Source organism: Sarcophilus harrisii, chromosome 2, assembly GCF_902635505.1.
Source record: "Sarcophilus harrisii chromosome 2, mSarHar1.11, whole genome shotgun sequence".
NCBI lineage: Eukaryota > Metazoa > Chordata > Mammalia > Dasyuromorphia > Dasyuridae > Sarcophilus > Sarcophilus harrisii.
In genome coordinates this window covers 334614221-334679475 of record NC_045427.1, presented here as the reverse complement: position 1 = coordinate 334679475, position 65255 = coordinate 334614221, and the positions used below count along the sequence as shown (strand labels likewise).

Sequence of the window (65255 nt, the reverse complement as noted above, 5' to 3'; positions counted from 1 at the left end):
TGAATTAAGCTATTAAAAGAATGTGGTCATGTGAGGGATGTAGAAGACCCTTACCCAAAATGACTACTCAAAGATCATTCAGTAAAAGGCAGAAAAATTGTTTATTGAAAATCTCCGAAGGATGAGCTGTCCTATCATGAGATAAGAAAAAGAAAGCTCAAGGTAGGAGGGCTAAAGAAGTAGCAAAAATACATAGCTCTTATACAAGAGATTACATCACAAGTAAGAGAGCATTGAAAAGGGGAGGGGAAGGCATCTAATTGGTTGTTGCTATTTGGAGAGATAGTTTCCCCCAAATCTCCTGATTTCTAGGAAACAGAAAATGAGGCCTTCAGGCTTAATCAAACGGATAGTTGTCCAGCTAATAGACTAAATATCGATAAATGCCAAATACTGATAAATGTCATCAGCTTAGGTTAAGTAAATATGTTTATGGCTGGCCAAGGCTCAAGTAAATATGAGCCTGCACATATTATACAAGTCATAGGGGAAACACAGAATAATGAAAATAAAATACAGAAAAAGAATTCATATATTCCTGTAAGTTCTTCACCTTACCTCTCTCTATTCCATATAGTCAGAATATTTGAAATCTGTTAAATATTTAATATATATGCTTTAAAATAGGTAATAATTTACTTTTTGTACTGTTCAGGGTCAGATGTGTTGGATCCTAAAAGTATATTGGGCTACAGGATGGTGTCATGAAGTTTCTTAAAAGAATTTGTAGACTTAAGACTTTCTCCAACTCAAAAGGCAAAAATTTTATTATGCTGCTAAGAGCAGGCTAAATCCATATGGGGTTTTTAGCAAGGAAAAGGGAGGACAGATTGTTTTTTATATGGAAAAATAACCTCAGGAGTTGGTATCATCACTTGACTTTCTGATTGGATGCCGTTACTCTAGAGTACAAAGAATTTAGCTAAGAATTTAACCACAGGTCTCCGCCTAGAATACGGTTGTAATAAAAGTCCACATAAAGAACAAAAGGCCCAATTAAGATCAAAAGGTCAAGATAATCAGTGCTCCTCCCAGCTTGCCTCAGGGAGTAGCTTGGGCTAAAAATCCAGCCTTTCTTTAGATAATGCCATTATCAGGGAATGGCATTCCCTGCCATACTAGGAGTTTTCTTCTCCAACCTCATCAGTACCACAGACCCCTTAAAGTTATCCTTATCTGTGAGGGTTATCTGAGGATTTTTTACTTAGGCTATGTTATTAGATTTTATCATTCCTCTTGATCATGTGTTGTAAAAATCTTGAAGTATTGTAGTTGAAAACCTAAGACTAGTCCCAGCCAAGGCAGCATTAACTTAAAAGTTTGCTTATAATAAAAACTGAGTTCATTTTGGATTATTTCACCATTATTTATGGGAATTTGTATCAATAAATAGTAGATATTTAAAGTTACATCTTTGAATCAATTCAATGATAATAGTTTTATATTCAAAATTTTTATTTTGTGAATTAGTGCTTACTGAATTTATTTTATTAATTACTGATTGTTAAGTGTTTTAGTTAATTGCTTAAGCTAATATCTATAGTGTAGTGTTAAGGGACAGATCAATTCTCTGAGAGCCTCCACAGCTGTGGATCATAACATCTGAAGAAATTGCAAGGCAGCCTTTGCTGACACAGGTGTTGCAGACTGGGGATGAAATAAATTGGAGGCCAAGGGAAGAGGAAAGAGGTCAGAAAACAGAACAGCCTCTCAGTCAGAGAGATCGGGGAACAACAACTGCCTCTCAGTCTCCTTGTATCATCCTCTCACACAAGGAGATCCATTCTTCAGGTTTGGGTTGGATCTCCAGCTGTAAAGGGCTGAAACTCTGAATGGGTGCACTTGAATCAGACAACTGAGCACTTAGGCTAATTACCTATTGGACAATAACTCTATTAGCATGTTTGGAATTTCTCTTCTCACAGTTAATGCTAGGTCAATGCTTGGGGTTAAGAGAATTGTAGGAGGGATTAGGGGGTGGAGTGAGACAAGCCAGAGTCACTTTGAAGGAGGATAACAAGAAGGGAGGTTGGTGGAGAGTTTGTGGCAGTTTTGTCAATCCCCTTCACTTCTCCCCCTAAAGACCAAGGACTTTTGCTTATCCTGACTCTGGCTGATTCTGAGGCCTCCAGGGAGCTAGCCTGGAACTTTCATCCAGCAGCCCATTTAATTACCTTGACTTAAAAAGTCAAGGCTCTTCTTCCTTAACTCTGGCAGGATCCTTCTCATGAACAGCTTTGGTTCTTCTTGAAATTCTTATGCTTCTTATGCCCCATGTTGGGCACTATATATTGGGATACACAGGAGCTATTGAACTACATGGGAACCATTTGACAACGGCTGCTGGATGAAAGTTCCAGGGGTCTAAAAGAACAAGTCTGGACAAGAAACGAGAGGCAAGTGGGCCAGGACAAAATGTTGAGTTGAGGGATAGCTATGTGCTTAAGTTGGTAAGCTTGAAGGTTAAGGTAGCAATAACAATTTGTTAGTCCTTCCTCCTTAGCAATGATGAAAGATACATGAAAAAATGGCATTTTAATCCCAGAAAGTTAGACTCTTGAGAGACCCTATTGGGGAAGTACATTCCACACATTGTTGCAAAACTCCCAATAGGACAAAGAGCATAAGCAGATGGAATAATAGGTTTTGTCTATTCATTGTCTTGTTACAAGCAGCAAAGGGAGGGGGAGCAGAATATAAAGGGAAGAAATGCTAACACACTTAAATCAAGGCTTTGGTGATTGGGTACATAACAAAAAGGAAGAGGAAAAAACAAGGTTAGTATACTCAGCCCTCTTCCAGAATCTTGAGAACAATTATCTTTGGATATTGTCTACTCCTAGGGTAAGTTTTAGATGAACTTTGAGGTCCCTGAAGGAGTCCACTCAGGAGAGACAATCTTCTCTAGATGATCTAGGAGTCCATACCCACAAATTTGGAAATAGTCGTAAAGATCTGATAGGGGCCCTTAAATTGAGGTGGTAAAATGAACAGATGCAATTTTCTGAAGTTAGAAAAGGTGGTATCCTACTCCCCAAATATCTGTATCACAGAAACAATGACTGATCAGTTTAAGGCCAATTTTTAGTTAAGATATATGGATTGTTTAAAATGTACAATTGTGAAAAAACTTGCATCAATCTTTGGATCTGAGTTTCTGGTCAATGTAACTTAGGTTCCTGGTTAAAGGTCTCTAAATAACACATATAAAGGGTTCAGTTTCCCAGACATAGTGAGGCTAGGTTCAAACAATGCAATAAAGTTTTCTCCTAATTCCCTAAATAACTAAAAAAATAATAATAATAGTAACATTTTCTCATAGGACAGAAGGTGGACTAAACCCATAATTGAATAAATACTAAGCTAGTTCCAGGACTGAGTTTAGTGTATTTCACTAGTGTATCCCACTATTAACTACTTGCTGTTCTAATTCTCTCAGTTCATTCATTTTTTCTTTTTTTACTTTATGGGGAAGTGTAATAGGCTGAGGTTTGAGTTGATGGCACTAAGGTCCCAAGTACATGAGGCTAGATAGTAATTGGACTATACTCTATACATGATTGGATAAAGAATGGTCCCTGCCCACTCTCTGTGCAAGTCCTGATGTACAGGAAATGACGATTTTGGAGGGTGGAGGCAGAGACAGGAACAGGAAGAGAAGCTGGGAGAGATTGGGCCTGGATTCCATTCTCCTGGCTGCTGGTCGTGTGGCTGGTGATCTAGCTAGCTTCTTGACTCAGCTGCACATATTGCTATGGCCAATTCTCTTCCGCCTCCAATCCTTCTCTGAGAATAAAGACTGATGATTTTCCCCTAACCTGAACTACGGATTCCTGCTGATTTTAAAATACGCGATCTTCACAGGGAAGTGGGCAACCCTTCATGGATCCCTTCATGGATCACTTATTTATAAGCAAAATCTATAAGATTTTTTTCATAAAGTCTTAATAATATCTACATTAATAGGTTACTACTTAGGAGGCTCACAATAGCTCACTTTTGAGAAGGGAGCTTAACATATCACCAAGGTAACCAAGAAAACTTAAACATAAAAATCGTGAAGCAAAAGACCAAAGCAATCCAATTAAGTATCACCAATATTAAACAACATTATATCTCCTTGTATCTTAGTAACCCATTCTCAATATCCATTAAATCAGACTAGTTTTGAGTCCCAAATGTCTCATGTACTCATTTGGTCCCTAAATATTTTCCCTTGGACAACTAGCTTTATTCTCAGTTTTTATCTTTTTAGTGTGTCTTTAGCATTTTTCAAGTATATTTTCATATTGTCTGCAAAAAATAAAGTTTTATTACCTCATTGCCTAATCTGTTTTCCTTCAATTTTTTTTCTTCTCATTGCTATTTTATTTCTAGTATGATACTGATATGATAGAGTTTGGGGAACCTATTTCTCATTTATTTATCCAGCATTTGAGGGAAGTCAAATTCTTTATAGCTCTAATTGTCCTGGCCCACAACCTGATCTATATGCCCACCCATCAGTAGTCGTGCTCACCTGCCTTCGGGCTCCAACCTGGATCACACAGAGACAGACCAACCAGGAGGTGCAAATTTTCTTTATTCAGTCATCCTCTCAGTGGGGATAGCAGGAAGCAAGAGTACAAGAGCTTAGGAGCACACTAGTGCAAGAGAGTGAGTTCTGCTCAAGGCTGTCTATGCTGCTTTTCTTCCAGGATTGCCCTGCCCAGCCCATTTAGAACTGTGTAGGCAAAGCCCCCAGAAGGGAGGCTTCTGGTGCATCCCTGGAGGAGATCTAGCAAGAGGACATGCCCCTTGCCATCTTAAGAAACCTTAACAGTTCCTTTAACTCCTATAAGATACAACCTCCTACCTCAGAGGCCAAGCCCCTTTTTACCTTCTGGGCCTGCCCTACCAGCTGACATGGTATATACGGTCCATGGCACACCGCAAAAAGAGAGCAGTGCCTCATTGCCCCTAACAACTCCCCCTTTTTTATTAATAAGACTAAATGTTCTCATGTGGATGAGAAGCTTTCCATAAGCACCTCTCTGGAATGTTTTAAGAATACGTATAAATCATGCTAGCAAAGTAGGCAAAAGCAAACAGCAAAGAAAACAGCAACAGAGCAAAAGAAGCAATAATACAAAAATGGCTACATAGAACCCATGGCTACAATAGAAAGGGATGGGAAAGGAAGCATGTTGGATCCAAACACTAAGCCAGTCCAGCAAGAGTAGTTATTTCTCTGCTATGGTGCTGTATCTGGCATTTCTTGGGTCATCTCCTTCTCTTATTTTTCAACCCTTGTTTTAATAGGTGCAACTTTCCCTGTTCTTCTCTCTGGAATTCAGTGGCTTTCACCATCAGGATCTGCAAGACATAAATATCCTGGCCCTCTCCAAAGCACTAAGGATGGACCTTGCCAATGTCCTTTCTTGTCCTTGCAAAGGACGTTTTGTATGTTCTTTGGTGCTTGAAGTACTGATTTCATGGGGCCTAGTTTTCTGTCCTGTCTATAAGATTGTGCCAAATATATCATTCCTGGAAAGATATTGGTATCCCTGTCTAGGCACAAAAAATTTATAAGTATATAAGATCTTATCCACATCTACCTGTGTGGGTCATTGTGGGTTCTGTCTACTTCCTCCCCCTTTCTGTTTAACAAGGGTGGCCTTCAAAGTACAATGGGCCCGGTCCACAAGGGCCTGACCCTGTAGATTATAGGGAATCCTTCTAACATGTTTAATGGCAAATGCAGCAAAGAAGGTGGCCATTTGCTGGACCATTGTTGGTCTTTATGGTATTAGGAACTCCATGAGAAAAGAAGCAACTATATAAATGTTTAATGACCGAATCAGTATTCTCATGAGAGGCCACTGTGGCCCAAAGGAATTTAGAAAAGTTGTCAATACAAAAATGGGTGATCACATGGTCCACATGTGTCACATCTATTTGCTACAAATCCTTGGGGAATAAACCCCCCTGGGGATTAACTCCTTTACTAGGTGGAGGAGGGAGAAACGGAATACACTGAACACACTACTTCACTATCTGTCAGAATTGTTCCTGGGTGAGGCCATAAAGGCAACATAGAGAATTAGTGGGTAAGTAGAGAAATTCTTGGGCACATTCAGGGGGTGTGGCGACCATGAGAAGGGAGCATTGTAAAGTATGGTCCGCCATCTAATTGCTAGCAAATATGCCTCTTGCACAGCATTGGTGAGAGTATACATGCAGGTTGTAAATGGAATGTTTCCTAGTCTGTAAAATCAGCTGCAATTCAGCAAGAATGTTATAAATTGAAACATTCTGAGGTTGTAGAATAGCATCCTCAATGCTTCTGAGCACTTTGACAGCATATAAGCTATCTGATATGATGTTAATGGGCTCAGGATATCTTTTACAGGCCTGAAGGAGAGCAAAAAGCTCAGCTTTCTGGGTGGAAACATAAGGAATCTCTAACACCAGAATTTCTTTTGAGCTCTCATGATAAATTGAGGCCTTGCGGTTCATAGTGGCGTCAGTAAACACATTTGCACCTTGCACAGGCTCATCAACAATTGTCTTACGAGAGGGCTGAACCAGAATATGGGCCAGCAAGGGAAGGTTTAAGCATGTAGAATGCTGGCTTAATGTAGTCATTGAGCACAATACACACCGTGGCCAATAAGTTTGCATCATGACTTCTCTAGCTCCAGTTCAAAGGATAAGTACAGTAAGGGTCTTTTCCCTGTTAGATGAAAAGTTCTTTTTACTGCCTCAAGGGCAAGTTCTCCCAGCATTTCAATATAGTTTGGTAATAATTTCTGTGGTCTTTTCATGTACACATATTCCAAAATTTTACAACCTTGATGTAGTACTGCAAAAGGACTTTTTTGGTTTACTAAAGAGACCTCTATGGGATACATGGGATCCCACCTCGCTGTTTCAGATTTACAAGCAAGGGCAATGATCTTATAAATTATGTCCTTCATGGAGGAGGTGCATTTACAAGGGGAGTTTAGATCAGACTTTCCTTTTAAGATGTCATATAAAGGCTGTTTCAAAGAAATAGGAATAGGAGCACGAGTCCTTAACCATTCAATTTGTCCAACCAGTTTCTGAAATAGGTTGAGAATATTCACCTTGTCTGATTGTAAGTTAGTTATCTGACTAGTAAGTCCAGAAGTCCCCATGCGGAGCCCCAGGTAAATGATGGGATAGTTATGTTGGATCTTTTCTGGGGCTACCACCAGTCCATGTTGAGTGAGAACGCTTATGGTCTCTTTAAGCTGGGCAGAGAGATCTTTCCCACTGCTTGTTGATAACAGTATATCATCCATATAATGCAGTATCATGGTATGAAGCCACACCTTCCTAATTGGTTCTAGCACTTGCACTATGTATACCTGATACAAGGTAGGGCTACAACACCTTTGAGAGTTCACACATTAGTTCACACATTTGGGAGATTTCAGGGTTCAGTATGAGATATCCAAATTCACACCTCCCACAATCCCACTCTCAGAGGAGGAGTCAATCTTTGAGTTTACACCTCTAAAAAAGCATAAAAAGAGCTTCAGTCAGTCAGTCAGTTTGGAAGATTGCCAGGAGTTGGAGTTGAGCTAGAGGCAGAAGCTGGCAGAAGGAAAAACTAGCAACAAGAGCTCTCAGAACCAAGAGACAATAAAAGACTGTACTTAAATCCCTGGCTGCATTTGAGATGATTATTACTTGGAACTGAAACTAAGGCTGCTTTCAGAAAACCTCCCCAAGAAACCTGCACCCAGAGAACAATTATATTATAGAAAAGAAGAGAACACCACAGAAAAGAGAGGGTTGATCTTCACATAAGGAGTCTGACAGTATTTATATTTCCTATAGCCTTGTTGAAATAATGACTGCTACCTCTACTTTTTATAAATTCAGTTGGAAGGAAGGGTGGAGCCAAGATGGCGGAGAAAGCACATACGACTTTCTAAGCTCCTCTAATAACTTCACGACCAGTTATTAAATTCAGCCTCAAAAATAGCACTTGATTGTAAAATCCATGAGGATTAGAAGTACAACTCACCAGCAGAAGATAATCTGGGAGACTGCCAGGAAAGGTTTGTCCTGAGGGGTGGAAACAGACCTGGGCAAACAGGGAAATAGGAGAGGCTAGCAAACAGAGATGCAGGAAAGGGTTAGAAAACTGTGATTAACTGTGGTTAGAAAACTACAGAGGCGACTCTGGTATAGACTGATTGCTCTGCCTTGGTTGCAAAACAGCAGATCAGCAGAGAAATTAAAGCCAAAGGCAGAAAGTACCCTAAAAAATGCCAGAACCTAACAGGATCTGGCTACACCCACCCAAAACTGGAAGTAAGGGACTCAGCCCAGACTGTAACACAGCTCTGCAGCCACATTACACAATATGGGGTTTGCTCAGGGCAATTACAAATCTGCACAGCAGGTGGGCACAGTCTGGGGCAGCCTCTAATCTGCACAGTGAGGGGCTCGGCCTGGGACAATAGAAATTCTGCAGCACGACTGTGACTGTGCTTCCCTGGGCAGAGACACTTCCAGTCCCTGTGGGACTACTTGCTGGTCAGCTGCTAATACCCACAGCTCCCTGGTGGGCTTTGGCCTGGGGTACTGACTGCTAAACATCTAGCCTCAGAGCAGTTGCTATCTGCACAGCCAGTGTTCTTCACTGGGCACTTCCACAGCTGGGTCTGTGCAAACCTGGTCTGAATCACTTCTGGTGAGGGGGAGGGGGAACTTTTTTTCCAAAGCACTCCCATACCTCACTGCTCTTTGCAACCCATTTATACCTATCCCTGCTTTACAGAGGAAGCTGATAACCTTCTTTCCCTGAAGGCAGAACCTAAAGGCTTTAAAAAATGAGTAAAAACATCAAAAGGACAATCAATAGCTTCTGTACAGAAAGATAGTAAGTTTGCAACCCCAGGGAGACTAATAGCAAACAGTATCCAGACAAAACCCCAAAGGGGAATGTTACCTAGCCCCTATCACATAACCCTCTCCTAGAAGAGACCATTAAATGTCTTAAAAGAGAATTAGAAGAAAAATGGGGAAAGGAAAAAGAAGCTATGCAAGAAAATAACAACTTCCTGAAATGTGAATTGAAAAAGGTAAAGAATTCCCAAGAAGAGCAGGAAAACAGAATTTGTGAATTGGAAAAGGTAAAAAAAACATCCCAGGAAAGTAGGATTTGTGAATTGGAAAAAGAAAATAACTCACTAAAAAAAAAAAAAAAAAAAAATTAGTGAAATGGAAAAAAATCCATAGAGCAAAACAACTCTTTTAAAAACTCAATTGGACATATACAAAAAGAAGTACAAAAAAACTAATGAAGAAAATAACTCATTAAAAATCAGAACTGAACAAATAGAAACCAATGATTCTTTGAAACATCAAGAATCAAGCAAAACCAAAAAAAAAAAAAAAAAAGATAAATTGGAAAAAAACATTAAATATTTACCTGGAAAAATGATAGACCTGGAAAATAGATCTAAGAGAGATAATCTGAGGATTATTGGACTTCCTGAAAATTATGATGAAAAAAAGAGCCTAGATACTATTTTACAGGAAATCATCAAAGAGAACTGTCCAGATATAATAGAATCACAAGGTAAAATAGGCATTGAAAGAATGCATCAAACACATTCTGAAAAAGATCCTAAAATAAAAACTCCAAGGAATATTGTGGCCAAATTTCAGAACTATCAGATTCAGGAAAAAATACTACAAACAGCCAGAAAAAAAAAAAAAACCAATTTAAATATCGAGGTGCCACAATAAAGATTACCCAAGATCTGGCTGCCTCCACATTAAAGGATAGAAGGGCCTGGAATCTGATATTCCGAAAGGCAAAAGAACTTGGAATGCAGCCAAAGAATAAACTACCCAGTCAAGCTGAGCATTTTCTTCCAGGGAAGAAGATGAACATTTAATGAAACATGTGAATTCCATTTGTTTCTAAGGAAAAAAAACAGAACTAAAGAAAAAATTTGATCTCCAACCATAGGACTCAAGAGAAGCAAAAAAGGTAAAAGGAACTCTTGAGAACTGTATTTCTATTGTAGATATACATAAAGACTACCTGTATAATTTGATTTTACGGATATAACATAAAAAAGGGAAGTAGAAATGGAACAGCGATAGTGTCAGAAAAAGGAGAAAGGAGGGATAAAAAGAGGGAAACTACATCCTACAAAGAGGTAAAGAAAACCTATCATATCTGAGGGAATTTAGCAAGGAGGAGGAACATTGTGTGAATCTCACTTTCATCAGAGTTGGCTCAAAGAGAAAATAATTTACATATTTGTTTTACAGAGAATCTTCTCTCACCTCATTAAAAAGGGGAGAGGAAAAAGGAAAAGGAAAAGAGTAATAAGGGAAGGGTACAAGAAAGGGAAAGAGATTCAAAGGGGGAGGGAGGGATTCTAAAGAGGGTGAGTGGCATGATACAAGTGGAGCCCATAAGTTTAAAACTGGGAAAGAGGGTTGGGGGGGCAAGAAAAAAAATTCAGTTGAAGCAAAGATTTTACTTTAGTCCCTCATTTTCATTCCAAGTAATTTTTTTTCAAATGTTTATTGTAAATATATACATATGTGTAGATATATACATACACATACACAAACATATATATATTTGGATTCTGCTTTCTAATCCACTATTATGTTCTTTTTTTTTTTAATAGGTGAAGATATCAGATATATATAGTGTTCAAGGACAACTAGCACTTCTGGCAGGGGAGCTTCTCAGGCTTTTTCAGGACTTTTCATTTACCTTTGGTGTTCACCTGACACTCAACTATTACCATGGCTTCAAGAATCTATACCATACACAGGGGATAAAGCCTCAGCAATCATATATAGAATCCCTTACTGAATGTTTCATCTTATAAAAATGTCTTTTGGCATGAGAACAGAAGAAGAGCTTGCTGTTAAATAGGCACTCCCTTAGAGCAGAGCCAAAATGTAAGGACAGGGACTTACCCAATCTCTCCTAAATTATCCTCTAAACAACTTTTTTCAAATGTCTCAAAATAATGGAATGAAACAGTACTTCATTCCAAAAATTCCAAAAAAACTCAGTAGATCTATAGGAAAAGTCAATCTCATCAGGATGAGAGTGGAGTACAGTGCAGTACAGTGCAAGCCACTCTTGTCAAGGCAACAAGAGAACTTGGGACCAAGTAAATTAGTGGTGGTAGGATGGCATCTAGATCTTCCAGCTCACAGAGAGTAAGGAGGTGACACCATTGTTAGGGGAATTCCTCTCTCCAAGATATGCCATGTAGCCTATATGCCACGTCAGCTTGAGTAGGGTGGGACCCAGGGAAATAAAAGGGGCATGGTCCTGAGGTGGGAGGTTGTACTTTGAAGGAGTTATAGGAACTTTATAGGTTCCTTGAGGTGGCGAGGGGCATGTCCTCTTGCTAGATCTCCTCCTTGGGTGCAATGTCAACTTCACACACCTCCTTCCTCTGGCTCCACCTATGACAGTGTTGAATGGGCTGGGCACAGATAATCTGGGAGGAGAGAAAGCATAAATAGACAGCTCTGAAAGGAACTCACTCTGTTGCTTCCTTCTACCCCTACTGATATGATGACTGAATAAAGACAGACTGTTTGCATCTCCTGATTGGCTCCTCTCTATGCTTATCTGACTAGGGTCTGAAGACTGGGATGTGTGGCCCTGACAAAACATGCTCCATTTAGTAAGAAGTGTGCTTGGATAGTCCAACACACACCATGTCCGAAAAAGATTGCAAGGGTCCCTTTACTGTCACTAGATGCAAGACTCTGTTGCATTGTTCATAAGTGTTTTCAGGTTGCAATAGTAGTACAAGAAGAAGCATTTAAAATAGCAAGGGCTGTGATCACAGTTTCAGGGTAAAAAAGAATGCTTGTGATTGTTATAAACCAGAGCAAAGACCAGGACAGCAATGACCACACTTCTCCATAGACCATACCTCCTTAGAAGAACCAAAAATGTATAAACCCCCAAAGCTACCTCTGAAAACAGTGGCACAAAAAAACCCTGAAGCTTAGGATAGTGTTCTGCTCTACCTTGAGAGCAGAACCCAGTCATGAAAAAGACTGGGAAAATTGAGCAAACAACAAAAAAAGAATCTGATTATGGATTATATACTAAGTTAAACAAAAACTCATATGGAGACCACAATCTCTCTTTTTTTTTTTTTTTATTTAATAGCCTTTTATTTACAGGTTATATGTATGGGTAACTTTACAGCATTAACAATTGCCAAACCTCTTGTTCCAATTTTTCACCTCTTACCCCCCACCCCCTCTCCCAGATGGCAGGATGATCAGTAGATGTTAAATATATTAAAATATAAATTAGATACACAATAAGTATACATGACCAAACTGTTATTTTGCTGTACAAAAAGAATCAGACTCTGAAATATTGTACAATTAGCTTGTAAAGGAAATCAAAAATGCAGGTGGGCATAAATATAGGGATTGGGAATTCAATGTAATGGTTTTTAGTCATCACCCAGAGTTCTTTCTCTGGGCATAGCTGGTTCAGTTCATTACTGCTCCATTGGAAATGATTTGGTTGATCTCATTGCTGAGGATGGCCAGGTCCATCAGAACTGGTCATCATATAGTTATTGTTGTTGAAGTATATAATGATCTCCTGGTCCTGCTCATTTCACTCAGCATCAGTTCGTATAAGTCTCTCCAGGCCTTTCTGAAATCATCCTGTTGTTCATTTCTTACAGAACAGTAATATTCCATATTATTCATATACCACAATTTATTCAGCCATTCTCCAACTGATGGGCATTGGAGACCACAATCTCAAACATATATCCAAAGTCTTAAAGAGAAATGTGAATTGGTGTCAGGGACAAAAAAGAACTGGAAGAGCTCAGAAAATATTTTATGAATCAAATAAGAGAGATAGGAGGAGAAATTGGGAAAAGTATGAAAAGGATGCAAGAAAATCATGAAAAAGAGTAAAAAACTTGATAAATGAGGCACCTCAAAATACTGAAGAAAACGTCCTAAAAATCAGGATTCTCCAAATGGAAAAAGAGGCACAAAAGCTTACTGAAGAAAATAATCCCTTTTAAATTTTTTTTACATTTTTCTCGTTACATTGAAACAATTTTTTTACATTTGTTTTTAAAACTTCAAGTTCTAAATTCTTGTCCCTACTTTCAGCCACCTTTAAGAAAGTACATGTGAAATTATGCAAGACATTTCCATAAAAGTCAAGTTGTGAAAGAAAATTTCTGGTATGCTAGTTTCCCAATGCCCTCTCTTCCTACTGACAAACTTTCCTGTTGACCTTCCAAGACAACTTTGATTTCTCTGAGCTGAAAAGTCTAGAAATCTCCAGTGCTGCTAGGTCCATAGGCTTTCCTGCTTTGCTTTGCTAGCACTGAGGTCAGGACTACACTGGTAGTACTTGTATTGGAACTGAGTGCTGGACTCCCACCTTGATTCCACAGATCTTTTATGCTGATCTTCCAAGTCATCCTTGGTGTCTGGGCTCAGAGGTGTGGAAGCTACTAATTAGTATTGCCACTAATTTAGGGGTCTTTAGACCCTGTTCCTTCTTTGCTAGTGCTGGGGCTAGGGCAAGACTGTGCTGTGCTGGCACAGCCTGCACCAAGACTGCACTATGGACACTCACCTTGATGCCCCAGACCTTTCATGTTGATTTTCTAAGTTGTCTTTAGCTGAGAAATGTTCTATTTTGTGTTTTTTGGTGTCCTGATGCTCTAAAATTTGTTCATTATTTTAAGCAATTTGGAGCAGTCTGGGAGAGAGGTTGGTATATGACTGCTTTTAGTCTTCCATCTTAGCTCTATCTCCAAAACAAAAATTTCATAAAAATTATAATTGGGCAAATGGAAGCTAATGACTTCATGAGACATGAAGAACAACATAAGAAAATCAAAAGAATTGGGGAAAAATTATCTGGAAAATAGATAAAGGTCCTAGATGCTCTAAAATTTATTTTTTAGAGCAATTTGGGAGAATCTGGGAGAGTAAGATTGGTATTGAACTGCTTTAGATCTTCCATCTTATTCTATCCAAATGCAAAATTTCAAAAATTTATAATTGGGCAATTGGACAGCTATGACTTCATTGAGCATAGAATCAAATAGAAATCTTAAAGGATTGGGAAAATTATCGAAAATAGATCAAAAAGTTAATTAAGAATTATGTTTTTGAAGTGGTAAGAAACTGGAACTAACACATTGTTGGTGGAACTGCAACAATCCACATTTGGAGACAATTTGAACATGTCAAATTTATCAATTATGATACTTGACACATGTTTATTGGGCCTATTCCCATAGAAATCTAAGGAGGAAAGGACCAGAGGATAAATTTTTTAGGAGGCTGAACTTTTCAATAGTGGTAAGAAACTGAACTGGAACCAGGATGCATCAATTGAGAATGGCTAATACAGTATGTATAAATGATCAATTTATGAATTATTTTTCTAAGAAATGATAGGAGGATAATTTAGAGTTCATCTTGAAGAAACTAGTGAACCGATCTAGACAAAGAGCTGAACAGGAGATTGATTGTGATGGCAAATATATATACAATGATCAATTCTTTGATGTAATTGATTTTTTTTCAACAATGAATGATTAATTGTCAGTTTCATCTTGTGATAGAAGAGAACCATCTGCATCAGAGAGATGGATGTTGTGATCACAACTAACATTTCACTTTTATGTTACTTGTATATTGTTTTACTTACTATTTTTTTGATCTAGAAGTTTTTCTGATGAAAGGAATGTAAAATTTATACATATTGGATTTAAATAATGTTAAATGTTGTAAATTATTGATTGCTATGTTTGAAGGGTGGAAAGGAAATCTGAACACAAGGTAGAATGTTCATTTCCATGCATAGTTTTGAAAATAAAGCTTTATAAAATAAGAATTATTATTTTCTTGATGTCCATGATTCAAAAGAGCTTCAGACATTTCAAAATTTGAAGAAAACTTATTATTACTAGAATCAAAGTTAAAAAAAAGAAAACTGATCACCCAAAAGATTTCAAAATTAAGAAAACTCTCTAAATTATATAGTCAAATTCAAGAGCCACTTCAAGAGAAATAGACAAGCATCAAAAGAATTGAAATACTGAACAAGATTCAGATAATAGAAAATTCACCAGTCAATTATAAGGATCTGAAATTCGAAGCCTCATTAAGGGAAAAATAGGATTAAACAGAATTACCTACCAGAAAACATATAATTACTTCAAAGGAACAAATAGGATATTTGAGAAATTCACAGGACTTTCATCAAGTGTTCTTGATGAAAAGACCTTGAATGAATAGAAATTTGATTTTTAGGAAAAATAGATTTACCAAATTTACTACCAGAAAAAATTAGTAATTTACATTTTTAAATCAAATTGGACAAGAAAAATAGAATTGATAGAATGAAGGACTTTGTAAGTGTTCCTAATGAAATGATCCTGGAGCAATTATTGAACTTTTGTAGTTTTTAAGAAGAACTGTAATCTCCAGATTTTGCAAGAAAATTTAAATGCAGGAAGATTTACATTTAAACTTCAAACTGATTAAGATAAGAGGGTGATAAGGATATACTCGAAGAAGTGCTTGAGTGTGGAGAGAGAGTTCCAAAGAAACTATATTCTTGTAAAGTATTTGAAGCTTTTATTTAGTTTATGCATGGTATTCTTCAAGAACTGATCAAACCTTTTCCAGTTTTCCCTTCCAACATCTCCAAATGCGCATAAGGAAGGATTGACAATACATTTAAATATGACTTAAAGATAAAGTAAATAGCAGTATACATGTCTAACAGTGTTTGTAGTGGTGGCAGGAGCAGAGTTCAAAGAAAGCCTACTATTTTTTTAAAAATTATTATAGCTTTTTATTTACAAGTTATATGCATGGGTAATTTTACAGCACTGACAATTGCCAAACCTTTTGTTCCAGTTTTTCCCCTCCTTCCCCCCATCTCCACACCATAATGGCAAGTTGACCAATACATGTTAAATATGTTAAAGTATAAAATAAATACAAGTATACATGTCTTAACAGTTATTTTGCTGTACAAAAAGAATCAGACTTTGAAATAGTGTACAATTAGCCTGTGAAGGAAATCAAAAATGCAGGCGAACAAAAATATAGGGATTGGGAATTCTAAGTAGTGGTTCATAGTCATCTCCCAGAGTTTTTTTGCTGGGCGTAGCTGGTTCAATTCATTACTGCTCTATTGGAATTGATTTGGTTCATCTCGTTGCTGAGGATGGCCAGGTCCATCAGAATTGATCATCATATAGTATTGTTGTTGAAGTATATAATGATCTGGTCCTGCTCATTTCACTCAGCATCAGTTCATGTAAATCTCTCCAGGCCTTTCTGAAATCATCCTGCTGGTCATTTCTTACCGAACAATAATATTCCATAATATTCATATACCACAATTTATTCAGCCATTCTCCAACTGATGGGCATCCACTCAGGTTCCAGTTTCTGGCCACTGCAAACGGGGCTGCCACAAACATTTTCGCACATACAGGTCCCTTTCCCTTCTTTAGTATCTCTTTGGAGTATAATCCCAGAAGTAACACTGCTGAAGCAAAGGGTATGCACAGTTTGATAACTTTTTGAGCATAGTTCCAAATTGCTCTCCAGAATGGAAAGCCTACTATTTAACAGGGAAATCTCAGGAGCGAATTCCCACGTTTTCTCCTTTGGTTATCCTTGACCATGACTTTAGTCACCTCCTAAGTTTATCTACCACAAGATTTTCTGCTATTATGTTCCCCTCTAGCTATGATGCCCTTCCAGCTGTTGCTTAATCAGGTCAAATGCTGCGAGAAAGAACCTCAGACGCAGCAGTTCAGTGGCTGAAGCTTTAGTTACATGCGCAGGAACAAGCGGTGCAACCCGACCGACCAATCCGGCCAATACAGAGCCACAAGGAACGCGAGGCCGGCGTCAGCTCGCGCGCGAAGCCCAGCGTGCGGGGTGACGTACGTTTTGTCAGGCTGAATGGGCTGTGTGCGCCTCAGCTGGAAGCGCGTGTAGACCGCGGAGGAGGCTCCCGGAAGACTCCTTTCTCTGTGGAAGTTCTAATGGCTGGCATGACGCTCGGAAGGGCTTGGCGACAGATGTCTTGGTTCTATTACCAGTATCTGCTGGTTACCGCTCTCTACATGCTGGAACCCTGGGAGAGGACTGTCTTCAGTATCCTGCTCATTTGGCCGCGGGAGAGGGCGGTGAGGGGTTGGAGGTGGGTGGGAGCGGGGGTGAGAGCGAGATTCGCGGGGGGGGGGGGGGGGGGGGGGGGGGGGGAGGTAACTGTGGCGTGTAGAGAAGTTGTGAAGAGGTCAGGCTCCCGGTGCCGAATGGCGGAGAGAAGTCCTGATAGTCTGAGGGAGAAACCCAGGCTAGAAAGCGAGCGTGGATCTCTAAGTGCCTGGAAAATTCTAATGGGTACCTGTGGAAGAGAAAGCCTGGAGAAGGGGCGGTAAGAAAGGGGGAGTGAGAGGTATGTCAGCGCTGGCGTGCATCCTAGTGGTTTTGGGGAGGCGAGGAGACGAAATGAGGATGACCTCTGAGAAAAATGTCTAAGCAAATAAATATGCTAAGATTTGTATGGTGGGGTTGAAGGTATCTTGCGTTCTGGCTGTGCGTGAGAGAAAGGCAGAGATTTGTGTACAATACCGTATAAATCCACTGTATCAGTCTTTTCTTCAAGTTTAAATGTCTCTTTGTGCTAGATCCGTTTTAAGACCCAGATTTTATTCATTAACGTTTAACTATTTATGCAGGATACTATTTATAAGTGGTAAAGAAAGGAATTCTTAGTTATATTTGGATTAGAAGTAGCAACTAATAATAAGGCTTGTACACCCTTACTGAAAGGACTATTTTTGTTGATTTTCCAGAGAAGAGAATATGACAGATTTATTGCCTTGACCACTTTAATGTAAAGTTATTTTGTGTCTTGTCTTAAAGTAGCAAATACATAGTATTCATTTCTGTATACCATTGTTTTCAATATGTTTTTTTCTGGAGGTGGTTTAGTTTTTAAAAGGAATATGTAACTTTAACATATTTAAGATATATGAGACTGCTTACCATCTAGGGGAGGGGAGTGGAGGGAAAGAAGGGAAAAGTTAAGATCAGAAGTGTTTGCAAGGGTCAGTGTTGAAAAATTACCCATGCATATCTTCTGTCAATAAAAAGCTATAATAAAAAAAAAGAGATGCACAAAAAGATAAAAGGAATATATAAAAAGTAAAGTAAGTGAAGTAATTTTATTATTTATCTAATTCACTTAAAAGTAGATGTTGAAGTGTTACTACTGGGCTTATATCCTAAAGAGATCTTAAAGAAGGGAAAGGGACCTGTATGTGCAAGAATGTTTGTGGCAGCCCTCTTTGTAGTGGCCAGAAAGTGGAAACTGAGTAGATGTCCATTAATTGGAGAATGGCTGAATAAATTGTGGTATATGAATATTATGGAATATTATTGTTTGGTAAAAAATGACCAACAGGATGATTTCAGAAAGGCCTGGAGAGACTTACATGAACTGATGCTGAGTGAAATGAACAGGACCAGGAGATCATTTTTACTTCAAAAACAATACTGTATGATGATCAATTCTAATGGACCTGGCCATCTTCAGCAATGATGATCCAAATCAGTTCCAATGGAGCAGTAATGAACTGAACCAGCTACACCCAGCGAAAGAATTCAGGGAGATAACTAAGAACCATTACATTGAATTCCCAATCCCTATATTTTTGCCTGCCTGCATTTTTGATTTCCTTCACAGGCTAATTATACAATATTTCAGAGTCTGATTCTTTTTGTACAGCAAAATAATGGTTTGGACATGTATACTTATTTTATAATTAATTTATACTTCAGTATATTTAACATGTATCGATCATCCTTCCATCTAGGGGAGGGGGTGGGGGAAGGAGGGGAAAAATTGGAATAAAAGGTTTGACAATTGTCAATGCTGTAAAATTACCCATATATATAACTTGTAAATAAAAAGCTATTAAAATTTTTTTAAAAAGTAGATGCTGATGGGATTAATAAAGTAGTTTTAAAAAGAAAAATATTGTTATCAAATCAGTCTTAAAGAAAGAATGTAACTAACTCTATTTTTTGACCTTTCTATTTACCCTCACCTTACTCTGAACTCCTCCTCTTAGGCATCCTATAAAAAAATTTAGACAATAGATCAAATTAGTCTGGAAGGTGAGAATGGTATTCAAATGTCCTTATTGGATTGCTAGTTCTTTGTGACTTAGGTAATATTATTATAGCTTGATGTTAAAAAAGAAAAAACCAAGAAAGTACTTTGAGGTTTCACAATATTCATTGAAGTACAAATAACTTTTAGTTATACTTTCTTGAGCACCATTCTGTTAGCATGACTAATTTGAAAAATACTTTGATTTAGTTATTTTAATTGGCTGCATAAAAGTTATTCTTTTAATTGATTAATTAATATCTCTCTTTTATAAAACTTTCAAAGTAACTGTAAGTCACAGATCAAAACTTGTCACTGCTCTGATCATAGACCTTAAAAAATTTCTTTTTTTTTTTTATTATAGCTTTTTATTTACAAGATATATGCATGGGTAATTTTTCAGCATTGACAATTGCAAAATCTTTTGTTCTAGTTTTTCCTCTCCTTTCCCTCACCCCCTCCCCCAGATGGCAAGTAGACCAATACATGTTAAATATGTTAAAGTATATGTTAAATACAATATATGTATACATATCCATATAGTTATTTTGCTGCACAAGAAGAATCAGACTCTGAAATAATGTACATTTAATCGGTGAAGGAAAGCAAAAATGCATGTGGACAAAAATAGAGGGATTAGAAATGCTTCACACTCATTTCCCAGAGTTCTTTCGCTGAGTGTAGCTGGTTCTATTCATTATTGAATAAATGGAACTAATTTGGTTCATTCCATTGTTGAAGAGAGCCACATCCATCAGAATTGATCATCATATAGTACTGTTGTTGAAGTATATAATGATCTTCTGGTCCTGCTCATTTCACTCAGCATCAGTTCTGTAAGTCTCGCCAATCCTCTCTATTCATCTTGATGGTCATTTCTTACAGAACAATAATATGCCATAACATTTATATACCACAATTTACCCAACCATTCTTCAGTTGATGGGCATCCACTCAGTTTCCAGTTTCTGGCCATTACAAGGAAGGCTGCCACAAACATTCTTGCACATACAGTCCTTTTCCCTTCTTTAAGATCTCTTTAGGACATAAACCCAGGAGTAACAATGCTGGGTCAAAGGATATGCACAGTTTGATAACTTTTTGAGCATAGTTCCAAATCATTCTCCAGAATGGCTAGATGTATTCACAATTCCACCAACAATGTATCAGTGTCCCAGTTTTCCCACATCCCCTCTAACATTCAGCATTATTGTTTCCTGTCATCCTAGCCAATCTGACAGGTACCTCAGAGTGATATCTCAGAGTTGTCTTAATTTGCATTTTTCTGATTAATAATGACTTGGAGCATCTTTTCATATGGCTAGAAATAGTTTCAATTTCTTCATCTGAAAATTGTCTGTTCATATCCTTTGACCATTTATCAATTGCAGAATGGCTTGAATTCTTATAAATTACAGTCAATTCTCTATACTGGAAATGAGGCCTCTATCAGAACCTTTGACTATAAAAATGTTTTCCCAGTTTATTATTTTTGTTGCATTAGTTTTATTTGTGCAAAAGCTTTTCAATTTGATATAATCAAAATTTTCTATTTTGTGATCAATAATGATCTCTAGTTCTTCTTTGGTCACAGATTCCTTCCTCCTCCACAGGTTTGAGAGATAAACTATCCTATGTTCTAATTTATTTATAATCTCATTTTTTATGCTTAGATCATGAACCCATTTTGACCTTATCTTGGTGTACAGTGTTAAATGTGGGTCAATGCCTAGTTTCTATCATACTAATTTCCAATTCTTCCCAGCAGTTTTTGTCAAACAGTGAATTCTTATCTCAAAAGCTGGGGTCTTTGAGTTTGTCAAACACTAGATTATTAAAGTTATTGACTATTTTGTCCTTTGAATCTAACCTATTGCACTGATCAGCTAGTCTATTTCTTAGCCAATATCAAATGGTTTTGGTAACCACTGATTTATAATATAGTTTTAGATCTGGTACAGCTAGGCCACCTTGATTTGATTTTTTTTTTCATTAGTTTCCTTGAAAGTCTTGATCTAAAGGATATGAACAGACAATTCTCAGACGAAGAAATTAAAACTATTTCTAGCCATATGAAAATATGCTCCAAATCATTATTAATCAGAGAAATGCAAATTAAGACAACTCTGAGATACCACTACACACCTGTCAGATTGGCTAGAATGACAGAGAAAGATAACGCAGAATGTTGGAGGGGATGTGGGAAAACAGGAACACTGATACATTGTTGGTGGAATTGTGAACACATCCAGCCATTCTGGAGAGCAATTTGGAACTATGCCCAAAAAGTTATCAAACTTTGCATACCCTTTGATCCAGCAGTGTTTCAACTGGGCTTATACCCCAAAGAAATACTAAAGAAGGGAAAGGGAGCTGTATGTGCCAAAATGTTTGTGGCAGCCCTGTTTGTAGTGGCTAGAAGCTGGAAAATGAATAGATGCCCATCAATTAGAGAATGGTTGAGTAAATTGTGGTATATGAATGTTATGGCATATTATTGTTTTGTAAGAAATGACCAGCAGGACAAATAGAGAGGATTGGCGAGACTTACATGAACTTAGTGAAATGAGCAGAACCAGGAGATCATTATATACCTCAACAATGATACTGTATGAAGATGTATTCTGATGGAAGTGGATTTCTTCAACAAAGAGAAGATCTAACTCAGTTTCAGTTGATCAAGAATGGACAGAAGCAGCTACACCCAAAGAAAGAAAACTAGGAAATGAATGTAAACTGCTTGCATTTTTGTTTTTCCTCCTGGATTATTTATACCTTCTGAATCCAATTCTCCCTGAGCAACAGGAGAACTGTTCAGTTCTGCACACATATATTGTATCTTAAGATATACTGCAACCTCTTTAACATGTATAGGACTGTTTGCCATCTTGGGTGGGGGTGGGGTGGGGGTAGGGAGGTGAAAAATCGAAACAGAAGTGAGTGCAAGGGATAATGTTGCAAAAAATTACCCTGGCATGGGTTCTGGCAATAAAAAGTCATTTAAAAAAAAAAAAAGAAAGAAAGTCTTGACCTTTTGTTTTGCCAGATAAATTTTGTTGTTATTTTTTCTAGGTCATTAAAATAGTTTTTTGGGAGTCTGATTGGTATAGCACTAAATAAATAGATTAGTTTAGGTAGTATTGTCATCTTTATTATATTGGCTTGTCCTATCTAAGAGCACTTAATATTTTTCCAATTGGTTAGATTTGACTTTATTTGTGTGGAAAGTGTTTTGTAGTTTTGCTCATATAGTTCCTGACTTTCCCTTGGCAGATAGATTCCCAAATATTTTATACTATCAGCAGTTATTTTCAATGGAATTTCTCTTTGTAACTCTTCTCTGTTGGATTTTGTTAGTGATATATAAGAATGCTAATGACTTATGTGGGCTTATTTTGTATCCTTAATTTTGCTAAAGATTTTGGATTATTTCTAATAGCTTTTTAGTAGAATCTCTGGGGTTCTCTAAGTATATCATATCATATCATCTGCAAAGAGTGATAATTTGGTTTCCTCATTACCTATTCTAATTCCTTTAATCTCTTTCTCAACTCTTATTGCCGAAGCTAGCATTTCTAATACAATATTGAATAGAAATTGTGATAGTGGGCAACCTTGTTTCACTCATGATCTTATTGGGAATGATTCCAGTTTATCCCCATTACATATGATGCTTACTGATGGTTTTAAATAGATGCTACTGATTATTTTAAGAAAAAGTCCATTTATTCTTATATTCTCAAATGTTTTTAATAGGAATGGATGTTGGATTTTATCAAATGCTTATTCTACACCTATTGAGATGATTGTATGGTTTTTGTTAATTTGGTTATTGATATAGTCAATTATCCGAATAGTTTTCCTAATATTGAACTAGGCCTGCATTCCTGTATAAATCCTACTTGGTCATGGTGTATTATCCTAGGGATGATTTTCTGTAATCTTTTTGCTAACATCAATATTCATTAGGGAGATTGGTCTATAATTTTCTTTATCTATTTTCAACCTACCTGGTTTAGGTATCAGTACCATATCTGTGACATAAAAGGAATAAAATTTTTTTTTTTCCAAATTTATATCAACATTGGAGTTAATTGTTCTTTAAATGTTTGGTAAATCGATTTGGTCCTGGGAATTTTTTCTTAGGGAGTTGATTAATAGCTTGTTCTATTTCTTTTTCTAAAATGGGACTTTTTAAGCAATTTACTTCCTCCTCTGTTAATCTGGGAAGCCTATATTTTTGAAGGTAATCATCCATTTCAGTTAGGTTCTCAAATTTATTGGCATAAAGTTGAGCAAAGTAACTCCTAATTATTGCTCTAATTTCCTCTTCATTGATGGAAAATTCTCCTTTTTCATTTTTAAGACTAACAATTTGATTTTCCTCTTTCTTTTTTCTAATCTGATTTACTAAAGGTTTATCTATTTTATTTTTTTTTATAAAACCCACTCTTAGTTTTATTTATTAATTCAATAGGTTTTTTTTTACTTTCTGTTTTATTAATTTCTCCTTTTAATTTTAGAATTTCAAGTTTAGTATTTGATTGGGGGTTTTCAATTTGGTGTTTATAGTTTTTTAAGTTGCAAGTCCAATTCATTGATCTTCTCTTTCTCTATCTTTTTTAAGTAAGCGTCTAAAGATATAAAATTTCCCCTTATTACTGCTTTGGCTGCATCCCACAAATTTTGTTACGTTGTCTCATTGTTATCATTCTCTTGGGTGAAATAATTATGTCTATCATTTGCTGTTTTACCCAATCATTCTTTAAGGTGACATTATTTAGTTTCCAATTACTTTTTGGTCTATTTACCCCTAGCTTTTTGTTGAATGTAGTTTTTATATCATCATGATCTGAAAAGAATGCATTTCTGCCTTTCTGCATTTAATTTTGAGGTCTTTATGGTCAATTTTTGTATAGGTTCCATGAACTACTGAGAAGAAAGTGTACTCCTTTCTGTCTCCATTCAGTTTTCTCCAAAGCTCTATCATGCCTAACTTTTCTAATATTCTATTTACCTCCCTCGGAGATGTCTCATTATTATAGTTTTGTTGTCTATTTCTTCTTGCAACTCTCAACTTTTCCTTTAGGAAGTTAGATGCTATACCAATTGGTGCATATATGTTTAGTATTGCTATTGCTTCATTGTCTATGCTACCCTTTAGTAAGATATAGTTTCCTTCCTTATCTCTTTTAACTAAATCAATTTTTTGCTTTTGCTTGATCTGAGATAAGGATGACTACCCCAAGCTTATTTGACTTTACCTGAAGCATAAATAGATTCTGCTCCAGCCTTTTATCTTTACTCTGTAATTCTCTCCCTGTTTTAAACGTGTTTCCTGTAAACAACATATTGTAGGGTTCTGGCTTTTGATCCAGTCTGCTGTCCACCTCCACTTTATGGAAGAGTTCATCCCATTCGCATTTTTTTTTTTTTTTTTGACTGAGGCAATTGGGATTAAGTGACTTGCCCAGGGTCACATAGCTAGGAACCTTTAAGTATCTGAGACAAGATTTGAACTTGGGTCCTCCTGACTTCAGGGCTGGTGCTCTATCCACTGCACCACCTAGCTGTCCCCATCCCATTCACATTTCTGGTTAAAATTATTAATTCGGTTAAAATTATTAATTCTGTATTTCATGCCATCTTGTTATTCCCCGATTATGCTTTTTTTCCCTTACCCCTCTTACCCCACTCCCCACTATTAAACTCATGGGCACCACTTGCCTCACACAGCTCTCCCACTTTAGAATCCTTCCCACCCCTTTTGAATCCCTTCCTCTTTCTTATACCTTTCCCTTATTACTCTTTTCCTTTTTCTCTCCCACTTTTTAATGAGGTGAGAGAAGTTTCTCTGTAAACCAAATATGTGAATTATTTTCTCTTTTAGCCAAATCGGATGACAGATTCACACGATATTCCTCCCCCTCCCCAAATTCCCTCAGATATGATAGATTCCCGTTGCCTCTTTGTGGGATGTAGCTTCCCTCTTTTTATCTCCCCTTTTCCCTTTTTCTGACACTATCTCCTTTCCATTTCTACTTCCCTTTTTTAATATTATATCAGTAAAATCAAATTATACATGCACTCTTCATGTATGTCCATAACAGAAATACAGTTCTCAAGAGTTCTCTTTTCCTTTTTCTGCTTCTCTTGAGTCCTATAGTTGAAGGTCAGATTTTTTTTGTTTAGCTCTGGTTTTTTTAATTAGAAACAAATGGAATTCACATGTTTCATTAAATGTCCATCTTCTTCCCTGGAAGAAAATGCTCAGCTTAGTTGGGTAGTTTATTCTTGGCTGCATTCCAAGTTCTTTTGCCTTTCAGAATATCAGATTCCAGGCCCTTTGATCCTTTAATGTGGAAGCAGCTAGATCCTGAGTGATCCTTATTGTGGCTCCTTGGTATTTGAATTGTTTTGTTCTGGCTGCTTGTAATATTTTTTCCTTAGTCTGATAGTTCTGAATTTTATCCACAATATTCCTTGGAGTTTTTATTTTAGTGTCTTTTTCAGAAGGTGTTTGATGAATTCTTTCGATGCCTATTTTATCTTCTGATTGTAGGCTCTTTTTTTCATCATAATTTTCAGGAAGTCCAATAATCCTCAGATTATCTCTCCTAGATCTAGTTTCCAGGTCTGTTGTTTTTCCAAGTAGATATGTAATATATTTTCTTTTTTTTTTTTTTCATATTTTTGGTTTTGTTTGACTGATTCTTGATGTCTCAACGAATCATTCATTTCTGTTTGTTCAGTTATGATTTTCAATGAGTTATTTTCTTCATTAGCTTTTTTACTTCTTTCTGTACATGTCCAATTGAGTTTTTAAACGAGTTATTTTGCTCTATGGAATTTTTTCCCATTTCACTATTTTTTTTTTTTTTTATTGAGTTTTCTTTTTCCAATTCAGAAATCCTGCCTTCCTGGAAGTTCTTTATCTTTTCCAATTGACAAATTCTGTTTCCCTGCACTCCCTGGGAGTTCTTTACCTTTTCCAATTCACATTTCAGGAAGTTGTTACTCTCTTGCATAGCTTCTCTTTCCTTTTCCCATTTTTCTTCTAGCTCTCTTTTAAGATCTTTTATAGTTTCTTTTAAGAGAGCTTTGTGTGATGGGGACCAGGTTACATCCCCCTTTGGGGTTTTGTCTGGAGACTGTCTGCTATTAGTCTCCTCAGGGTTGAAAACCTGCTCTTTTTCTGTGTAGAAGCCTATTGATGGTTAGTGTATGCTTGGCTTTTTTATTAAAAGCTCTTAGGGTCTGCCTTCAGGGCAAGGAAGTTACCAGCTTCCTCTGTAGAGCAGGGATAGATATATGGCCAGTAACTGTTCTGCAAAAGGGCTGGTAAGAGCAGCTGAGCTGCAGAAGTGCCTTGGGAAGAGCCCTGCAAGGAAGTGTTTCTGCCTTGGGAAGTACAGGCTAAGGAAGTTCTGTTGCCCCAGGCAGAGCCCTCCTGCTGTGCAAATTTGTGGCTGCCCCCGGCAAAAGCCCCACTGCACAATGTGCTGCACAGCTCTGTTGTGGTCTGTGCTGAGTCACTTCTGGTGCTGAGTGGGTGTAGCCAGATCCTGTTAGATTCTGGCATTTTTGGAAGTACACTCTACCTTTGGCCTTTTTGTAACTTCTCTGCTGATCTCCTTCTTTGCAACTGAAGCAGAGCATCCAACCTGTTGTAGAATTTTCCTTGCAAAATTTCCACCCACGGAGACTGCCCCCATCCTCATCAGCTCAGTGTGTTAGCCTCTGTGTTCTACTTCCCTGCGCTGGCCTGCTCCCACCAATCAGGACAAACTTTCTGGTGATCTTCCACATTATTTTTGGCTGATAATTTGTTGTACTCCCAATATTCATGGATTTTATCAGTCAAGCACTATTTCTGAGGCTGAATTTAGTAGGGAGGGTAGAAGAGGAGCTTAGAATGACGGCTGTGTCTTCTCCACCATCTTGGCTCTGCCCCACCTCAAAAAATTTCTTACAGGAAAGAGTTCAAACTCTGCTTTGATATTTATAGCTCTTTACAAGTAAATGATTTTTACTTTTTCAAAATTAAAAAAAATTTTTTTTCACAACTTTATATATAAATTGGGCTCTAATTTTTTCTAAACTTGACACTCCCATCATACCCATAGAGTTGGATAATATCTAAATTTGGCAAGAAGTAAGGATGAGTTGTGCTTCCTTGGTATAGAGATCCTGAAGGGGTTGCTCTAGTTGATGATATTTTCTACCTTTATCAGACCCATTCCTGTGGGCTCAACACTATCTTTAATTGATTTTCCTGAAATAATGCAGACAGAATTTTTTGTGAAGACTTTGAATTAGGGTCTCTTTTCCACCTCTTCTATTTCCTTCTATGCTATATTACATAATTATAATCAATACTGCACTTCTAGTCTCCCATCTTCAAAATCTCCTCCATGTTTCATACTCTTCCACAACTACTTCTTTTCTTTATGGGCTTTAACCTTTTCTATTATAAAGATTCTCTCTCCCACACTGCCACAAGTTCCAAAATATATGCCTAAAACTGTAACAATCGGGGCCTTGGTCTGTGAGACAAGAGAATGAGCAGCAATGAGAGTGCTTGCTTTGCCAGTACTTCTTCCCACTCTTGGATCAAAAACCCTTTTGATAACTGCTAAGGGATTGTCCCTGAAAATCAGTGACTAAAATGCCATTAGGCAGAGGTGTTGTTTGGCATAACCTCTTATTTCAGTACCTCCAATATTTGTCATTTTCCTTTTTATTCAAATAGCTTTTTGTTTTAATTTGCAGTTCTCTAGTGTTTTAATGAATTTTTTTCATATAGCTATATCAAAAGCTATATATATATTTTTTTCCCTTAGAAAACTACCTTCTTTTATTCTTAGATCTTTTTTCAATTGGGGAGTGGCTCTTATTTAAATTAGTCAATAAGTATAAATATGTATACATATATTGATTTTGACATATTAATATATTTAACATGTATTAAATTACCTGTCATCTAGGGAAGGAAGTGGGGGGAAGAAAGGAAAATTTGGAACACAAGGTTTTGCAAGGGTCAATGTTGAAAAATTACCCATGTATATGTTTTGTAAATAAAAAGCTTTAATAAAATTAATTAATTTATTTTTTGAAAACAAACAAAAAATAGTCAACAAGCATCTGTGCTAAGGATTGAGGTCCTGGGAGAGGAAAAACAGTTCTTGCTCCCAAGGGTCTCATAGTCTAATGGGGGAACACAACATAGAAATAACTATGAATAAACAATGTATACTAGGTATTCTGAATGTAATCTTAGAGGGAATATAAATTTTTGCTAAATATTTCCTAACTACATATTAAAAAAGCTAACATTCTTTTTTTTTATTAAAGCTTTTTATTTTTCAAAACATTATGCAAAGATAATTCTTCAACATTAGCCCTTGCAAAACCTTGTGTTCCAATTTTCTCTCTATTCCTCCATACCCTCTCCTAAATGTCATGTAGTTCAATATATGTTAAATATGATAGAAATATATGTTTAATCCAATATATGCTACATATTTATACAATTAATGTGTTTCACAAGAAAAATCAAATCAAACCAGTAAAAGAAAAGAAAAAGAGAAGCAAAATAAAACGCAAGCAAACAACAATAAAAAGAAATTTGAGTTCCAAATTCTCTCCCTTTTTTCTGTTCTTCTCCCACCCATTGGGAAGGCAAGCCATATGATAATCATACATGTGAAGTCATGCAAAACATTTTCTTATTAGCCATGCTGCAAAATACATAAGTGAAAAAAAAAGTAAAACAATGTATATTATAGGACTCACTTTACACAAATATTGTTGGAGGTATACAAGCAAAAAGACCTCAAATGGACTGTGGCTCTGATTACTAGCAGGGCAGCAAGGGTAGCAGCAGTGACAGCAATATTGATACAGCACTACACCAGGGGTCCTTTACTTCATTGAAATGAGAGCTTTCTCAAAAAATACTCTTGAGTCCATTAGCTTAGAAGATGGATAGCATTTTTCATGATAAAGTCCTTTGAAATTATCTTGGAACATTGTCTTAGAGTAATTAAGTCTATTACAATTGGTCATCCTTTCAGTAATGCTGTTCATTGTATATATTTTCATTGGTTCCCTTGTTAGTCTTTTACTCTTCCAGATGAAATTTGTTCTTGTTTTTTCTAGTTCTACAAAGTAATGTTTTGGTAGTTTGATTAGTATGGTGCAGAATAAGCAAATCGGTATACAGAGAATTTTATGATATTGGCTCAGCCTAGCTACGAACAGAAATATTAACTGTTTAATTTGTTTAAGTCTGTCATTTATTTATTTGAACATTTTTGAAATTGTGTTCATATAGATCCCATGTATGCCTTGGCAAGTAGACTCCCAAGTACATTATGCTGTTTGCATTTATTTTTAAAGAGCAGTTAGGTGGTGCATTAGATAGGGTACTGGACTTGAAAATTAGAAAGCCTCATCTTCATGAGTTCAAATACAGCCTCAAACATTTATCTTTGATGCGGAGCAAGCCACTTAACCCTTTTTGCCTCAATTTCCTATCTGTAAAATGAGCTGAAGAAGGTAATGGCAAACCCTTCCAGTGTCTTTGCCAAGAAAATCCCAAATGTAATCACACAGCCAGACATGGGTGAAATGGGGAGCAATTAGGTGATTCAGTGGATAGAGTTCAGGCTCTGGAGACAGGAAGACTCAACTGAGTTCAAATCTGGCCTCAGATACCTAATTGTGTAACAGTAGAAAAGTAACAATCCTGTTTGCCTCAGTTTCCTCATCTGTACAATGAGCTGGAAAAGGAAGTGGCAAGCCACTACAGTATCTTTGCCAAGAAAACTTTAAATGGGGTCACAAAGAATCGGATAACTATAAAAAATGACTGGACAAGTTATTTTTAATGGAATTTCTATATTATATATGATACGTACTTGTACTTTTAGATAACTTGTTATTTTAAGAAATGTTCCATTCCCATGTGTTGTAGTATTTTGTTTATTTTTTTAAACATTCTTCAAGGATTTGTATGCTATGCCATTTTGTACATATCATTATATCAATTCATTGTCTATGATATCTTTTAGCAAAATGAATCTCTCTTTTAGTTGTGTCTAATTTTCTTTTTGCTTTGTTTGATATCAGGATTTCCATCCTTTTCTTTCTTACTTCAGTTGAAGCATAATAGATATTTCTCCAGCCCTTTATTTTAATTCTGTGCATCTTTCTGTTTCAAATGTGTCTCTTAGAAACATATTGTTGGATTCTGGTTTCTGATCCATCCTGCTTATCCTTTCCATTTTATGGGTGAGTTAACCATTCACATTCACAAGTATGATTGCTAGCTATTTTCCCCTCCAATCTTTTCTGTTCTTTTTTTTTTTTTAAACTTTTTTGTCTCCACCCAAGAAGTCTGTTTTGCTTTTGACCACTGCTTCCCTGATTTACCTCACCTCTTAGGACCTTCCCCTCTTACTTCCTTGTTGGTTAAAATGAATTTTTCTACCCACTTGTATGTTCATATATACTTCTGTCTCCCTGAACCAATTTAAAAACTCTCTTATACCTCTTAATTATGTTAGATAATTTTTTCTCATTCATACTTTTCTTCATTTCCACTAACTCCTTCGCCCAATGCATCTTTCTTTGTCACCCTTCCATTTTTCATTTGAAATATCAGTGTAATAAACTCATATCCATGCTCTATAACTAAGCAGACTCCTTATAATTGCTATAATGAAAAAAAAATTCTTAGTGATTACAGAAATCGTCTTCCCATATGAGAATGTAGAGCATAATCCATATGACAGAGTAAAGGAAGAATTATAACTGAGCTCTCACAGTATTCCCCTCTAACTTTAAAATAACATTTCATATTACATTCTGGAGCAGCACAGCCAGCTAACAATTGGAGTGAGACATGTTTTCCAGATCAAGACATTTTAGGATTGGAAGGAAAGTTCAGTGATACTGGCATGGGAGATGGCTGGGAGTACTGTATGGTGATAACATCTGTACTGGGTGCAGGGATAAGTGATGGTTGATAACTTCCTTGCCCATTATGCAGTTCTGAGTTCCATTTCCAGGGTAGAGAGGAATGTTTGGGGTCATATGGGAGTAGGGACTCTAGTTTCAGTTCAAGATGGAAGAGAAGCATTAGAACTTGCAACTGCAACATCCACAATACAAACTAGATCAGTAACCACATTTCTTCCCAGGTCAGACCTCCTTGAAAACATCAAAAACACTGTAGAACTGCTGTCAGAGTAGCAGATTAGAAAAACCTGAAGCTTTCAACAGCTTCACAGCTGCCTCCTACCCCAGGTAATTGTGTGGCTCAAATTGGTGAATGGTCACTATTTAATAAAAAAAAACGCTGGCAAGATCTCTAGGAGCAAAGCAAAAGTTTATTGTACATTTTCATGAGAATTGGGTGTCCCTCCCATCGAGCAAGCAGTTGAAAGGAGGAGGCACCTTTTAGGATAGGTTTGACACTTTAAATAGTCCGGAATGCAGATACCCCTCCCATCACTTACCATCATCCTCATTGGTTGAGGGTCTTACATTCTAAACACAGGAACTACCCAAGAAATTGAACTTGACCAATAAGTACATAGTTGCCCATATTTGATCAAAATAGGGAGAAAATGATGTCATGGGAGTATAGCAGGAAGGGGACTTGAGTATTCCCTTGAGTCAATGCTCAAAGACTTTCAGGCCTACTCAACTCTGAAGTAGATGAAGTCTTACTCAATTTTCACAACTGTTTTGAGAGATCTCACCTCATCGCGTTCATAAGGAAAGTCCTCTTTAACTTAAAGGTCACAGTCAAGAAATGGGTTAGGAAAGTGAACAAACTGTAACCTCCCACTGAGACTACTGATTGCCAGGGCCATACATACCAATCTTCCCCAGATACACATGAAGACAAGCCAATGTTAAGGTGCTAAACGGCCTTTCTTTATTGGCAATCTCAGCAGGGGTTAGCAGGAAGCAAGAGCAAGTGTCTGTATGTTAATTGCTAACCAAGGATGACTGTGGCATCTTCTATGTCCAACCAAGCACTTCACAAAGCGTGCCTCAGCTGCTTTCATGACCATTGGAACAAATTGTCCTTATTTGCTCATTTTGCCATAGGATGTCTACATGATTGGGATAGGTATCTTCCTACCTCAGTGACAGGTTGGAGTCCCATCAGTTATCCTCAACTTGGTTTAGCCTATCTGCTAAGACAGTTTACTTGGGTGAAGCTACCATGAATGGAGAGAGTTAAGGGCCAAGTAGATACCAAAGGTGAGTGAGCAGCCCAGAAAAGGGTTTGGCAAGTCTTTACATCAGAGGTGCTGGTTTTCTTTGGACGCCTTATTTACACCTCAAATGATGTTAACAGACTACTAGAACATGTGGCCAAATCTAGTAAGATGTAATTGAATAGGGATACCTGTGAAGCTTTATATTTGGATTCAAAATAACAACTTTACAGATATAAGGTTAAGCTCAGTATGTCAAGAAAATTATATGAAAGCTAAGAAAGCAAATATAAGTACTCTTAGGCTGCATTAAGAGAAAACTAGAGCCTCCCTAATTCCATTGTATTCTCTACTCTTTTAAGATCATATCTGAAGTATTATGTTTAATTCAGGGCACTATTAAGTAAAGACCTTGTTAAGGCAGGAAGCACTCAGGAGAAGACCAGGATGACAAAAGGCTTTGAGGTCATGCTGCTCAATTGGAGGAACTGAAATACCCGGGCAAGAAAAAGTATAGGACAACCAAAATAATGTAAATTTAAGAGTGTTTATTGCTAGCTGGCCAGCGACACTGAGTCCCACCAGAACAGAGGAGTTAGCACTGAGCAGGTTCAGGTACACATATTTATAGGAAAAAAACACAAAAATGTTTTGAAACATTTATCACACTAAAAATTCCATTCCTAGACAGGTATTAAAAGTTAATAAGGAGACAATATTTCTTTAAATTTTATGCTTATCAAGTTGTCAAGGTCTTTGGTGATAGATAAGGTTTAAGGCAGCACATCTGGGGGCCAAGTGTGCCCAAAATTGGAAAAAGAAAATACCACCTGCGTTAGGGAGGGAAAAGCTGGTGACATAGTTCTGACTACAGACTGACTGCAGACAAACAAAGATAATATTCTCTTGGTCTCAGGAGTAAGGGACATGGGTTGGTATCCCTCTATTTCAGAATTAGGAATCTATACTGAAGGAGAAAAGACTCTGGGAGTATGGAAGGATATTGGAATTATATTTGTATGTAATATTTGAAGAATTTGTCATGTGAAAGAGAGAATAAATAGATTCTGCTTGGGCCTAGAGGGCAAAATTAAGAACAGTGAGTGCAAATTGTGATGGTGGGATAGAGAATAAACTGTTTTAACAAGAAGTAGGTTCTCTTATTGGAGGTGTCCAAGTAAAGACTAAATAAATATCTACTTACTCATTTTGTGATCTTATTGTTTTAAATGTTTTCTTCCATTTGCATTTTCATCCTGTGAGACTCTTGTCTATTGTATGTCTTCTCTCTATCCCATCTCCAGAATTTAGTCTGAAATGCTGAAATGTGCTTCTACCAAAATGTTTCTTACCTTGTCTAGAATCATGGTCCTCAGGGTCAGTGAAATTTTATTTTCGTTCACCTCCAACTGAAATTCAGCATTTTCTTTCATGATGAATATAGACAATAATATTTTTAAAAGGGAGCCATAAGTTTCACCATACTGCCAAACCAAAGGGGTTTAATATAAAAATGGTTAAGAACCTCAGCTCTAACCCTAGATTCTCAGGAATACTTTTTTCCCTTTTCCCTGCCCCACTGATTCCTTCTTCCTCATTTTTCTCACAAACACCCCCTTTTTTGTATCTTTTCACTATTTTTATAGAATTTCTTATTTTCAAATAGAGTTAATACTAAAAAAAAAAAAAAAACAAAACCAAAAACAAAAACCCACTGTACAAGAGGAAGGACCACAATATTTAGGTTAAGTCCTCTGAGAAGACTTTCATCTAAAGTCTTTTACCTTGATATGGGATAGAATCTCCTCTCTTTGACTTCAGTTTGCTATGTAGGGACAGCTCCTTTCAGGTTCTTTCCCATTGTGAGCTTCTTTTAGTTCCAAGGCTTCATCAGTTCCCCAAATAGCTTACAGTGCAATGGCAATCTCAAATCTAAAGGGTGAATATTCTCTGTCCCTTAGCTGTTTCTTAGTTTTGGAGGTCCTGCCAGGAATTGTGGGCAATGTATACTTACTGCTCTCAGAATGGCTGTGGGTTGTAACCTCCTTTCTCACAGAAATTTTCCTCCTCAGTCTGCTGGTCTCTTCCAAGGAAGACACATACATGTATTTCAAAGCTCCAACATCTAAGTAACTGACCACTGGAGACTTCCAGGGTTAGGATGATGAGGATCAGGTGCAGGTTCATGCCCCCCATCCAGGAACTGTTGCACATATAGTTGATTATAGTAGTCCATTACTATATTACAATCACAGCTGACTTCTAGGGATTCGTAAGGAACAGACATACTCTGTTGCATCGTGGTGACATCACTGAGGTATTCAGCGCATAGGTATCCTTCTACCTGGATCAGGTGCCAGGGAATTTCTGTACTTGCCACATCTTTCATGATGGGGATAGCACCCTGATCATGAGTTCTAACTCTTATAAATAGCCATAGCATGCACTTGGGCACCAAGAGGTAATGGTGAGGTGACTCAGAACTGTGACAGACTTGGCCATTCTGGATTGTAGAAAACCCAAAACTACTCAGGATAGTCCTTTTGGATGCAATAGTAGATGGTGTGGGCAAGTTAACTAGGGGTACAGATACCTGAAACACCCAGGGCTTTCTTCCTTATTTCCCAGTAAGCTCATATTGTTTGATGAGGTAAACTGTATATCATAAGTCCTTCAAGAGTAATCATGGATGATTGTACTGCTGAGAATAGCAAAGTCATTCACAAATGATCATCCCAGAAACATTGCTATTATTTTATGTATAGTACATTTCACTTTGTTTGAATTCATGGAGAAGTTATCAATTTTGTTTTTTTTTTTTCCTGAGAATATATTATTCATTATAGGAAAGCAGTTTTGATGTTTGTAATTTTAGGAACTAATTAGAGGGACTAAAAAGCTGCAAAATTACTGTCCACATGGCAAGTTTTTCTAGAGCCAGCCTTTCAGTTTGTCTGCAGGTTTAACAATTAGAGGTAAAAATCATACTTTTTGCAATCTATGAGCCATTGATCTATTCTTAAAATGAGGTTTTGAATTTCAAGTTTTCCCCTAATAGTAATAGAACATCAGTTATCTAATATATATTAGTCTCATGTCCCATTGCTACTTTTTTTGCCAAGATTTGGCTAAAACAAGGTGAAATTTTCAAATAGTTGGAAGATAATGATTGATAACTAAATACCTAGATTTATGGAAGGCACTATTTGGCAATGTGATACAAAGATAAAAACTAAAGAGATTCTAACTTGAAGGGTTGTAATATATACCAAGTATAGTATGCAGAAAATTGAGGTACATACTTTACTGTTGTTGTAGTTAGTTATATTTTGCAGTTTGCTCACATTTGCTTTACAGTTCTCCATGGCCCTTAGTGTGATATATCATTTTTAGTTCTTTAGAGGCAGTGGTATTACAAATTTTGCTGCCATATAGCAATACTTGTGAAATGTATTTTAAAATATTGAGAACTGAAGTAACTTAGCATAAACTGAAGGTGTGTTTAATGGTTTAAATTCTTATAATTTTAATTTAAATTACATCCTGTATTGGTTTATGATGCTTTTCTACTTGTGGTTATTTCAGTATGAAATGCTAGTTTACAAAAGAAAAATTACATCCTGTATTGGTTTATGATGCTTTTCTACTTGTGGTTATTTCAGTATGAAATGCTAGTTTACAAAAGAAAACATTCCTCATTTTAAAATTTGAGTTTACATTTTTAGACTATATTTTTATATAATATATTTTAAATTGCCTTTATTAAAATTCTTGATTGTATTACGAGAAATAATCTAATAGTTTTCCTTAATTACAACTCAGATTCCATGTTGATTTCCATTGTTGGAATGGCATTATACACTGGATATATCTTCATGCCTCAACATATCTTGGCAATATTACATTACTTTGAAATTATACAGTGAATACAATGTGCTCAAGAAGCAACAGACCAGAGATCCATTGAAAGGAAGAAGCAATCTCCCTTGGTTAAAATGAGACTTCAGCAGATTCCAGACATATGTTATTAATATAAAGACTAAATTCCATATTAGTAGGACAAAGAAGCGATTTTGACTCATGTGTTGTATTCATTATTCAAATATTCCCTTCTATGATGGTTTTGTCTTTTTTGACATTGTGTTGTTTGTATTCTAAATATCAGTATTTTCTTAACCTTTGAAACTTGTTTCACTATTGTTCTGTGAAAGTGTTTCTTAATGTAACATTGAATAATTTTGATTGCCTTCTATTTTTTTAATCTGAGTTCATTAGTTCAGCAGTTGTCTGGAACAAAAATCTACCTGCCTATATTTATACTATTGAACAAAATTTTGTAGAAATTATAACAAGATGAAGTGGGAATATTTTAATTGAGCATAAGAGACTTCTTTGTAAGTTTACACTTAAGAGTAGTTTCATCTATTTAGACTCTGCTCATTATAGAATATTTATTTTGCTTTAATGTTATTATAAAAATATTTCTTATTAGTGAAAGAGCAAAGAAGATCATACTAGAGTTAAAGTAAAGGAATACCTACCCTTTTAATAGTTTAATCCTATTTTGTGGATTTCTCATTGATAAAATATTTTATGACAAAATACTTGGAGAAATAATTAACCCATTTAGCATTATTTATGAAATTTAGACTTCATATGGTAATTTTATTAAGTACACAGTAAAGAGAACCCTGTAAAACGGAATTTCAGGATTATAGCTGGTGCTTTAAAATAGAGCATAAACACCGTGAATAATTAATAAAACTATAATCCAAGGAACTTTACAATCTTGTTTTTAAAAATAGCATTTCACACTTTGTGATGTGTGTATGTTATGCGTTTTGTAAAAAATTATATTTCCAGGGGCAGCTAGGTGGCTCAGTGAATAGAGCACCGGCCCTGAAGTCAGGAGGACCTGAGTTTAAATCTGGTCTCAGACACTTAGCATGTCCTAGCTGTGTGACCCTGGGCATGTCACTTAAACCCAAATGCCTCAGCAAAATATATATATATATATATATATGTTTTTTTTTTTTTTTCAAAACATTTTTTCTGTGGTGAAGACTAGTGATCAGAATTCAAAATCAGTTGATGGGAAAACTTCTTTGTTTAAAATTAATCTTCTTAATTTTAATCTCATGCTATATATTTTTCTATATTATATTCTATATATATATTATTGCTACTAACTGATTAATTTTCAGTCTCCCCACATTATATTATTGATAAATTTTAGGAAGTAATTCATCAGCAGACATTTATTAAGCCAATTTTGTTTAAAGTCAAAGCACTGGGCTACATGCAAAGACAAAAATGCCAATTTCATAGAATTTGAAATATAATCTAAATTTTATTTTGCAAATGAAGAAAGGGCTAAGATACTGAATATTAGGATTCTAATTCTCAGGCTAGTATTTGAGGAGTAACACAGAATTGTGTAGCAATAATAATAAGATGGAGAGGGAATATTTTAATTGAACTTTTATGTATGTTTTGTCTTTGCTCATTATGAAATATTTATTTTGGATCATAGAATTTAAAACTGTAAAGAATCTTATAGATAGACTATAGATAGATTAAGTCAATAATTAAATGACTTGCCAGAGGTCATAAGCGTTTTAATCCTGTATTTATTTGAGGTAGACCAAGAAATCTGAAGTAGTCAGAAAAACATAAGAAAACAATTCATAAGCAGACTATCTCCAACAGTTCCTTGAATAGATTTAAGGGAATCCATGAACTTAGATGAGAAAAAAGAATTTATTTTCATTAACCTCTAACTGAAATTTCACATTTCCTTCAATTATTCATATAAAAAACTAAACTTACTCCAAGAAGAGTTTCCTTGTCTTCAGCACTCTGTTCAAAGGATCTCTGACACAAGTAATTTATAGTTAACTTTTTATTAGATGACATTCTGGCATGGCAGAATGAGAGGTGGGGTCTTCATTAAGGAGAATCTGGATTCAGTTTCTGACCTGACATGCTGGCTCTGTCCAATGAAGGGACAGTGGACAAGGCACCTTTCAGTACCCAGAACGTCCATGCACATAAAAAACTCATATGAATCATGTAGTTATTTAAGGTACTGGGAAAGTGACTTGTCTATGGTTACACAGCTTTGACAGTCAATTCTTGAATTATGATCTTTCTTGCTCCAAGACTGACACCCTATCCACCATTAAACACTGCCTCTTGCTTGCTTGCTTAAATATTATTTGATTTACTAGACTTGTAATGATATTTATATTAATATATTGGATGCCAAGAATGCACTTAACATTTTTGAAATACAAATATATCTACTTGTCTCCGTGCTTTTAAGAAATCATCTTATAATAAGAAAACTCACAAAGCAAACTTATACCTCTGCATGCTTAGTATTATCTAATCTGAAGTTCATCACTTTTCCTTTCAGTCCCATGTTTAGTACCATCCTTAATGTAATCTGGTTCTTGCAGCTTAATGTAAATGTTATTAAGCATTTTGGAGTAAGTAAGGGGAACTACCTGCATAATGTTGGCCCCTGTTCCATTCCACCATTGTTATGAATCTTGGCATCATTGCTTTCATTTCTCTTTGCTTAATTTAATTTAATTTAGTCTGGAAAAAGGGCTTTTTTAGGAGTCAGTCCTCCCTTGTGGTCAGGAATACCTGGATTTGATCTCATCTGTGACACATACTGCCTATGACTGTGGGAAATCACTTCACTTCTACGTACCCCAACCAACTTTCTGTGACTAAATTACACACTATTGTAATTGAAGTCAAATGGAGTTAGTTTTATACTTTTACTAAGCAAAATTAAATTTATGTGAATCAAAATAATAGAGTTTAGACTTATTTTCAAAATTATTTTTAAAAACATTAATAAATTGAGTGCTTACTATTTCAAATGTCAAAAAACTTGAAAATTATTTCAGGCATGGTGTGAGTGATACAAATATAAGAAAGCAAGTTTTCTAAGAACATACATTTTAATGGGGAGAACAACACCAAAAAAAAAATCACTTAATTCTTCCATCTCTGCTGTTTCTCCTTCTTTATCTCTTTTGCCCTTTTGACTAAACTCTAAAAGATTAGATAGTCTTTTTAAAAAGAAATCTTTAAAAATATATATATCTTTTAAAAAAGTGGTACCATTTTCTGTCTTCTCACTTTCTCCTTAAAGTTTGGCTTGCAATGTTATCATTGCACCAAATGTATTGTTTCCAAAGATGCTAATGATCTCCTAGTTGCCAAATGCAGTGGCCTTTTTTTACTTGACCTCTTTATAATTTGTCACAGTGTTGATCACTTTCTCTCTCTTGATAATCTGTTTTCTTTAGCTTTTCAGGACTATGCTCTCTTTTAGATTTCTTACATATCTCTATTCCTTTTCTGTCTTTTTTTTCTAGGTCTTCCTCCAGGTCACACCTTCTAACCATAAATGTCTCTCAGAGTTTTGTCCTGAGCCTTTTCCTAACATCCTACTTCACTTGATGATCTATCTCACCACCTCCTATGGACTTAATTGCAAATGATTCAGAAATCTACCTTTCCTATCCCAAACTCTCTGCTAACCTTCAATCTTGCCATCCAAGCACCAATCAGATAGCTCAAACTGAATGTCTAGAAAACCTCTTAAACTCAGTATTATGTCCAAAACAGAACCCCTTTTCCTCCCTTCTCCTTTTCCTTTCCCCATTACTTTAGATGACAACATTCTCCTAGTCCCTCAGGCCCATAGCCATCCTTGATTCTTCACTTTCTCAGATATCCAACCTATTGCCAGGGGCTACCAATTTTACCTTTGCAGCATCTCTTTTGTATACTTCCTTCTCTCCTCTGACAGTGCCACTACTGCTAGTACAGATCTTTGCCATATTATAGCTGGATTATTGCATTATAGCTTACTGGTGAGTCTGTCTGCCTCATATCTCTCCCCATGCCAGTCTACTCTCATCACCTCCTATGAACTTAATCACCCTCATCATGCAGATGTTTCAGAAATCTGTCTTTCCTGTAGATCCTGTAGATCTATCCTATAAGATAACTTGTTTATTACACTCATTTTACATATGAGAAAACTGAAGTTGAAAGTGATTCAGTAACTTGTACCATCACAGTAAGTACCTGACTTAGAACAAGTCTTCTTAGATTCAAATACACCATAATATCCACTGACTTATCTAATAAAACAGTGCCTATCCTTACAAATTGTAGATGATGTGAGGATTTTCATAGAAAGTCATTCTTTTGGAATTGATGAGGGATAAAATAATTCTCTTTTACATACAGAAGACCTAAAAACATACAGTTCAGAATATTAAATTAATGGAGTTTGTGGCAAGGCTAGAACCAATCATAAATTTGTCCATAGGGAAGCCTCCTCTTAGGGAGAAATGATCTTCCTAAAGTGCCAATCTGACCATATTATCCCACCATTTGGTATACTCAACCACTCAAGTGGCTCCCTGTTATTTCCAGGATCAAACATAAATTCCTCTCTTTGGCTTCTGAAGTTCTTCATAATTTTGTCCCTAATCTGTTTTTCCAATTTTTTATCCCTTTCTCCTTGTCACAAACTACAATCTGGTGACATTGATTGCTATCTCTCCCATGTGACATCCTGTCTCTGACTACACTGTCACTGGCTGAGCCTTAAAGCCTGACATTCTCTTTTTCTTTACCTTTACCTTCAAGTCTCAACTAAAAAAAGAAACCTTTTCCAGTCTTTCTCCCCTTAATGTTAGTGCCTCTGCTCTGATTTAACCTTTGTAAATAGATTGAAAGTTTTCTCTTCCATTAGACTGAGTTCCCTATAATTTAGGGAAAGTTCTTTTGCCTTTCTTTGTATTCCTAGCTCTTAGTATAGGGCCTGGGAAATAGCCTTATTGGCTCTTGTTGATATCCACATTATGATATAAACCTGTTTCTTACAGTGCATAAAGTGTTTATCACAGGCTTACCATAAAACCTAACCCCACGCTCCAAGGAAAAAAAGTATCAGTGATTATCCTTGCCCTACTTTGCATATGTTCCTGGCACAACTATACCATTATTTTGCCTGTGTAAACATTGTGAAAATAAAATCTGGTCTCACTATAAGAAAAGTGTTATTTTGGGTGCTTTATTTTAAAGGTGAGGGAGAGGTGAACATGTTTGTAGGCAGTGGGGGAAGACCCCGTAGACAAGGAAATACTAAAAATCAATGATAAGAGCAGAGGGGACAGAACGGACAGTATAGAATAGATGGCTTGAGATTACAGGTGCAGGTAGAAGGATTAACTCCAGATAAGGAGTAAATCTACCTTTTCATTTGAGGTATAGATTAAGGAGGAAATAAGTGGCAGATGGTATATGAGTAATATGAGGAGCTTATGAAGAACAGCTTCAATTTTTTTTCTGAACAATATTAGCTGAGAATCAGGACAAGTGACAGGGGAGGTGGAAGGGAGGAGCCATGGAATATTAGAAAGATAAAAAAAAAGTTTGGGAGAGCCAGAAGATATAGGATTGTCTAGTGAAAATGAGATCCTGGTTGATATTATGTGTCTACACAAAGATGCCAAATGGAGTCATACAAAACTGAGGGTTGGCAGGGTACAATTAATGATAAAATGGAGATAGGGATTCAAATGAAGAGGATAATGTAAAGAACTGGTTCCCTAAAGGGTCAAGATAGGGAAAAGAGAGAATAGCTAGTACAGGAGAAATGGACTGGTAGAAAAGGGAGAGGACAAGGAATTGGGAGTTTAAGGTTGTGGGTGAAGAATAGGGTGAAGAATAAAGGTGGAATGCCAGTAAATTGTTGTCAGATAAGAGGATTTGGGAATGCTTGAATATAGATATGGCACATTTGTAGCTAATAGAAGGATTAGAAGTATAATCATCTGTACATGGCTGAGGTAAGGTGGAGGAATAAATCATGGAAAGTGAGTAGATTAAAGAAATAGGTTTAAGTGAAAGGATGCCTATGTATTTTGAAGTCTTCAAGGGTGAGGGCAGGAATTTGAGAGGAAAGAAAAACTGAGCCGGGTAGACGACTCATTGAGGAAGCAAGGGAGTAACCTGAAGACAACAGCTGCTAGGATTTTGATTTGATAGATATGAATTGCATGAACTTCACAAAAGGAAAGGTGTAACTGAGTGATGGAAGTGGGGAGAGAACCTGGAAGTGGTAGTATTGGGCAAAGAGTATTCCAGATTCCTTTTCTCAGCTAGTGAGCCAGTGGGGGTACAGCCAGTACTAGAAAGGGTAGACAGAGAAGTTGAGGTGAGAGTAGGAGTAGGAGAGGAAAAGCTTTGGGGGTCAGGGAAGTTTGTTGCCATTCTAAAGGTATTCCAAACACCACAGTAGAAGTGAATGGAGGGGGCAGCTAGATGGTGCAATGGATGGTGCACTAACCCTGAAATCATGAGGACCTGAGATCAAATACAATCTCAAACATTTAACACATCCTAGCTGTGGGCAGTATCATTCGGACTAGCTCTCTGAAACATCTGGTACCAGCCAGTGTTCTTGGTCTTAGAAGAGGAGTGAAGAGGCAGGAACCCATGTGAATGGCCAAATATGGAGACCCTTTATTTCAAGTTCTGTCAGCCTTAAGTACCTTAGTACAATTACATCACTACATCATACTGCATATGTGCTAACTATAAGCATCTTGCTATTATTATGTAGATGCCTCTTTACTGCAAGTATCTCTGCTTCAAGTAGAACACAGGTTGTCATGCCCCCTGACTTCTCAGGAAGGCTGAGATGCCCCCAAGGAGAGATGAGAGCCAAACCAGACATTGCCAACAGGTTCCCTCTGGGCTTATACCTCACCCAGAGTTCCCCCACTGTCTGTGGCCCTCTGTACTGGGTAAGTCACTTCACCCCAATTGCTTCAAAAGAAAAAAATTTTTAAAAGAAAAAAACAGGTAACCAAAGAAGTGAATGGTGTTTTAGGCGGAGTGTTTAAAGAAAATAAAGAATGGTGGGGGGTGGGGAATAATTACCCTCAGTGGTTCAGAATCACTAAGAATTGTAGGATATGATCAGGTGTGAGAATTTTCATCATTAACCATGAAAGGGAAAGCAGACAGTCAGATGGAAGGACCTATTTCGCTACTCCTCTACTTTCCAGAGACTGGAAAATAAGCACAAAGTAGCACAATTGGATATGAAATGTGAATCTACAAAAGAAAATTTCTGTTTTCTCTTCAGTGGAATGATGAGTTGAGAAGCCAAATTATTGAGAAAGTTGAGAAAATTAAGAAAGGTTAAGAGAAAATAGAACCATTTATTGATAGACCACAGTCTTTTCAAGAAGTTTAGTGGACAGAAGACAGAAATTTTCTGTTTTCCTCTTCCCCCAAGGATGGACACAGCAGATGCAAGACCCGAGATCAAAGGGAAGGTTAACCTTGTTCCCCTTCTCTGTAGCAGGCTTGGAGCAGCCTCTCCTAAGGGATCTCTCAAAGCAGGAAACAAGGCTCCTGATTAATAGAAAGTCTTGGTCATCTTACCCAAGGAAATAGAAGTCTCCCAAGTCCAGGGAGAAGTCAGCTGTGTTCATAATATCCTGAGTTTTCCCTATCCACTATATTCCCCAAACTTAATAGGCTGGACCCTGGACTTTCTTAGACTTTATTGCCCAGTCAAGGCTGATTTGGGCCAGGCTACCTTCCTATCTGGGACTTCAATGATTGTGGCTAAGGCCACAATGGTACAGGCAGCATTGTCAGTATGATGGCATACATCAAGGTCCTCGTGAAGGGAAGCCTTCCACTTTAATGTATCAATAAGAGGCACAATTCCAAGTTGTCCTGTGGAAGGATGGCTAAGTTATACTGGACTCTTCCAGGTAAAAGCAAAATACTCTGGACTTCTCAGCTGCAGAAATGAAGGAAAAAGCACTGATGAAGTTTGTGATCACCTACCCTAGACTTGAGCTGTTTGGTCAATGACATTGAAGAGGTCACAACTGTTAATTGTGATAGACATGACTTTGTTCCACTCCCGTGGCAAGGTGCCATTTTTACCTTCCTCTATGGACCACACAAAATTGTGTGGGAAATTTGGAGGGACTTCTGCTTTCTTTATCTCCATCATTAAAGAATAAATGTTTCACAACAACCTTTCTCCTTCTCCCCATGGGTATTCAGTATTGCTTGGATAATTATATGGGAGGATTCAGACAACACCAAGTGTTCCCCAAAAGGGCTCAGTACAGATGCTGACTCCCTACCAGATGGCAGAGATGAAACTGAAGGGCCCCAAATGTCATAGTGTTATATTTCCTCATACAGTTGTATTGATATCTCCATAGGCTTGTCATCAATTATGTTATCAGCCCTGTGTTTTAGGAACTACATATCCAAAACTCCCTCCCCAAAAAAGTTATCATTATTCTTGGCAGTGTGGTGTTTATGCTCAGAGTGCCTATTTAAATAGACTCTGCTGCCATATCTGCTTCAGATTTTACTAGTTTATTAGACTACTTCTGCATAGTTGTATAGTAAAACCTATAGCTAAAACCTGCGGTTTTCTGAGTACTATTCTGCTAAGAAGGCAGTAACTAATTGCCCCTGAGTTAGACTAGCTATAAGTTATAGCAGATCATATCTAATTTTGCTTTGCACAATCTAATTTATCAAACCCATTACTTTTAGGAACTTAGCCTCCTCCTTTGGAGACCCTCATTAATAAGCATGTTATAGTGGCATCTTATCATCATGGGACGAGTTGAATGTAATACCCATCTTATCTCCCTAAAATGGGACAAAGGGTAACTTCTTTTCCAACCTCGTCAAATGTGTTGTCATCATTGTCATTGTCATCGTCATCCCTCATCATCACTTTTTTAGGTTTCCAAAGCATTTTATATATATATATATATATATTACTTGATTCTTAACATTGCTGTGAGGTAGGTACTATTCTTATCCCCAACTTACAGATATGGAAACGGAAGTTGAGATGGGTTAAGTGGCTTGCCCAGAGTGACACAACAGTTTCATGTTTATGCCTGTGATAGGATTTGAACTTAATGGTGAAATCCCACTCATGCCTTGGGTGGAAGAAGTCATCCTTGAATAAACAGTATTAGGATGTGCCAGGAATTTTGTTACCACGTTTCTCAAATCTCTGCCTCACCCTTATTAGAGTTAAGAAACTCTCTAATGCCTTATGTTTCTGATCTCAGTTCAGTGCAGTGAAATCTCTCAGACTGGAAACTGTACTTTGCCAATCTCAGTCCATTGAATGCTGTTGTATTTTCTGGTGTTGGTCTCTACCTCTTCGAAAGAACTTCTTTTATTTGTGCTGTTACAGGTCCCATTAGCTTCCCTTTCTGTTAAGATCGTGTATTTTAAGATCAGCACGAGACAGGAATTCAGGTTAGGGGAAAATCGTCAGTCTTTATTCTCAGTGAAGAAGGATCGGAGGTGGAAGAGAATCGGCGATAGCAATGTGTGCAGCTGAGTCAAGAAGCTAGCTCGACCAGCAGCCACACAACCAGCAGCTCGGAGTCTCGAACTCAGCCCAATCTCCCCCAGCTTGTCTTGCTCCCTCTCTCTCTGCCTCCACCCACCAAAATCGTCATTTCCTATACAACACATCAGGACTTGCAAGGAGAGTGGGCAGGGACCATTCTTAATCCAATCATGTATATTAATAAGAGTATAGCCCAATTACTATCTAGCCTCATGTACTTGGGACCTCAGTGCATCAGCTCAAACCTCAGCCCATTACACCTTTCACTTTTGGGGACTGTCAAAAGTTAAGGGCTCTCTTTCCAGTGGCTGAATGCATTGAACCAACTTAACTTGTAGTCTTATTATGATCATTCATCATTATTACAAGAAAGAGATATCATCTGGGACAAAATGTCAAGAATATAAAGGGAAATGAAAAAAATTATGAAGGAAAGTGGCCTAGTCACATCAGATCTTAAACTTTTATAAGGTGGTGATTATATTATAAAGTGGTGATTATTGAAGCAGTCTGATATTGACTGAGAAATATGGTTGAACCAATTTAACAAGAAAGATAAATCATCTGGAAGAACAAAAAGTGAGAAATATAAAGGAAAATGAAAAAAAAAAAGTGAAGGAAAGTAGCCTAGCTATATTAATAGACCTTGAACTGTAAAGTGGTAATTATATTACAAAATGGTGATTAATAGTCTGGTACTGGCTAAGAAAAGTTGTTAGAAATAGTGGTGGATCAGTGGAATAGATTAACCAAAGAGTATACTACAGTAAATGACCATAGTAATATAGTGTTTAATAAAGCCAAAGATTAAAATTTTGGGAGGGAAAAAACTCATTTGACTAAAATTTGTTGCAGAATTGGAATGTTGTTTGGCAGAAACTGGACAGAAAGCAATATGTCACACTTATTTACCAAGAAGGTCAAAATGATTAGACATATAGGTATTTAGATATTAGACATATTGCTATTTTTATAGCAAATTGGAGCAGCATAAGAAATATATCTGTCATATGGATAAGGAAAAGGTTTATGACCCAACAAGAGAGTGAGTGTGTGAATGTATATGAGAAAGATAGGCAGAGGATAACAGAAATCAAAATAGATAACTTTGATTACATGAAATTTTAAAAGGGTTTTCAGAAGTAAAACCAATGCAACCAAAATTCTAAGGAAATTGGAGTAAAAATTTTTACAATAAGTGTCTCTGATAAAGTGTCTTTCTCTAATAGATACTGAACTGAATCAAATTTATAAAAATAAGAGCAGTATCCCAATTGCCAAATGGTCAAGATTTTTCAAAAGAAATCCAAGCTATCAGTAGTCACAAAACAATGCTCTAAATCATTTATCATAAGCAGATTGCAAATCACAACAACTCATACCTTTTAAATTGACTAACATGACAGAAAAGGAAAAGGACAAATGTTGGATTAAATGTGGAAATATTGAGACACTGATGCACTGGTGGATAGAATTGTAAACTGGTCCAACCCTTCTGGAGATTCATTTGGAACAATGTCTAAACTTCATGTCTTTTGATAAGCAATACCACTGTTATGTATGTATCCCAAAAGGATAAGAGGAAAATAACCCATATGTTCAGAAATATTTATACCAGCTCTTTTTGTGTCAGAAAAGAATTGTAAATTGAGGGGATGCCTCAGTTGGGAAAATGACTTAACAAGTTGTGATCTATGATTGTGATGGAAAAAATTGTGCTATAAAATGATGAGCAGGATGCATTCAGAAAAATGTGAGACAGGGCAGCGAGGTGGAGCAGTGGATAGAGCACCAGCCTTGAAGTCAGACACAACACTTCCTAGCTGTGTGACCCTGGGGAAGTCACTTTGCTTCTGCAAAAATAAATTTGCTTCAATTGCTTCTGCAAAAATAAATAAAATAATTAACAGAAAAATGTGAGAAGACTTATATGAACTTGTGTGAAAAACCCATCCTTCAGCTTCTAGATGATAGATTTCTACAATAAAGAAAAATTGATTCAAAATATTCTGAGACTGTAATTGCCAATAAAAAGCCCCTCAGTAGCCTATGATACATCTGAGACATCAACTTACTGAACATCAAAGACTTCATTCTGGAGAGGAACTTTATGAAGGTACAGAATGTGGAAAATGGGATATGTTGCTAATGTTTGGGACAGAAAGACCTACCTAAATTGACTACTACAGAGATCAATCCTAGAAAGCAGAATTATTTATTAGAATCTTGAGAAGCGGACCCTATCCTGGTATGTGAGCTAAATTTCACAGCAGGATAGGGCCACAACCTTGAAAATGCTTACAGCTTTTAAACATTTCAGACAAAGAACCCTCAAAATTCCCTTCTCTATATATGTTGTAATTGGTCACATAAGTCTGTATTCCCCTATTTGGTCAGTGGAATGCAGTAGATAAGGAGATGTACAGCTTCTTCAGCCACTTAATCCCTTCTTTGGACAATGGAATGTAGTCCAGGCCTTATCTAAAATCATGTGACTCCAGAGAAGCCAAAACAGAGGCCTATAGGCTTGATCTACTTTAACTAACAGTCTCTGATCAATATGTGCTTAATCTGTAAATTCTTCACCTTTTCCCATACAATCCCCCATCTCTACACATTGCTTGTTAATCTCTTCTGGATCATCCCCTGCTACTGCCTCCCATCCCTCTTTCTGTAAAAATCATCATTTTAATGGCATCCTCTGTATGAAAGATTCTTGACAGTGATCTTTGAACTATTCTTGTTACCAATGTAATTATATAGGGTAAATATAGTGGCAACAGAATAATACCACTGATTGCAATAAGTCCATACCATAAGAGCTGTTTCCACCAGCCACCCTCAAACCAGGACCATCAGCTATTTGTGAAGGGAGATTTCCAAACTTGTACGGGCATATGAACTATCCTGCAAATACCCTTAGTAATTTCTTTTACTACTTGTCTGTTGTCATCAATTTGCATACAAGAAGTAGACAGGTTTGGTTTCTCACAGACCCTTCCTTCCTCTGCTAACAGATAATGTTATAAAACCACTTCTCTTGTCTGGGTGGCTTGATCAGCTAATAGATTAAGGGCAGTTTGGTTAGTTACCTCTAAGACTGCTTTCAGTTGAATTAATTGGTTTAATATATTTATTCGTGTCCAATATCTCCAACCACCATCTTGGGCCCGTGTCACTGGTCCATATTCCTTTATAATTTGTGCTGGGGGCCAGGTATCTCCCCATTAGCATCACCAATTTGTCCTCATTATCCTCTGATGAATGCTGGTGGACACAATTAAGCACTGACCCATCATCACAAACAATATTTGACTTGATCCATCTGTTTCTATGCTCACCACACTCTATAATATCTACCCTCTTTGGTCAACGAATACAAGTCCATTCACACTTACTCTCTCCCATCCATGGCCCTGTACTTGTTTGATTTAGGCAGTGCCCCAAGAAGGTACCCCAGATCAATACCATTAAGATTTTACATGCCCAGTTCATCAGTTCCTTTTCAATGTTTGTCTCAGCTTATTCTCTGGATTTAGTTTGGAAGTCCACACCCTTGGAGTGTCCACCAGTCCTTTAATTCTGGTATGCCGAGTCCACCCTCTTTCCTGTGTATGCTCTGCGATATCTGATGTCAAGAGGATCTGGAATGATCCTTCCCAGCTTAGGGTCAGCTTGTCCTCCTTCCACGTCTGAACCAGGACCAAGCTAGAACTTATGCATTGTAAATTTTAAGGGAGAAGTCTGAGCAATAAGCCCTTTTAGTTGTATCAAATGTTGCAGTAAAGACATGACATTTCCTTAAAAACAAATCCTTGGTCTCAAATATTGGATCAAAGAAAGAATTTTGAATCCCTTTTGGATAAGGGTGACCATACAATAATTCATAAGGTGATAATCCCACATCCCTTTGGGGTTTTGTTTTAATTTTTAATAAGGCAAGGGGAAGGCACTTGGTCCAGGGAAATTGTCTCTAATGCCAATTTAGTCAGTTGCTGTTTAATTTCCTTATCCATCTTTTCCACTTAGCCTGATGAGGGCAGATGCCATGGGGTATGTAAGTCCCCTGATATTTCTAGAGCTTGGGCCACAGATCGGAGGATCTTAGCTGTGAAACAGGTGCCTTGGTCCAAATGTACCTGTTCCACCAACCCATACCCTGGAGTGATATGCTCAAGGAGGACTCTTACGACTGCCAAGGCAGTTGCTCAGGCAAGGAGGAAGACCAAGAGCTCAGATGGTCCACTACAGCCAACAGGTATTTGAGATGCTCCACTGATGGCAGCTCAGCAAAGTTCATCTGTGTGCTTTGGAAAGGCCTGATGCCAGGAGGCCTTCCTCCTTTTTGGACTTGTCATTGGGCTGCCCTGTTCATCCTATGACAAACAGGACACCATTGACAAGTTGCTTGCTATTGTGTACAAGCCCAGTGCCACAAACTTAGCACCACATCACACAGGTCTTGGACACCCCAATGACTGCCCTGATGTAAATGTGGGAGCACATGTCTCATACCTGCTGTAGTCAGTATCTCTCTGCCATCAGGGAGGAACCAGTCCCCTTCTTTATCCTCCTGAGTGCCAAGGCTTTGGATTTCCTGCTTCTTGGTAAAGGAAGGTGGAGGCAGTTGAGGTGGATATGCTAGAATTAGCACCATCATTTCCTCTGTACTTACAGATTCCTCTTCTCCAGCTCACTTTTCCTCCTCATCCGCAAAGCAGTTTCCCCTTGTCTCAAATGAATCTCCTCTTTGGTGCCCCTGCACATGAATCACTGCAATGTTCTTAGGTAACATAAGTTATGGTTAAAATTTCAGTGACCAATGCCCTATGTACCAATCCCTTACCTTTACTGTTTCCATTCTTTCCCTAAAGTAATTTACAGGATCTAATTGCTTTTTCCCTTCACTTATACAATAACCTAATTATTTTACCTCATATTTCACAAATTTCAATTTGTCTTGAGAAATTCTCAATCCCTGTGTGACTTATGAGTCATCTGTTCACGTAAGTCTCTCCAGGCCTCTCTGAAATCATCCTGCTGATCTTATAGAACAAGAATATTTCAGAACCATAATATACCATAACTTATTCAACCATTCTCCAACTGATGGGCATCCACTCAGTTTCCAGTTTCTTGCCGCTACAAAAGGGGCTGCCACAAACATTTTTGCAATGTGGGTCTCTTTCCCTTTTTTATGATCTCTTTGAGATATAAGCCCAGGAGAAACATTGCTGGACCAAAGGGTATACATAGTTTGATAGCTCTTTGGGTATAGTTCCAAATTGTTCTCTAGAATAGTATCAACTGACAACTCCACCTGCAATGTATTAGTGTCCCAATTTTCTCACATCTCCAACATTCGTCATTATCTTTTCTTAACATCTTAGCCAATCTGAGAGATATGTAGTGGTACCTCAGAATTGTCTTAATTTGCATTGGGACTAAACTATTTGAGACCTGAGATGGAGACACAGGCCTCTGGAAGCAAAATGGGAATGGCTCCTATATCCTCCCCTAAATTTTGTACTCTTCCTTAAAACCCATGTGGATTGCTGTGTAGAGAAGGGGGAAAGATTTTAACATGTAAAGTGGATTTCCCTAGATTTTCCCAAGCCTCTTGGAAATAGATCACACCCTTTTAGAGTCCAGAGTCCCCAGAGAAGAATTTTGGGACTCTACAGGGTTGGGGGACATAAGGACCCATGTGAAATTGCCTCCAGACTGGGGTAGAGGTTTTGGGATACCTACCATTCTTTGAAGAAGCTGGAGTGAACATAAGTTCATATGCATCGGCCCTGGTCATTTCTTTCTAAAAAGAAAACCTTGAAAGCTTAAGAAAAATTCAGGTTTGTATCAACATGCTTGACAAGCACACAGAGACTTAAAATGGCTTTTAAACAAGTGCTTTTAAATCCTAAAATTTAGGGGCCAATTTTTTTTTTTTTTTTTTACTTTGTAATAGAAGACAAAACACACACATACACATACAAACACAAACTGCTTTTTAAAATTCCTTTTCTGTCTAGTGCAGAGTTGTTCCTTCCCTACTTCCTAAAGAAGAACCCCTTCTGGGACCCGACTTCTTTACTGCCTCTTTCCTAGAGTCTTGTGTAAATCCTTCCTGTATCCCAGCATAAAAATCTCCACACTCCAGTGGTCTGAGATCACTAATGTGTCATAGGAGCCACCTGCCAGTAGCTGCTGGTGAGCTAATTCTGTCCAGCAGAACAGATCCCTTTGTGTGAGATAATGATATAAGGAGACTGAGAGGCAATTATATTCTCTGACCTCTTCCTGCTTCCCTCCAATTTATTTCATTCCCAATTCACAAGCAACATCTGTGTCAGTAAAGGCTAATTTCCAATTCTTTCAAGTGTGTTATGATTCACAGCTGTGGGGGCTTTTTGGAGAATCAACCTCCCCTTCACACTTAGGTGTGGTCCTTAACACTAATGTTTACTCAACTCTAGATTTCCTGATATCCCCTCTCTTCCAATATATGTCCCAGAGGTTCCCACTCCCTGCCACTATTAAACCATCATTTTACCAATATTTCTGACACTTTACTAGGGGTCCTCAAACTTTTAAAATAGGGGGCCAGTTCCCTGTCCCTCAGACTATTGGAGGGCCAGACTATAGTAAAAACAAAAACTTTGTTTTGTGGGCCTTTAAATAAAGAAACTTCATAGCCCTGGGTGAGGGGGATAAACGTCCTCAGCTGCCACATCTGGCCCGCAGGCCATAGTTTGAGGACCTCTGCTTTAGACCCTGCAAGATGGTCCCAGCCTCCAATGACAATAATAAATAGTTTGCGTTTTTACCCTTGGTCTGCACACAGAGTTGCTGGGCTGTGACAGAATGTCTATTTCCCTTCCTGTTTTCCTGGATTCATCAGTGACCTTACTAACCAACATGATCCTAGGATCTAGGACAGTCTAGGAGTGGGAGACCTGGAACTGATCCATGAGGCCATTGAAATCGACAATCAATGGCATGCATCTCCTCCAGGTGCCAGAAACCAACCTGGAACTCATAATGTCTGGATCTTGGACAGGCTTCCATTTATAAGAAACAAAATAACTTACCTTGAATTCCACTGACTCAGTGATGAATGCAGGAAAGGTTTATTTTACATTCTTGCAAGAATGGGTGCCTAGGTTAGTAGACACACCTTTGGAACTTCAAAGGCAGCATTTTATTTTCTATCCTGAAGCACAAGTCTCTCCCCTGTTCCCCCTTTAACTGGAAGTTACAGAAATTATATGACATGAATCTCTACCCCTTATTACATAATCAGTCCCTGCCCCCAAGGAGTTTACATTCTTTTAAAGAAGATAACCTATATCCTTGATTATTCTTTGATGCCCTTATAGGTTTCAGTTTTCTCATTTAAGTTTCATTTCTCCAATTTAATTTTCACAACTGTGGAAACCAAATAAATTTCTCACATTGCACCATTCTCCCATAATCACTCCCAACATCTCCCAAAACCAATGTTTAGAAAACTCTGTGCTCCAGTGAGATTAACATGAATACCATGGCACATAAGACTTAAGTACAGATATTTAGATTATCCTTTGCCAACTCTCAATCCAGTCTAGGATATAATCACAAGGTATTAAATTAACTGCAAAAAAAAAAAGATGCTACATCAGGCATTTCCTTTATCAAGAGTGAACTCTTCTATGACAGATTTAAGGGAAAAAATCTCAGTGTCTGAGTGTAACCAGAGCTTTGCTTTGTGCATGCCCAGATCACTTAAATTGGAGGCAGTCATTTAGGAAATACACAGGGACCTGCTTCTAGAAGACATTCTGCATTCCCCTACCTAATGGCCACTTTCTGCTGGCTGTATAAAAAAAATAGGCTGTCTTTAAAACTATGACACTAAACAATCTTTCTTGTATATCCAGATAGAATGGAGGGCATATTACCCCCAGTGCAAGTGCTAAGAACTTGTTAGAGTGTTCTCCTATTTTACTCTGAAAAATGGTCTTGAGGTTATGTTTTCTTTGTTTTTCTTGTCTTTTTTTGATCTACATAAAGGCAGTGATAGATCTACTGGAGTCAGAATTGGGTTGCAGCCGCAGCCAGCTCTGAAAAGACAAGGGTAACTGGGATTTTAGCTCAAGGGAGGGTTTGGACTTGGAACTTGATGGAATGCTGCAATATAGGAACTAAACTGAACTGTGAATCTAATCTCCCTCTGCTCCCTATACCATGAAGTATACCAAAGACTTATTATGTTCCCATTTTGGGGGAGCATGGAGGATAAGGGACATGTTTTTGCATGTTTGTTCTTCCTATAAATTTGATGTAAATATTTCTTTGTAAATGCTAATATCACTATTAAGTACTTATATGAACCTGGGGCAGAAGAACCCTTTACCACGGGAAAGAACACATCAGTGGAAGCTGGAGCTAATGGGAGAGAGTCTAAACACCTCATCCAGTGGTCCCCTTAATGTACTGGGAACCATAATAATGAGGTTGTGAGAATTGAGGGTAAGAGATCTCCTAAAAGCAATGGGATTTCCCCTAGACCAGTTGCACAGGCTTGAGGTTTGTGACAGGAATGGGTTTATTTACACTAAGAAGACAGCTTTCTTAGTGGACAAACTCCTGATTAGGAATTTAGCCAAGATGGGTTGATAAATCCTTGGTTATATGGGTTAATCTTGGCCTGGAGCTGGGGAGAAGTTTGAGCAACTCAAGAGAGGATATTGACTATGGCCCAGGCCAAGATTTCCAATTGAATGAGATTATTTATCTGGGAGTTGTCTGGGAAGGGGATAGTCCCCTCCCTCCCCTAGAGGCTGAGAGGGTGTGAGAGTCAGGGGCACCCTTCTCCCTTCCTTTCCAACCCCTCCCCCCAAAAGGGGGCACACAGTTTACATCAGGGCCCCTCCAAAGATTAAAGGGGATACAATTTACATCATTTCCTCCCTCAAGTAGTTCCCCCAAATTCATTTGGAGCAAAGGGACAAAGTCTCATTTTCTGTAGCTGCTTCAAGCTGACAAGGGTCATAGTGTTGTCCCTGTATTCAATGGAAGTTTCAGGCCAAGAGAGGAAGTGCAAGATCTGAAGATCTTGCATCTAGGAGCATCTAGGAGATGTGGAGTGTCCCATGATCTTCAGGCTGAAGGAGTAATTAGAAGTTCCTTGGAGCTTAAAGGAAACAAATCTCAAATTAGCAAATTAAACAAATTAACAAAGTGGGGTGGTATCCAGGGTGAAGAGGTTGATGTTTGGGAATGATGCCTTTGCAAATAATGCATCAGGTCCCATCTCTGGGCTGTCTTAAGGATGCTGATTGCCCACCCAACAATCCTGAATGTCCCACTGCCCACGTTGCTCCCTAGCTGAACAGTTAAGAAGTTAACTACTGGTAGGGGCCATAGAATGATATCAATAAGGGGGGAATAAAATGTAACCAATAACTGGCCTTCAGATATTATGTGAAAAAACAAATTAGTCACATCCCACATAGCTGGCCTCTGGAGAATTAGAGAAATGGCAACCTCAGGAAGGAAGGAGGAGCAACTCAACTATAGGAGACGCTACTTTATGCATCAGGAAGTACAGATATAGATTCCAGATGAACCAGAAAGAAGTAAGTGGCAGCACAGAAAAGAATTGGTTATAGAGAGATATAGCCCTAGGAAACCCAGATAGATAATCCTCTCAGGAGTGACGCTGTGCTCAATGGGTTTCATAAAGCCTCTATTTAAAAAAGGACCTTGGGGCAGCTAGGTGGTGCAATGGATAGAGCACTAGCCCTGAAGTCAGTAGGACCAACCTGAATTCAAATCTGGCCTCAGACACTTAACACTTCTGTGTGATTCAGATAGCATTTAATAAAAAAAAAAAAGCTGGAGAGATCTCTAGAAGCAAAGCAAAGTTTATTATAAGTTCTCACAAGAATCGGTCATCCCACCCATCTAGCAAACAATCGAAGGGAGGAGGCACCTTCAGGGGCAGGGTCAACACTTTTTATCCCTCCCACCACTCACCCTCATCCTTATTGGCTGAGGATCTTGCATTCTAAACGAGGGAACTACCCAAGAAATTGAACTTGACCAATAAGTACATAGTTGCCCATATTTGACTGACATAGGGAGGATAGCAGGGAGGGGGCTTAAGTATGCCCTTGACTTAATGCTTAAAGTCCTTCAGGTCTACTCAAACTTTGAAATAGATGAAGCCTTACTCAATTTTCACAACTGTCTTGAAAGATCTCACCTCATCTCATTCACTTCCTAGCTGTGTGACCCTGGGCAAGTCACTTAACCCCAATTGCCTCAGCAAAAAAAAAAAAAAAGAAAGAAAGAAAGGACCTTAAGCCTCTGCAGTTATGAGTTGTCTTTGTCATATATGCATCTTTAACAGGTTTGTCATTACCATTATACTCTAAATTTGAACTCACTCTTCCCATAAATATGTTGTGTATTTGTAAGAGTATGCCCCAAGTTTGGTGGGGGAGTAGGAGAGGAGATATTTTGTAGAATGATACATTCTTACTACTGTTAAAAAACAGGCTGACTCTAAAAGTCAGGTAACAAAGAAATTTTATTAGAAAGTCCAGAGGAATTGGACATTTTTGTCCAGAAGCAGGCTCCATGTCTCTAATGGGAAGGGGGAGCCCTAGGTACAGAAGCCGACAAACTTTATGCTCTTAGTTCAGCATAGTTCCCTTCCCTTAAAGAATGGATTGGTTATTTGCCCTTAAGATTACATCATTCCTTACATGCTACTCCTAAACATGTTTCCCCTTCCTCTTCATACATTCCATAGTTTATTAATGAGGTGCTAATTCTATTTGAGGGTGTGTCAGCTTATATGCATGAGGCTTATTAAGCAAGCTCAGTAAAGAAAAACCTTTTCCCCTCCTAACTTTAGACATCTTAATCAAGAGTTGGCAGCCAAGTGAGTCTCTTCTTCTGAAAGCTTATTATCTTACCTTTATATTACATTACATTGCATTACTTTAAGGCTTATAACATTCTGTGGAAATTTAGCTTCTCAGTATTTCTCGTTGTCTGCTCAAGGTTTCTGAGGAATTGAATTTTAACTTCTGTAGAAACTTAATCCTAGTTTGTCTCTCACACTACATCACCTTAAAAGATTTCACTGAAAATTCATTGTGGAAAACTGATTATTAATAGAAATTTATGAGCTATATTATAAGCCCACTGGTTTATCCCTAAAACCTGAGGGAGTAGCTACCTTCAAAGAATCCAATCCACAAGGTGTATTCAGAAGCAGATATTTTTATTTTTTATATCTTGGGGTGTTTCATATGCTATATCATCTTCAATTCATCAAGTTAATAGATTAAAGGAATTGATAATACAAAAAGGGTTTTCACTTCCTGTATCCATCCCTAAGGATTATTTATAATTTTAGTTAGAAGTAACCAGCCTTGGCAATGAGTATTTTAAAATTGGAATTTAACATTAGGGTTTTTTAATAATAAGAGATCAATATTTGCTTTACTAATGAAAATGTATATTATACACATGCTTTATAATCTAGTCTATAAGAAAAACAAGATTAGAGCAGTTATCAAAATCATGCAAAAAGCTGCCATTTCTATAGACATAAGAAATTTATCCTAGCATAAGAACCATTCAAATTTAAAGAATTATATTCAGAATATAACCTTCTAAAGAAAATCCTATTACTATTACTAATAATAATCCCATTACTCCTCTAGTAATGCAAATAGATTGTTGTAATATTCTCTTTAAAATGTAATGTTCTCTGTTAAGGTTTTCTTGGGGTCTCTGGGAGCAGCCTTCATTTTAGTTCAGTAATCACCACATGATCAGCCAAGGGTTAAAGTCCAAATCCTAACAAATTCCACTTAGTACTGAAGTACTCAGGCGAGAGAAAACACAGGGCAGCCAAAATAATGAAAATTTAAAGCTATTGCTTATTGCTTATTGCTAGCTAGCGACTGAACCCCACCAGAACAAAGGAGTCAGTGAATGAGTGGCCACATAATTATAGAAAGAAGAGAGAGACATCAAAATGTTTCTTGATACATTTGTCATAATAAAAGGAATTCCTATTCTAGACAGAAGGCAATGATTATCACACTAAGGGTGCCATTCCCACACAGGCAATAAGACAGTATTTCTTTGTTTATGAAGTTGTCAAAGTCTTAGGTTTTTTAGGGCAGCATATCAGGGGTTGTAAAAATACCATCTACATTAGGGCATGAAGAGCTAGTAACAAACTTCTAAGTGAAGAGTTTCAAGATTATTTTTCTCACGGTCCCATCTGGGATGCTTTTCCACTTCATTCCCCCCTTTTCTTGAGACCAATGAGAGACTGGACTCATCAGAGGCCAGGGGAGAGTTAGTGACCCTGGCGACAAACAACATCTTGGATCCTTTTCCTGATACATGTGGTTAAACAATCAAACGAGGGGCAATCAGTAGATCCAGCAGAAATAGGGTGAGGGAGCCTATCAGGGAGGTCACAAGAGAGATTACCCAGGGGGAGCAATTGAAAAGTGATTTATACCAAGACATTGATTGGCGTTGAGACATCTCCTGGTCCTTGATCCACTGTCTAACTGCAGATAGGGACTTTCTTATTACCCCAGAGTTGTTAGCATAGAAACAGCAAGCTTCCCCAAGGGCCATACATATCCCTCCTTGCTTAAGATAGAGTATCTAGGGCCCAACGATTCTGTGAGACCACCTCTGCCAAGGAGTTTAAGGAGTTCTCCAATATGGATATGTGATTTTCCAGGTCCTTTAAGTCCTGGCCCACCTGGGAACCCAGAGCTAACAACTGGTTATCACCATGGCTATGGAGCCTACTATTCCTAGTTCCACTAGAAGAGGGACAAGAATAGGAGCAGCCCTCCTTGCCCTATCTAACAGACCAAAATATCCTTCGGCCCCTTCTTCAGAATGCAGAGAGACCTGAGGGAGCATGTACATAAGCAGGAAAAGATCTGGGGATTCTTCCAAGGCTAAAGTGAATTCACTGATACAAGGGGTTAATCCCATGGTACATGCAAAAATAGGACCCTGTCAGGGTCCATATTAGGGAGTTTATGGTATTTTTGTATGGGGGAATCTTGGTAACCACTACACAGTACTTTTTGTACAGGGAGCGCTCCAGATCGTAGCTCTCCGACTTGATGCACCGTGCCTCATCATGAACCCCTCCCCAAGTTAACCCAGAGTGAAAGATTCTGGATGGAGTGGGCCTCTGCCCCCAGGTGGCACCTATGCCTTGTGGTAAGGGTGGGCCTGGTCAGGTTTATCAGCAGATGTATCCCATCAAGGGCTGACATAAAGATCTTAGAGGGAGACAGCAGTTCTCCAGGAAGTGGAGGCTGTCGTGGTTTTCCCCTCCAGACCAGATGTAGTCATGGCTGGTCTCAGGGATAAATGAAGGGGATTAATAACTGCATTAGGGCCTATGGGGATGTTTTCCCTCAGGAGGTTCCTTCTTTGGAGGGATCCTTCCCAAGAGATGGCATAGGTCCAAATAGAACCATGGCTGCCCATAAGTCTCATTTTGGGCCTCCACCTCCCCCCAGTAGTTCTTATTAAGGTTCACACATATCTATGGGGAGAATAGTGGCTGGGCTTCCCCAGGAGGATGGGGAAAGCAAGAGGATCAGACCATAAAAGGGGATAAGATATGAAAACGCCATCTTCCTGAGTCGGGTCCTGTAGGCACTTCAGGAGCAGAGCAAGGCTTCAGATGTGAACAATGGATCCATGCCTTATGGTGGGCCATCTTCATTGCTGAGGGATTGGAGAGGATGACCTGTTATGGGTCGGTCCAGTGGGGTTACAATGCAGAGCCACAAGGAACTTTTTCTGGTCAGGATCAGAATAATAATCAGGATCCAATCACCTGATTAGAGGTCCGGTCCAGCAGACATGGGCAGGGGAGGCTGAGCAGAGGTGGGATAGAGAACTCTGACCGCAGCACTGAATAGACTCCTACCCAGGTCTCGCCAGCTTCCAACCGGAGCTTGGAAATGTGCTCCTTTAGTGTCCTGTTCATGCTTTCTACCTGACCCAAACTCGGGTCCATAGGCACAGGGCAGGCACCACTTGACTCTGAGGGCCTGTGCTAGGGACTAAACAACATTAGAAACAAAAACCGGGCCATTGTCAGACCCAAGGGAGAAAGGGAGTCTGAACCGGGGATAATTTCAGTCACAAGTTTCTTGGCTACGACCAAAACAGATTCAGATTTTACAGAAAAGGCTTCGGGTCAACCTGAGAAGGTGTCAACAAAAAGCAAAAGAAAACGATGTCCTTGAATCCAGGTTTCCATGTCCATGAAATCGACTTTCCAGTGTTTGTCGCGTGTAAGTCCTTGGGGACGCAGATCAAGCATAGTGGGGGATGGGCAGGGTTCACCTTGGCACAGGTCAGGCGTCGGCAGGCAGCGGTCTCAGTGAGGGATTCCATTCCAGGCAAGAAAAAGAAATCAGCAAAACATCATTATAAGGGAGTCCCCCCTAAGTGAGTTAGAGAGTGCAGTTTTGAAACAAAAAGTTAGTTCAAAGCTTTTGGAAGAATCACACGTCCTTCTGAAGGGTGCTGCCAGCCCTGGCCATCAGCCAGGCCAGGAGGATCTTGAGGTCTATAGGAGGGTTGGTTGTCCATAGGTTTCGTTGAAATCTTCCTTATCTGGAGTTGGTAACTAGCCCCAAATTATATCAGTCCTAATGAACAGGAGGGGGGTTTGCAAACAGAAGAACTGAGGCAGAACAATCCAGGGAAACTGAAATAGCGCCATTTAGGGAAACTGGGACAGGACCATTAAGGGAACTGTGGCACAACAGTTCAAATCATTGAATTACTTTCCCCTAGATACCTGAAAGGTCCCAGAACCAAAATGTTGACCAACCCTATTTGAGGCAAATAAACCAAAATAGAAGTAGAAAAATGCAAGGACTTAATATGGCAAGGGCAAGTCTCTCCCTGACAGTCCCAGAGTTAACAGTAGTACAAAGGCTCCCTGTTGCAGCATGACAGATGGAGCACCATCTTAGTTAGAGAATCCAGTTTGAGATGGACAATTCACTGTGATAGGTAGTCTGCAGTCATTTGTGCCTTTAACTCAACCTCTGCTTATATAGGGGATAGCAGGGCTCAAGACAGTCGTGCTGCCCATTCAAAGGGGCAACCCACTCCAGGGGAGAAGGAGTAGCTCCACCTGTCCCTACTCAGGATACAGATTTCTGAGCAGAGCTATGAGAGTATGCACAGTTAGACCATCAAGGCAGGCAAATGCCGAACTTTTAGAGGCTTGAAAAATACTTTGAAAATGCCAGGATACCAGTAAAGAACCTGGGGTTACAGAACTGGAGACTGACAAGTCCCAAGGTGCCTGATTTCTGGTTGTTTCAAAAAAAAAAAAGTACCAAACACTGAGTCTGCCAGGGCAATTCCAACAGAATAAGGGGTTTTAAAGTTAAAGCATAACCAGTAGTCGCATTCCAGTAGGTTTAAGCAAGGAGTAAAAACGAAAAAGGACTGTTTAAAGGACTTCTAATTCAATCTGAAGTAGTGAGATGGGGGTGAGGCAGAAGTACCTAAGGCAAAGTGAACAGGAATCTAGAGGTTCCCGTTCTTCCAGTTTCCCCAATTTCCTATCTCTTCTTCCCTCCCTTTTTCTCTCAGGCAAATGGAATCCAAAAAAAGCAAGTAAATTGTCAAATAACCATCTCCCATATAAATCCTAAGAGTGAATTCCTATACATATCACAGTAGGGTTTCCTAAAAATCATTCAAACATAATAGCAAGAGTTACACAATTTTAACAATTTCCATCCCAATCTCAACACAGTAAGAAATGATCCATTCAGGGTTTAACAAATCATTCATCAGTCATTTTCCAATTCCCCAGATCAGTCTATCAGGGGCAGGGGTGAAGCATCTCATTCAAAAACTGCTTCATGCTGATAAGGAGCGAAGACAATCTGAGATAGAAAGACTGGTCCACAAAGACTGCTGCAAGATGTGGGGAGGCCAAAATAGATCGGCCAGCAGCTTTCCATATAACGAAAAAAGCTTGTCTCACAGGACTGCCAGTAGTCCCAATAAAAACAGCAGTTAGGTTTCACAGAACATTGTTAATTGTCTTCTCATCATTTAGAAACTTTAAAAACCTGAATATCTTCAGACATGAATGTCTAATAACAGGTAGATGACCAGGCTAAACATTCATTTTATTTAGGGTATAATGATTACATATAACCAGATTGGAAACAACAAGCTATGACATGATTGAATTGCATTAACAAATTCTACTGACCATTGGCTCTTATTAGGCACAGGAGGAGGAAAAAAAATGCAGAAACATGACTATAACATAATATAAAAACTGATTCTTCAGCACATACAGGAAAATGTGTATGTGCTTTATCTTGATAAAGTAGCCTTAACCTAGTTATACTCCAGGTAATTGTCCCATTAACCATCAGAGGATGGAGCTTAAAAACTCCCTATAAATATTAATTACAAGCCCAACAAATTTTACCCCCAATAATAAATTCCATTGAACAAAGTTTCAGATAAATCCCAAACAGGTATTTACCATGACCTTATATTGATAACAGTAAGAAATTTGTCCCAGTTAAGTTCACAACTCATCTATCATATCTAAAAAGGCAATTTCATAAGTCAAACATTATACAAATCATTTTGCTTTAAAATACCCAATACATAGAAAAATTTCCAAATTACATATTGCCCATAACAGAAACATTTTCAAAAGGACAAAGAAAAAAACTATTATTTTCAGAAGCCTTTTAAATGATGGGCATAACTTCAGGATACAATCAATACAATCAATTAAAACTTATACAGAATATCCTAATAGCACATAAAAGAATCTAAAAGAGTCTTTAAAACATCAATTAAACTATAAAAAATAACTTTACCAAATTATAGATCACTTTTATGACTATATTCCTTAACCAAGGAAATCATTATGTATCTAAAAAAACCAAAAACAAATGTAGACTGTCTCTTTTAAATCACAGTTGCTCCTGTCAGTTGACTGCAACTTGATTAAAAAAGGCTAGAACACACTTAGTGGGGTGAGGGAGGGGGAATGAAGGTGAGCTAAATCTGCATAAAAGATTCCCTCCTGTTCCCACTCAAGCTTCCCCACAAGAAATCCTTTCATTAAAACCTTTCCTTTTCTCTTCCCACTTAACTCTTCTCTTTCCCTCAGCTACATACTTTAAACACATTTTAACAACCTTTCTACTAGATGCTCCATTGCTAAAGTAGCAGAAGCAATGGGGGGTTGGGGGAGTGAGTGGAATCTTTACCTTTGAAGACAAAAGATCCTCTCCCGTTTCTCTTAGCCCCACTTCTTCTCTTTCCTTACTCCTAAAACCCTTCAAACCTACAACTGCTCCTACAAATCAGTCTTTCATAAATCACCATCATTCTCCTTTCCTTTTCCCTTTAGAAGTTTTAAGATTCACAATACAGCAAATAGCTAAATAGCTCCATAAAACCCACATGTTCAGTAAACATAACCCACAATGTTAACAAATTACAAACCAAATAGTTTTTTTTGTTTTTTTTTTTTTAAAGTTTTTCCTCCTTCTGCCTGAATGTTTCAAGGCCACTAGTATAAACTTCTTTTTCCCAGGTGGTATTAAGCAGATAAGGTTTTATTGCTCCTCTCTAGCAGGCTTTGAAAACCTGCTTTTCAGTGAAAACTTCCCCACCAGTTTAAAATAGTCAAGTTTTCTGTTTTTTACTTACAAATTAGTACAACAAGTTAAAAAGTTTAAAATCACACACAAAAAAAAAATTATACTAAGCACAGTTGCAACATGGAAATAACAAATTGCCAAATTTTTTAACCATTGTTCTTAAAATTTAACAGAGCTCTTTAAATCAACACAACAGACAAGTCACAAACACAGAACAAAAATCACACAGATATAGGGGGCACAATTACAACATTAAACAAAACATTTAACATATACAGATTGGGACTATTCAGAAATCTTAGAATAGCCCAGAGGGAAGTTGTTGCAGCTGGAGAGTCTTCCCTCACAGAATCCAAATGGAGCTTTTTAGGCTTCTGAGCCTCAGTTTGATGTGTAATTGGCTGAAGCTCGAGTTGATGCACTGAGGTCCCAAGCACATGAGGCTAAATAGTAATTGGATCATACTCTATTAATATATATGCTGGGAGAAAGAATGGCCCCCGCCCACTCTTTGTGCAAGTCCTGATATGTTGTATAGGAAATGACAATTTTGGTGGGTGGAGGATTGTAGGATTAAATCAATCATACTGAACCATGCTAAGTTATTGTTTCTATCAATTCCACTGACTTAGTACCTTGTAAGAATCTTCTGTTTCAAATTCAGAGTTCTGGCCCATAACAGATTATAATCTAAAGAATATATAAGAACATATGTAAATATGTAAGGCAAAGCATTTATTTAGTAGACTATTTTAAACTGCTAATCAAGATGTTAAATAATACTGTGACTATAGATATCTATGACTATTATTTTCCAGGTCACATCTGATTTGTCCCTATTAGTGTATAATTAAAGTTTTCCATTGTTTCTTGTGTAAAGAATGAAGAATTTAGAAAGAATTGAAGCAGAGGTTTTATTTATTTTTTTTTTTATGAGCTAGAGAACTTATATTAAAGCTGATTTTTATTTTATTTTATGAAACAATTGGGGTAAGTAATTTGGGGTAAGTAAAAAGTGTTAAGTTTCTGAGGCCAAATTTGTACTCAAATCCTCTTGACTCCAGAATTGGTGCTCTATCTATTGCACCATCTAACTGCTCCTAATGCTAATTTTAAGAAATTTTTTTTTGTTTTTTTTTTTTGTTTTGTTTAAAGGGGTAAAGTTTTAAAGGCTCAAGTAATGAATTGTGATATATTGAACAAGGAATGGCACAAAAGCAAGATGAATTCAAAGCACTTTTGAAAGATGTAGCAATTCTGGTGACACCTTAAAGTAAGTAGGTAGATTATTATCTCCATTTTAACAGATGCTGATATAGAGCTATGGATGAAGCAATGTAGGGGTGAATGAGTCAGCAATCTGTCTAGTAAAATATTCTGCAGATTGCGAAACAGTGGTCTCTTTTATTTACTGGGACAAATGGATGACACAGACATTGCATAAGTATTACAAATGCATTGTTGTTACCCAGATTCCGCACATTAATCAAACTATTTCTGCCTCAGAGAACAATTGGAAAATGAATGAGTCAGAATTCTGTTGAGTTCTACATTCAACCTGGTTATTCCTTTGTCCTTGGCTTAGAAGT

The 65255-nt window shown here is 37.7% G+C and overlaps 1 protein-coding gene across 1 annotated transcript; it reads left to right on the top strand.

Annotated features, from left to right (window-relative positions):
* The first annotated feature begins 16928 nt into the window (after positions 1-16928).
* On the top strand, positions 16929-36724 carry LOC116421601 (serine palmitoyltransferase small subunit A-like). The gene is made up of 2 exons (XM_031952912.1): positions 16929-17208; positions 36295-36724. Exons 1-2 carry the CDS (start codon positions 17097-17099, stop codon positions 36396-36398), a joined length of 216 nt encoding a protein of 71 aa, XP_031808772.1. The 5' UTR covers positions 16929-17096; the 3' UTR covers positions 36399-36724.
* Positions 36725-65255: the final 28531 nt, after the last annotated feature.

Bases quoted from the DNA above. Each gene is read 5' to 3' on its own strand.
- LOC116421601 (XM_031952912.1), top strand. From the start codon at position 17,097: ATGGCTGGCATGACGCTCGGAAGGGCTTGGCGACAGATGTCTTGGTTC. The intron at 17,209-36,294 runs GTATCCTGCTCA...ATTACAACTCAG, and splicing joins CTGGGAGAGGACTGTCTTCA to ATTCCATGTTGATTTCCATT.